Here is a 72,089-nt window from a genome sequence, read left to right as displayed (position 1 = left end):
ACATATGTAAAAAAAAAATGGTGCAGCAGCTACAACTGCCCTTTAGAATGCCTTAGAGTGGTTGAGACAGACGTTCTTTATTGAGAATTAATCCTAATCACTACATCTATGTCTTCTGACAAGAACTCAGAGATTCATTAATGCCTGGTAAATGCATAGACTTATTACAGCAAAATGTACACCAGGTCAAATTTCTTCCCATCCTGGAATTCAGTTCTAGGCTATTCCCAGAAACACCTAGGGCAAAAGCAGAACTTCACTGCTTCCTTTTCTAGGTGTAAGGGGTTAAGGCTGATGACTGCAGTACCTTCATGGTTATGTAGTTCTCTCTGTATAATTTTTCTGAGTAAACAAAATGTCACCAAAACATCCTAATGGTAGCCCACTGAGGTCAGATGCCTGGACTGCACTTCTGTAGCTTGGCACACACCATACTGCATTGAAACCTGTGGTAACACTTGTAGAACAAGACTACTGTATATACTGATGACACATATACTGCTGATGCTCCTTCCTTACACTGTCATTTTTCTTTTGCTTCACAAGCCTCCCTTTACCCAGAAAACCACTTTTTGGAAATAACTGTGGATGAAATACTTTGTGATATCCAATTGACATTTTACCAACACTGAAGACTGCCCTGTCAGATTAATACGTTCAATTTTCCTGGTGTTTTGGAAGCTAATTTAAACTTCCCTGTTAAACACATTCCATGACTTGTTCATTTTTCTTTTCCTCTTTGTGTTTCATCCTTTGATTCTGTGACCTCAAGTTACTGGTCGAGCTAATGTTTATTCAGGAGTCATCCTCCCATTAGCACAATGACTTTTCTTATTTCCTTTGCTCTTAAAACTGCTCTATTACACTTTTAAAATGTTCTTGCCTAAAGGTTCTTTTCAGACATTCCACATAACCTCTTTAATACAACTAGTTGTGATTCTTCTCAGTCTGTGTACATTACTTCAGAAACAACATAATGCAGAGGATTTCACAACACAATTATATAAAATCAATTAAATTCTACATCTCCTGTTCATATCATTGTGGAAGCGTACATTGTGCTTTTAAAAATGTGACATTCTGGCTATTTTCTGCACAAAGACATGCATATTATTGTGTTTTTTGTGCAGGAAAACATACAAAATAGGCCCACGCCTTGTTATTCCCTAGCAACTACCCTTTCTTTTCTTCTGCACATGAGGCTCAGCACATGCATACGTTGTATTGCTCTTTCATATTTAATTATTCTGGTCTTTGTTAGAGGTTTTTTTTCTCATGTTTGTGTTTTTGAATACATTTACATTTATTTGCTTTGCAGAAGCTTTTATCCAAAGTGACTTACAAAAAAGTAACAAGTATTACAAGACAGGTTAAAAATTTGATGATCACAAGTGAAGAGCTCAGAACAAAATACAAGCTAGTTACAATTCTTAGATTACAAAAACCCGACTGCTTAGACAGAAATTCACCAAAGAAGAGGGTCCTCAAACTCTTAGACTATAAAGATTCTATTTATTACAATGGTTTTTGGTTTTGACACCTTTGCAAGATATGTGTATATCTATTTTTATTGTTTTGTCACTATTGTGTTTCCAGTGTTAGCAGGCATTTGTTTACAGGTGTCCTTGGTAATAACGCAGTGGCTCATGATCCGTAATATCACTGTGGTGATGGGATAAAACATCACATTTCAGGTAGTGTCTCTATCTGAGATTACAATTCAGAAAAAAAATACCATGATTCTTGTCTTCTGTTTTGATACGTTTTCTTTGTACCTCGGTAGCAAAATATTGACTCTCTTTTCAACTTTGATTTTTAAAATCATGGTTGTGGTGCTTGCATTTTTGATCTCCTGGTTCCAACCTCTGCCTGCCTCCTGACTGCTTCTGTTCTCCTGATCATTTCCTTGGTGCATTCTGATCAAAGTCCTTTGCAGCCATCTGTGATGTTTTAATGTTTGAATGAAAGCAGATATTCCAACATGCCATGAGACCTTCTGCATTTAATCCTCTAGAAAAAAGCCATAAAAAATAAAATTAAATAAAGACCTATTTAATAATATTTATGTTAGGCAGAATATACAGTGAGGACTGAGTGGTCTTTGGGCCTGGAACCCCTACCGATTTTCTGTTTTTCTCTAGATGAACTGGAGTTTTGTTTTTTTTCCTGTCCACCCCAGCCAACTGACCTTATCATTGAACCGTCATTTAGAGACTTAAAAAAAATCTATTTCTCTTAATTATACAGTATATCCTTATTTATGTGTGCATTATTTATTTTATTATTTTTATTTTTATTATTTAAATTTAATTTAATTATCTTTACATTGTGGTGGATGGCCGGGGACCTTGCCCGGCCGGGATGCCTCTTCTGTATATGGTCCCAGGGAACAGGCATGGACCGAACAGTACCTCCCCCGGGATGCTAGATGGCAACCCCCCTGGGTGGCAGTGGTGCCTTGGATTCCCACAGAGCTCCATGGGAGATGGAGTTCTCTACGAACCTGTTGGGATTGGGGGGGTGCCACCAGGGGGTGCTGCAGTGGTTCCTGAGCCCATGTGGGTGGTTCTTCCACCACAGTCAGAAATGGGTCATCAAACACCTGGAGCACTTCCGGGTGGGCTATAAAAGGAGCCAACAGCCATCACTCTGGGAGCCAGAGTCGGGAGACAGAGAACGGAATTTGCGACGGGAGGAGTGGAGGCGGCAGAAGAGAAAGAAAAGAGAGTCAAAGAAAGGACTGTGAATATTGTTGTTGGTTTGAGCACTGTCTGGTGTTGTGTGCCGGAAAAGAAAATTAAAGTGTGTGTTTTAAGGACATTGTGAGTCGCTGTCTGTCTGGGTTGAGGCTGATCTTTCCACAACATGTAAAGACTTCTTTTACTTCATGTAAACCACTTTGAGCTACGTCGTTCTCATGAAAATGTAGTATAGAAATAAAAGTTGTTGATGTTGCTGTTCTTCTTCTTTTTATGCTATATTTTTCTATCTTAGCACAACAGCATACAGCTGTTCCTATGGCTGTTATCATAATTGGTAAAGCAGGCACTATACTACCAAAACACCACAATATACATCACAACTTAACAAAATGTTTGCACGTGACAGGAAATGACTCCACTGACTTTTTTTTTTCACTTTATTTGCACACAAAAATTATATTCAAGTGCATGAGGAATTAGCACATAAAAGTGTGTAAACCTATGAGCAATTCTGCACATTTTAAATTGTGCATCAATGCCCAAAATGGAAGATACACATGCATTAACATGCATCTCTGCTTACACACAGGTGAATTGCATGACTAGGTGACAGATTTATAGAAACAATTTTTAAAGTGTAACTGCTTGCTGTATATTGATACAAAAGGAGAAGAAACCATATCAATCTAAAGAGTGCAGACTGAAAATTGTTCTCAATGTGTTCTACTAATTTATTGCAATAAGACCTCAGAGACCTCCATTTGATTCCCTGGTCACTGTCTGTCTGAAGTTTGTTTATTCTCCCTATACTTATGTGGGCTGTCATGAGGTAATCTGGCTTCCTATTATGTCACAAAGACATGCATGTTGGGGTAATGTAATACAACATAAATTACTAATTTAATTAGTTAATAGTAATTTGAATATTTTATTTTTGTACTTACTTGTAAACTTGCCACGGCACTCTGTGCCTGCAGTCACTGAAGAGCACTATACAACAATAAAGTGAATTGAACTGAATTGAAATGGAGTAGCTTCTATCATTATAGAATTTAATTATAATTGTGGATATATGCATAAATATATGTCTTGTTATCAGCTGGTGTCTCCCTGGGATAAATCCCTGCTGGGTATCCCACAACTCTGTAAAGGAAAAAAATTATGAGTGAATGGAAGAGTGGATATTTGCTATTTTATTCATCTTTATTGTGCAACACTTGCATGTATGTATTTGGATGTGGGATCATGTATGAAACTGGACTGTAGCAAAAATAATTATCTTCTAAAGGATTCAAAAATACATGAGATGCATTTTAGCATAACATTCATGAAAAAAACTGTCACACACAACAGTAGAGACAAGTGGATATGGCCTGAGACTTATCAGTGATCTAGAGATTGGTGTTCAGTAGATAAACACACTGACATACTGACTTTTTTTCAGTGAGTAGAAGCATAAAAAGCACATGGAAATTATATTTTGAAATAAAGTGCAGAAAACCTTGAATAACTGGTGTTGCATAGTTATTGACAAACCTTTCTTTTTTTTCTTTTTTGCATATAACATCTCAAGGGCATTTTTTTTTCCTGGCATTTAGTCATGGCTTCCGCTTTTCCATAAAATTAACTAGAAAAGATCTTCTTTAGTACAGCGATGAAGTGCAGTATTAAAAAACTACCGTATGTCTCAGTTTAATCTCTACTAAACTTCTTGTGGTATTTCCTTCAGCCTCTTTAATTGTGCTTAGTCACACTTGTCTTTCAAAATAAAACAGAAAAAAATTACATTTTCAGGTTGTAAACAATTTGTTTAGTTTGAGCAGAATAAACTGAATCTTCTGAAAGCAGTTAAAGAATGATAAGTCAAAAAGTATTAAAACAAAAAACAAAAATCCTTTATGAAATACCCCTGTGGTTTTCCTTCATGATGAGAAGTTTAGAAAGCAGATTGCTAAACCACATGCAGATTTTTTTATATTGTAATTTAATTAATATCTTATTACAGGGGACCAAAGTAAAAAAAAAAATAAAAAATGTACAAGTATCACCTCTGCTGCTCAGTTGTAGTTTGTCGTATTCCAGCTGACAAAGCTTCAGTGCTTTCTTGTTTACTTCTATATGTTTCATTCAAATCAAATTTATTTCAAAGCGAGGCTGTTCCCACATGCTGAACCTTAAGAAAATCTACTTTGCATTATGACTATAAAAATAAAATATATAAATGTATTATACTTGTCTGTCTGCCTATTTACCATATAAGCTGTGTAAATAATATACTGCACATTGAAAAATTAGCCAGGAATAGCTAATAACTAAGCATTGTTCAATCTCCTTCTAAATCAAATACAAAATTGTTATGTTTAATAAATACAGTATAGAAACTTAATATTTTTTCATGTATTTGCTACACAGATTGTATTGTGAATCCAAGAGTTGTTTAATTGTAATCTGTGCCAGTCTGTTGTCGTGCTGTTATATATGCCAATAAATGCACAGTTTGAATTCAGAATGACATCTAGATTACAATTCATCAAATCTCTAATACTGTGGGAAACACAAATCATACCCTTGAGACCAAAATAGACCAGCCAATGTAGTATTATAACTTATTTCACAAAGAAGCTTCAGATTTAGTCACTCCTCTCAGAACAAATACTGTATACTCAGAACAAAAAGAACATTGCTACTGTTAAATAATGGGACACACACTGTTAAATTAGAATGCAGCAGAGTTCAATTGAATACCAGCTATGTCTATTCCGGCAAAGAAAAAATTGGAACCTGGAAAATTTCTCCCAATATGAACTCCGATAATACTATGTATTTTTTCAAGTTATAAACTAAATACCATTTGATTACAGATGCAAAATCAGCTTCTACAAAACTACATCATTTTATGCAAGCATTTCGTTACTAACTTCATCTTATTGACCAAGTGGACAGTTCAGAGACCATTAATCTAAAATAATCCTAACAATGTTCACTTTGGGTCTAGTTTCATTCCATATGTAAAATAATTGACCCAATCATTTCTTATTGACAATCCAATCATTTCTTATTGACAAAATATGTTTCTGAAATTTTTAAAATAAATATATTTTTTAAAGAACAGATGTAGAGTTTACTTCAAAATATCAACACTTATAATAATAATTCTTTTCTCTTATGCCCTTTAAAAAACAAGTTTTGCAACAACAGTCTAGGTTTCATCCAATTTATGGCACAGAAAAAGCCTTGACTAAAGAACTATAAAATGAATTTGAAATTTAATGACTTAACCACTAAGCAGAGACTCATACCCTCAACCATCAATTTCTATGACCTCCATTTTCTTATTACTAACTTGATTATGATTTTTACTATACCTCTGTACTTTTAGGTACATAACATCTTCCATGAATTTTGTTGTGCAAATAACACTGCACCAGTAACATTCTATGAACTTAAAAATTGTATTTTTTTATTTGCAATATAATAAATGTTTTCAGTTACTATAGTACTGAGTTAGTGCCTTAAAGTGGCAGAGTGGTTTGTATGATCAATTTGGATGGCACAAAATTTCTTACAATTAAACGAAAATAACACAGAGGTCATTATTTTTGGTCCTACCACATCTGCAGTTGAAATCGACACTCAGTTAGGCTCCTTCGCAGCAATGATTCATAATGATGTCAGAAACCTAGTATCATCTTCGAGTCATCACTATGTTTTTAAAAAAAAATCTCTATGTTAATAAAGTTCAATTTTTACCAACTGAGGAAAATTTCTAAATTAAAATCATTTCTATCACAGAAGGACTTGGAAACAGTCATTCATGCCTTTATTACATCTTGCCTAGATTATTGTAATTCCTTATATGTGAGTCTGCCAAAATCTGCTCTGTTGCACCTTCAGCTGGTTCAAAATGCTGTAGCTAGATTCTTAATTGGGTCAAGAAAAAAAGGATCACATCTCCCCCATTTTAGCCTCTCTCCACTGGCTGGTGAGGTGTCACATTGATTTTAAAATCGTGTTGTTTGTTTTTAAAGCCTTGCATGGTCTCGCTCCAAAATATATCTGTGACCTCCTTTCACCCGTATGTGGCACCAAGAGCACTGAGGTCATCTGGACAACTTCTCCTTGTAGTTCCAAGATCTCGGCTGAAGTCTAGGGGTGACAGGCTTCGGAATGACTTGCCTTTTCACATCAGGTCTTTGTCCCCTATCAAGTTGGCTTAAGACATACTTGTTTTCTTCGGCCTTTCACTATGTAAATTTGGGATTGTGGTGGATGCTACAATTGGTTGTCTTATTGATCTGCTTCTGCCTGATTGTTTGTATTGTGTTTACTTTAATGCTTCTTTGTAAAGCACTTTGGTGCAACCTCTGTTGTTTTAAATGTGCTTTTATAAATAAATAATCTAATCTAATCAATGATCCCATGAGCGACGATGTCAAGAGTCATATACTCCTGGTAGGACCACCCATGGTGGCAAGGTCAGAAGTGAGGTTTTGACTAAGACTAGCTCAGCCACAACCAGCCCACCAAGGATTCATCTAAAGTGGTGCAACTTCCCTTGTCGTTCTGCACGCAGCTCGCCATATGGGTCCCTGACAGGAAGTGAAGCAATGTGATTGAGGATTGTGTACCCTCACTATTACCAGTACCAACAACTCATTTACACAGGCTCTTCCTCCCATCTATCTATATCATACTTTTTCCTGTATCAAAGTCCTAGAGCGATTGGCAACAGATGGAGGGAACTACCATTGGATGATGGTGTATGTTATGTTCTCACTCATTTAGGGGATTTCTTTATTATTTATTTGTGTAATTTAAGTTGCTGTTGTGATCTGCCATTAATGGCTAAAACTGAAAATACCCCTAAACATAAGGAACAAAATAATGTGCAATAATTAGATAATTTTGTTACACAAATTGGTAAATTAGACAATTAGACATCTGCATATTCTAACCAGGAAAAACTTTAGACAGAACTGAATAATAAGCAAAATAATGATTTCAGGCAAGAACATTAAAACCTAACAACAGGCAAAAATCAATACAAAGCTAAAGGAATACATTTCAATAACACAATTAACAAACTACACAAGCTGTTATAAACAAGACTTAAGGTAAGATCAAAATGCAGGAAAAAAGGTTAGTTAAAAGGTGTTAAGGTCAAAATGTACAGAAAGATCTTTTATAATTAACATTACTCATAATATTTCCATCATAAAATAATTCCAAATCTTGAGCAATGCTGGGGAGTCAAAAGTAAAGAAAGAAGCATTCAGACTGGGGTACATCTGAGGCTGTAAACAGAAAGCTTGGGCAAATATGTATAATAATGGACTCCATGGTGGTGTTATATATTTGTTCTAAGTTATGTGTATTTTATCTTTTGTCGTTGTTTTTATTTAAATTGAGCTATTATTTTTACATCTATGTTACTTGTGAATTTCCCCTTAGGATTAATAAAGTATCTATCTATCTATCTATCTATCTATCTATCTATCTATCTATCTATCTATCTATCTATCTATCTATCTATCTATCTATCTATCTATCTATCTATCTATCTATCTATCTATCTATCTATCTATCTATCTACTTTGGTTGATTTAATATGTGATTTTTATAATTGTGAACTATGCATTTTAAATGTAGCTTTTGTTCTTTATGAGTGGAGCCCCAGGAGGCAGGGCCACCCTGAAAACACCAACTACTGAGCCCTCCCACAGGCTATTTAAATTGGCTGAGAAGGCTCGGGAGATGGGAATCATAAACATTTAACAATAATGAAACTAAGTGAAAATATTTTTATAAATTTAAAACAAAATAAACGAGAGAAAGTAATTAACAAATAAAAGTAAAATAAAGAAGAAATACATAGCAAAGTCAAAGCCAGGGGCAAGTCACTGGAGAAAACTTAATACAGTGGAACCCGAAGTAATTTCCCCCATAGGATTGTATGTAAATACAATGAATCCGTTCCAGACACGTATGAACTGTATGTAAATATATTTTTTTTAAAGATTTTTAAGCACAAATATGGTTAATTATACCATAGAATGCACAGCGTATTAGTAAACTAAATGTAAAAACATTGAATAACACTGAGAAAACCTTGAGCAACAGAGTAAACTAACATTGCAAGAGTTTGCGCTATAGAGCTACGAACCACTCGCTAAAAACACTTTTTTGTAATGAGTTTTAAGCACAGGGAAAAAAATGAACAATCGAAAAAATCATAATTTAATAAACAACCAAGAAAAAATGAACATTGCAACAATGCACGCTACGAACCGATCGCTGTAAACAGAAGTGAAGTGGAGGTTAAAATCCAATAGAAAAAAGTCTTCATTAAATATAATGAGGTTAAAACAATGCTCGCATCAGTCTCTTTAAAAACAAGCCCGGTGCATTCTTTAACTGCCTTTTCGGCCTTATGCGGCCAGCCCTCTCTCTGTCTCTTTCACGCGCACGCGCGTGTGTGTGTCTCTCTCACGCACACGCATGTGTGTCTCTCTCTCTCGCACGTTTTTGTCTCTCTCATGTGTGTGTGTCTCTCTCGCCGCGTCTGTGTCTGTGTCTCTCTTTCTCTTGCTCGCTCTCTCTCTCGCTCACTGCACAGGGAATGCACAGGGAGAGTCTGAACACATGTGGAAATCATCGGCGCACACAAACCGAAAAGGAAACTGGCTTGTTCGTATACTGAGTGTGTGGTCATGAACAGTTCCAAAAGTTTGGCAAACTTTTTGGTCATAACCCGATTTGTACGTGTTCAGAGACGTTCATCAACCGAGGTTCCACTGTACTTGCCTACCTCTTCTACAGTAGGCTGTCCTTGCATAAAATCCAAGGCTTTCCAATGCAGAAAAGTTGTAATTAATTGAATAAATTCAGAGATGCTACCATTTTACTCAAGGCCCTTAACCTGAAAATTGCTCCAGGGGTGCTGCAAAATAGCTGACCCTGTCCTTTGACCTCAAATGGTCATGCAAAGGGACAATTTCCCCTTAGGGATTAATTCAGTGTAAGAAATACCAACTTTTAACAGCCCTCTAATATCCAAAAAGTGGGAGGTCAATTAGAATTTGTAAGACAGCCAATAGAACAAACAATTTCAGAAACACCTGGTGACAAAACTGAAGTTCAGGCTTTAACATAAGATGACATACAACATAAATGTAATTATTTTAACTTTTTAATTTTAACATACAAATTCAGTCCACCAATTTCTAATTTATAAAGAACAATGATGTTGTCCTGTTTGCTTCATCAGGCTGTGATCTTCAGCTCTTTCTGGATCGGTTCGCAGCTGAATGTGAAGTGGCTGGGATGGGAATCAGCACCTCCAAATCCGAGACCATGGTCCTCAGCTGAAAAAGGGTGGAATGCCCTCTCAAGGTTGGGAGCGAGATCCTGCCACCAGTGGAGGAGTTCAAGTATCTCGGGATCTTGTTCACGAGTGAGGGAAGAATGGAGCGTGAGATTGACAGGCGGATCGGTGCGGCATCCGCAGTGATGCAGGCTCTGCATCGGCCTGTCGTGGTGAAAAAGGAGCTGAGCCGCAAGGCAAAGCTCTCAATTTACTGGTTGATCTATGTTCCTACCCTCACCTATGGTCATGAGCTATGAGTAGTGACTGAAAGAACGAGATTGCGAATGCAAGCTGCTGAAATGAGTTTCCTCCATAGGGTGTCTGGGCTTTCCCTTAAAGATAGGGTGAGAAGCTCAGTCATCCGGGAGGGGCTCAGAGTAGAGCCGCTGCTCCTCCGGATCGAGAGGAGTCAGATGAGGAGGCTCGGGCATCTGATCAGGATGCCTCCTGGACGCCTCCCTGGTGAGGTGTTCTGGGCACGTCTAACCGGGAGGAGGCCCCGGGGAAGACCCAGGACACGCTGGAGGGACTATATCTCTTGGCTGGCCTGGGAACGCCTTGGGATTCTCCCGGAAGATCTAGTAGAAGTGGCCGGGGAGAGGGAAGTCTGGGCATCTCTGCTCAAGCTGCTGCCCCCCGCGACCTGATCTCGGATAAGCGGAAGAAGATGGATGGATGGATTATTAACAGCAATCCAACTTCTATCAATGCAGAAAAAGTAGTAGATTATACACCAATCATTGCTGATAAATAAAATATTCAAGGATTATTGTGAGCTAAAACACCAGGAGATGAAATTGAATATGAAAAATCTGGTAAGAAGAAGTAGTGGTGGGTCAAATCCAGGAAGTTAATTAGAATCTAGTAACCTATGCTAAAGGACAAAATGAAAGGAAAGGTTAGAACCAGAAATTAAGTTGAAACCAACAGAACAATCCAACCACAAAGGGCCTATTTGAGCAAAAGCTAAAAACCACAAAATATTCACAAATACTTTTGCAATGGCAATATTTTCAAAGACCACCAGTGTGAGCTATATTCTGCTAGTAGTCAGGATCTACCGGAGACCAGAGGAGACCAATTACAGAGCTTTTGTGGTAGCTGTCATTACAAAAAGGTAGATGTTTATTTAAACAATCCTTTAAAAATCCTTTAAAATAAGTTCTTATTGTTGATATCCACAATGGCAAAGTTAAGCAGCAATCTTTTTTAAAGCAAAATAAGTACACAGAAGCTATTTACAAAAATCACTAATACTAAGGCTTACCCTAATTCAAAAAACGTTCAGTCCAAGCATCGGTAAAAGTAACACAACCAACACAAGCTTTCACCACTGTAATAAAGGAGTTTTAAAAAAGCTCCTATGGGTCATCCAGACACTGAGCCACCCAACCCCTCTCCGGCAACTGTGCAGTAAGTTATTTTTCTCTGCTACTACTACTTGCATAAAATCAGGTCAACTGACCCATTTCCCAAGTCTTATGAACAGACGTCAATTTCCCCCACCTAGGGTGAATCTGATCACACCCCAGAGAGGAGACTGCATGCCTTAATGCCACATAAATGCAGACAAAACTACTAAATAACCTATGCCATTCACAGACATTAATACATTACAATAAATCCACAACACACAAATCTAAGATTACCCTCTCAATGTTAAAGGAGAAACTAAAAACAAACATAAATAACAGTGGATATCCCTGCTACATCTTTTGATTGCTGCTGTCCGAAAGCATGTTTGTTAGGCTAGTTTAAATGCCTTGCTGGTCTTCACACACATACTTGTGTGAACAGCACAAGAAACCAAAGACATGCTCGTACAGACAAAACAAAGGAAAGTGCTGTTCTTGTTAAATAATATGCTGAACTCTGGACTATACATTTATATATTCTCTAGTATTTCTTCTTCACTTTGTACAGTATATGATGTTAAACTTTTTATTAGAAAACCTAAGAGCCAATTCCATAATGTTATAGTGAAGTGTAAACATAATCCTATTTTTTAATGCAATGTGTTATGATTGCTGACTCACAACAACTCAAAAATAGGCACTAAACCAAAAACTGGGCCATAAGGTTCCAGTGATGGCTGGAATCAAAGTAAACCTTATCCCAAACTTGGGAAGCAGCCTTTATGGCCTGCACAGGCTGAACCAGGAGTAAAGTCAAAAAGTCAACAATTCCACGAAGAAGGATTGGGGAAGTGTATAAAATCACAGGCATTCAATAATTAAAACAATTTTGTTTTGCTTTTATTTCACAAAAATTAAGCACAAAAACGAAAAGATACGCCAAGGGTTGGAGGTTTCATTAACAATCAAAAGTTAATACCAGGAAGACAATACTCTACTAAACAACACCAGGACATTAAACCAAAATCACAAATCAAAGAATGGAGTAGATGGGTCAATAGCCAAAATAATTTCTGTAATGATTTGGAAAGATTTTGGGTCCTCACATGCCAACATTGTTTATTTCCATCATTGGATCCTCTTCCAGCATTACTAGGGTTGTGGTCTCTGAGGTCAGGACCCCAAAGGGATAAAAGAAAGGCTGAGAGTTCAAATCCTTACACGATCTGCAGATACGAAATCTCTAAAGAATTTATATATATATATATATATATATATATATATATATATATATATATATATATATATATATATATATATATATATTGTTTGTTAGGGAAATGCTGCGGTGGGTTGGCACCCTGCCTGGGATTGGTTCCTGCCCTGTGTTGGCTGGGATTGGCTCCAGCAGACCCCCGTGACCCTGTGTTCGGATTCAGCGGGTTGGATAATGGATGGATGTTTGTTAGGGAAATGGTGAAAACTACTTTTTATAATTAAACTTTATTTTGGATAATTTAGAGATAACAACAGTGGTCACCAGTTCATATTTTAATAATGGACATAAGGCTTCTATGTGTCTGGTGTCACACACATGTGCGTGGGAGGCAGCTAAAGGGCTTGAATGAGAATAATCCCAAGCCAGAATGGGAGGTGGCGGAGTGCACTAACTCTTTTTCTCGCTTTTCTGCAGGCTGTTCATGGGAAATTCCACCTGGCCCTGATGATGTCAATTCCAGTTCTGACCCCTTTGATGACACTTCTGGGTCTGAGCCTATGGATGAAGACCATTTCATTTCCGGCCCCTTTGAGGTCACTTCCTATACTGGGATTTAAAGTCGCCACCTCTCCTCAATCTCCTCAATTCTGTTCTGGACTCCAATCTGTAAACATCAGTACAAATTTTTAACCATTTTGCAGCCAGGGAATAATATACGGGTGGCTGCCCCAAACCTTTCTGTGGCTCTTTTTAATTTTTGTGACAATGGTTATGCAGGAGCTTAGTGTAAAAGTTTTTTTAAAGGGATAAAGAAAAATAATCAGAATATGTATCAGCCAATCCGGTAACATGAAATTGGTGAACAGTATCAGCCCTAAAAAAAACCTGATCAGAACAACTCTAATATTATCTATGCTAACCGTCTAAGATGGATTGAAATCTAAACAATCAATATAGACCTTATCTATACATTGTGTTATCTGTAGGGGGCAGTGTCCGAGGCCCAGACCCTAGACATAACTAGACCAGAGACAGACCCAGGTTCAAGTAACTATTTTTATTGAATACAATACCTTCTTAAAGGTGTCTTGAAGAATTCACAATCCACCTTTTAAAAAAGGAAAAGTGTCTGTGTGTCCATCCTGTTGCTAAGTCTCTGTCATTTCAAAAGATAGAGCATCATAAACATTTTTATTGATACATTAAATTTATCATTCTAATAGATTAGGCATCACAAACATTAACATTGCTTTTATGAATCTCATATCAAATGGCATATAACAGAGACATACACTTTGCACAGTACATTGCAAACATTAACGCTGAGATCTGTGTTGAATACTTAGATTTTAATCCATCTTAGATAGGTAGCACAGCTAGTTATTATAGAAATTCATAAACCATTTATTCTAAAACTTTTCATTTAGAAAACTTTTACAATGTCTGGAGGAACTGCACCTGCAGTTTGGAATCTGTAATTGTCAGGCCGTCTATTACATTCTAAAAATTGTCTATTGCTTGAATAAGACACAATGTCACCATACATTAACATATGCCTCCTAGAATTGTATATCTCATTTTAAAGTGTACTGCAGATTCTACACAGTGTCACATACATGCACAATTCCCGGTCAGACCAGGGGCTGGCAGAGTGCATTAATCCTTTCTCTTATCTCCCCGCAGACCAAATGTGGGAAATTCCGCCTGACTCCCATGATGTCTCTTCCGGTTCTACCCAGAAGATCTCACTTCCGGTTCTGCTCCAGAAGACATCATTTCCATACCAACAGAAAAGCCCACCTCCTAATGACTTCATTTCTAGTTTTGGTCCCAAGATCCCTCCTCTTCATGCTTTTCAACTTTATATCTACCATGTTTCCTAACCTATTTGGTTCTGTTTTGGATTCTTGTCTGTAAAGACCATTTTCTCAACCTTTTTGCATTTGCAGCCAATTCTCAAATACGAGATGCTGTGCCAAACCTCTTTGTTGTGTCAAAGCTTGATTATTTACCACAACAGATAATTCCCATGCCAGAACTGAAATCTAGAATATTCTGGAGGTATTTGGCAGTAGCACTAACCACTACACCACTTACTTTTATTGGCTACAACTGAAATGGTTCCAGGTCTTTGGAACTGTAATAGAAGGAAAATCTATTCTGACGTGGGCAGAATGTACAAATTTTATACAGACAGCAACCGGTTGTGAGATTTGAAGTCAGGTTGTTATATAATCCAGTGACAGAGAATTACTACTATCAGTACAGAATTACTACACCATCATGCCATTTTTTTGGAGGTTAGCATTTCTATTCATTAGAGGTCTACTTGAAAATGGCATAGCATAAGTATAAGTTTAAATCCCAGAATTTCTCTCTGGAATTACTTCATTCAGAACTACATAATAAAACATTATATCAAATAACCAAATATCATCCTAGATAACTTTTTAAACTACTCATGAAATCTAATGAACTGCTATTAAAAACTGTGTTAATGTTTTTAAAGACTAGATGATGAAGAGATTAAATGCTTGTATTTCTGGGAGTCAACAAAATTAAATATCCCTGCACAATTATCTGGGAAGGCAAAATTTACAGATTAAAGTATAATAATGCATATTTATTCTTTCTCTGATACATCTGGTAATGTTGTTTACCAGATGTTTTCCTAATGAAAATCATTAAACAATGTAAAGCTTACTTGATTGGTTGATTGATAATTAAGAAAGTTCATCAATTAACATCCAATTATGGACTCAGCTGGAACAAACGGTGTGGCCCTCAAGCAGTAAAATTAGACATAAAGTAAAGCCTTTCAGCCTAATGCTGCAATCTTTTCTTGTTAGGCCTCCACATATGATGTTCAGCATTCAGTATCACACTCCCTTGAATTTGTTTTCTTTTTTATGTTTGTGACCATGCAGAACACATTTCTGGATTTCAATTAAACTGAATCAGTCACAGTGCAAAGCCATTAATCAGACTGTCAGTGCAAAAGTGATTTATTTTTAAATAATTTTGGGCAATACAATTGATTTAATAGATTTTGAGTCGGCTCTGACAACAATAAACGACTAAACTTAGTGCCAGCACAATCCAGAAATACAATGGCTATAGCAATGTTAGTAGTTAGAAAAAACAGGACATTGTCAGTTCTTCCTGCTCCGACTCCCAACCACAGGGGCACTAATCTTCTCTTGTTCTGATACTGTATGAATTAAATGATTTACAAAATGGGCTTCTGTCAAACTTGATTCTTTATTCCATCCCGTTTAAGTTGTGCCTAATTAAAAAAGCATTCCACAGAGGTCAGCCTGGAGCCCCTGCTGTTAATTCTCTTTGTCAAAGACCTACTGTCTCCTTCTTGAAGTACTTCCTTCTCCAAGACATCTTAATTTATCACAGCACAAGATTTAATAAGATTTTAATTTATGGTGGGTTATTTAAAAGTACTCTGAACACCTACATTAACATTTTTGTACAGTTCGTGAACTCTGAACTCTGTTTTGGTTTTCACTTTAATAAGAAAGGTCAGTCAGCAAATGCAAAGTTTATGTTTTTGCAGGATAGCTGTTTTGTGAGTATGAAGGGCAGCAGTGGTGCTGCTGACTTTATGAAAATGAATTAATAAATAATTTTGTGACTTATGTAAATACATGTATCTGCACAGAAAAATACTTGACAATGATCAGCTGTTAAGCAGTATTGATATACATAGAGATTAAAGAAGGTACACTTGTGTTAACTATTGGTCATTTTATGTGGTCATAGATTAAAGATAGCATTAAAGCTTAAAGTGGAAGACTGTTCAGAAAAGCTTTTCCAAGAAATACAGGGGAAGGGCATTTAAATTTTAAGGTGAAGAGCAGTGTAGCACATTAACTATGACAGACACACTAAAAGTGACAAAATATGTGACATGTGGGAAACTGTGGCCCAAAATCGATGGAATGTAGCTTAGTGTGTCAATCGAAGCCCTACCCAGTTGAGAAGTGATCTCAAGAGCTTCCAGAGGATACAGTGGTGTAGTAAAAATGACAGTAAATCACCTACATCTGAAATAATAAGTAAACCAATCATTATTGTATGTAACACTCTTAAAAGAACACAAAATCCATTTTGGTAGAGGTGAAGAAGTGTTCTTGAGACCACAAATGAAGTTAACATTTCATCTAACAACAAATTCCTTTTTCCCTGTCACAGTCATATTAAACAGCAAAATGCTTACTACTATGGCACACCAGCTATGAAATATTGGCCAATAGGTAAGCCTTTCAGCTTTAACCAAAAAGGAAGAATTTAAAACACTCTATTTGATTTCCCATCAAAAATAAAATCTGACATTACTTATAAAGCATTATCCATTTTTTAAGATATGTCTGCTATTATTTAGAGGCTAAGCAATGCCTAGATCTTCATGTCTGTTGACTGTTTAAAAGTCCTTTGAGTCATAACCCACATTAAATAAAATAATGTTAATACTACCCACATCTCAATCCAATAGCTCAGCTAATAAGTAATTTATTTAATGTTGTCTATCATTGTTGTAATAGAATATGCCTTTAAATGTAAAAGGTAACACCCATAAGGGACAGCCTAATAAACTACTATTAGTGTGAATTAGAGGTTTTTAGATATCCTTTTGTGGGCAGTGATTCCAAAAAGGGGAAAGGGCTCTGTCCAAGGCAGCATATCTTACATTAGAAAATCCTGGACACAAACTAGTGTCCACTTGCATTTCTGATTTTTTTTTTTTTCATTTTACAGAACATTTGGATGTAAGTTTAGAGGGATTATAATATTCACAACTTTGGCTGCTCGTAAGTGCTGAATTATGTTTCATTATTGGACAAGATATTTTAACCCCTGAGTGTATCCTCTATTATCATGATGATAATACTCTAGCTATATTATGTGATTTTTGTCATTTACTTGATTTGTTCATTTGCTGTTGGCTGTTTCCCTTTTATATATTTGTAAATTGATCTATGTGTAAAAGTAACAAACTTTTGAAATATAATGGAAAAGACAATGATTGAAAGTTGTTGAAGCTTTCAAATGGGTCTTTCTGTTCTAGTCATATAAGTCTAGGTTGTATCTATACCTGTATATAGAGGACTACAAAGTTCGATTCTATCTCTTCTTCTGAATACTCTCCTATCTTTGACCTTAGTGACAATGACTTCAGTTTTTGATGACCACTGCCAGAGGTGATTAATTACCAGAGTTCATATCATCAGATTACCAGATCCACAGAAATGTGTTTGCAGTATAACATTCCCCACGATTTCTCCAGACCCTTTCACAACTGTCACATGTGCTCAGGGTGAACCTACTCTCATCTGTGAAAAGCACAGGGCATCAGTGGTGGACCTGTCAACTCTGATATTTTGTGGCAAATGCCAATCGAGCGCCACGGTGCCAGGCAGTGAGCACAGGGCCCACTAGAGGACGTTGGGCCCTCAGGCCACCCTCATGAAGTCTGTTTCTGATTGTTTGGTCAGACACATTCACACCAGTGGCCTGCTAGAGGTAATTTTTTAGGCCCCTGGCAGTGCTCATGCTGTTCCTCCTTGCTCAAAGAAGCAGATACCGGTCCTGGGTTAAGGACCTTCTATGGCCCTGTCCAGCTCTCCTAGAGTAACTGCCTATCTCCTGGAATCTCATGCCCTTGAGACTGTGCTGGGAGACACAGCAAACCTTCTGGCAATGGCACATATTGATGTGCCATCCTGGAGAAGTTGGACTACCTGTGCAACCTCTGTAGGGTCCATGTATCACCTCATGCTACCAGTAGTGACACTGATCTTAGCGAAATGTAAAACTAGTGAAAAAAACAGATGAGGAGGGGAAAATGTTAGTGGCTTCCACCTGTTAAACCATTCTTGTTTGGGGGGTCATCTCATTGTTGCCCCTCTAGTGCACCTGTTGTTAATTTCATTAACACCAAAGCAGCTGAAACTGATTAACAACCCCCTCTGCTACTTAACTGACCAGATCAATATCCCAGATATTTCATTGACTTGATGCTATACTCTAATTAAAAAGTGTTCCTTTAATTTTTTTGAGCAGTATATACATCAATTATAAATATAAGATAGAAGACACTATCCTACAGGAACCAACTTCTGAAAAGGAAATAGGAATATATGTTAACAAAGGAAATTATAAGACAAATAAAATGTTAGGTTATATCTTAAAAACTGCTGAATGTAAGTTAAGGTATGTTAGGGCTTAAACTATATAATGCACCAATAGTACTGCATCTGGATTATCGTATGCAGTTCTGGTCACTACAGTACAAGAAAGACAGAGCAGCACTTGAAGCTGTGAAGAGGAGAGTAACCAGGTGCATCCCAGGACATAAGGACATGTCCTACTCTGACTGACTCAGAAAATTAAACTTGTTTAGTCTCAAGCAGAGGAGAGTGTGTAGGGACCTAATTCAGATATTTAAAATCCTCAATGGCATTGATAACATAAAACCAGCAGCATTCTTTCAACTTAAGGGTGAATCACATACTAATGGAATTTAAGTGGAAGTGCATGTAAGACTGAAGCCACAAAGCACTTCTTTACTCAAAGAGTTGTGTGACTCTGGAACATGTACTGTACATGTGCAAGAAACCTTGACAGCTATTAAGAAGTATCTGAGTGATATATAGGACAACTTAGCTATTAGCTAAATAAATGGACTTAATGGACTGAAAGGTCTCCTCTTGTTTGTCATATCCTCTTTAATAAAATCCCTGTGTGCGTCCAGGTGTCTGTGTGTGGGTGTCTTCTGGTGAAGTGCGCATGCATGGGGCATGGTGCGATGCGCGATATTACTGTCAGAGAAAGTTAGAGGCATTTTACGGAAATACAAACCAGTATTACTGCGAGAGGAAATTAAAGGTACACAATACAGTGATGCATATTACAGCCACATACAAGCCATTATTACTGTCAGAGGAGATTAAAGGCATATTACCGACGCGCAAGCCTGTATAACCGCCAGAGAAAATTAAAGGTATATTACGAACGTACAAGCCAGCGGACGTACAAGACAGTATTACTGTCACAGAAAATTAAAGACACACAATACACAGCGGCAGCCCACGAAGAACGATCAGCTCAGCAAGTAAACATCAACAAAAGAAAGGCTGAAAGAAAGAAAAATACGACCAACAAAAAGAATGAGGTCAAAGTCCCTTGCCATTTAATATAGACTGTTCCTACTAATGTTTATGCACTACTGTTCTAGCGCCTGTTATTGTAACGGGCTAAATGACTAGTTTCTTATATAATACAGTATACTGTATAATGTCCTCTTTCTATCTTTTGATTTTTTTTAGCTTTTGTGATTATTAATTGTTTGCACACTCAGATCGCATGTTGCCGGTTTGTTTGTTTGCCAAACATGAAAAATTACTGAAGAACAGTCGTAGACTACTAAGCACTGTTGTAAGTCGCTCTGGATAAGAGCGTCTGCTAAATGATGTAAATGTAAATGTAAATGATTTTCATTAAGTTTTGCATGTAGGTTGTCATTGCTCCGACTTAAAATATAGGCCATATGGCATTTCAAAAAATGTCATTGTGGAGAAGAGTTGTAACTGCATATTATTCCAAATCTTAGCCAATATTAATGACATGTTGCATGTATAATAAAGCTGAACCAACTTAAAACCCAGTCTACTGAGTATCTCAGAATTTCATCAAGAAGAGTGGTTGCAATGGAATGGGAATGTACAAAAAATGCATCACTCCAAATTGGAGTTGACATTCATTATGTTTTACCTGCATATTACTAAATCTAGACTCTAAGGCTTTTCGAAAGTTCAATTGAAAAATGGGGTTATAATGTTTTGGGGGTGGGGAATATGTTTGTTTTGACACAGAGCCAAAAATACATTATATTCCAAATGGTTATGGTGGATGATAATACATTTTACATATTGTTTGCATAAGTCTGGAAATAAATTAAAATCTACATTCCATGTCAGTAATTTAATGGAAATATTGGTGGGGGTTGGGGGGGATTATATGTGATGGAGGACCACAAAAATTGCACATCACTCAAAAACAACCATGTTTACTTTCACTAAGTTTTGCATTTACATTATTGTTCATGTAATTAAAAATAGAGGTTTCAAGAATTTCATTGGAGTGTTTTAATGGGAGGGCCAGCTCCACAAAAACCACACATTACTCCAAAACAGCTGAGTGTGTGTTCATGAAATTTTGTTGCAGAATTTATGGCATTTTAAAGGTTTCATCATAAATAGCGTTTCAAAAGAGGACCTGACACAGAAAAACAGTGGTTTTATCCATCTTACATGCTGTATAAACAATTTAATTACTGTATATACTCGCAGATAAGATCTCCCGCGGATTAGTCGAGACTTGCTTTTACAGTATAATTTCTGGTATTTTATAATGTCAGTTGTATAGGTAGAATGTGGAAAAGTCAAGCTATTGGTAGAAGGGATTATGATATGCTAATGCCCACTTCAGAGAGTAACCACGGAGCACACTGCCTTTTTTTTCTATCTGGGTGTGGCAATGCACTGTATCTGCGTGTGCTCCTAACCTCTCTCTTTCTCTCTCTCTCTCTCTCTCTCTCTCACTCTCTCTCTCTCTCTCTTCTATTGTGCCTACGTGACCACACGGTAATACCCAAACTATTCTGAAGCAGTGTTTGCACTGTTTTGTGTTTTTTGTATCTCACACCTTCATACACCTTTATCACAAGAGCATCCCTTATCTACGATGGAGCGTTCGATCAGAAGAAAATATGAAGCTGGTTTTAAATTAAATGTCATTGAAGTGGCAAAAGAAACTGGTAACTGCACTGCTGCAACAAAATTTGATGCATCTGAGAAACTGATGCAAGATTGGAGGCAAGAAGAATAAAAAAAAAAATGTGTCACATTTTTGAACGGGCGTATAAGTCGGATTCTGATTTTATGATTGATTTTTCAGGTTTCAAGACCCGACTTATACGCAAATATATACGGTACACGACAAGGCCTCCGGTTTATTAATGGAGGAATAAACATCTATTCATGAAATGGCATTAAACCTTTAAATGCAAAGAAAGAGTGTTCAGGGTTTCTGTCCAGCCAGAAGACCGCAATTTTGAAATCCAATCATATAAAAATGTACAAATTCTGTACTAAAGAGGGCATAGAAACTGACGGTTATCAGAGTAGTAGAGATGATGGATTGGACACTTGCAATTTCAGATAGCAATAACAAAATAGTCACCATTTTTAAGACACCTAAATATTTGATTCCTAATTACAACCCACTATGCAAATGTACCTGGGCAATGCTGGGTACTTTGGATAATAGCTGGGAGGTTGGTGGGGATCTTTGTGTGAAGTGGAGTACAGTGATGAGTTGACCTAATCTGATTTATTTCCAGGAGTGTTGCAGTCAGTTGAGGTATTTTGAGCCAGAAGTTATAAAACATCCAATGAGAGGACAAAGTAAATTTAAAACAATTACTATCTAATTGCATGAAATACCTGTTTCAATTCCTTTCCATCTTAAGAGCTTAAGAGTAAGAGTTCACGATAGAATCTAATTTCAGAGTATTTTCCCCAAAAATGTGACTGTTGTGGGACAAATATTTTGAAAGCCACTAGAAATTATCAATTATATTTGTTACGGTATATACATCACCATTCTTTCATTTGTGCACTTGACCTTCAATAAGGAAATGTGAAATTTTCATTAACCACAAACTTTTTTGGTAACACTTTAGTTTAGGTATTGCTAAAATTAGAGGTTGGGAGCCATGTGCTGATTACTGGTCAACAAGCATTTTGCTACTAGGATTCTTTCATCTGTACTTTAACAAATTTCACTTGCTGAGTCCAAATCTGAAAACCGTTTTCATCCAGCACGTCACATTTTTTAGTTATGATGTTTCAGGTCTTGGACAACTAGGGTGACTGGACATTAAAGGCGATGTGTTTCAGCATTTAAGAAATAAGTTTGTTCTTGAGAAAAGTGAAGCCAAAATTAAGGAAGGTGTTTTTGTTGGCCCTGAAATATGTGAACTGATGCTTGACCATGAGTTCAAAAGGAAATTGAAACCAACTGAATTAGCACCCTCATTCGTGCAGGTTGTCCAGAATTTTCCTGACAGTCACAGAGCAGAGAATCATACTGAGCTTGTGGAGAATATGTTGAAAGTATATTAGCTTATGGGAGACAGAATGTCACTGAAGATGCATTTTTTACATTCTCATCTCGACTTTTTTCCACCAAATCTAAGTGATGTCAGAGATGAGCATGGGGAAAGATTTCATCAAGATATAAAGGTAATGGAAAACTGATACCGGTAAAAATTCACTCCGAGCATGATGGGTGACTACTGTTGGTTCTTGCAAAGAGAGACGGATATGCAGTACAAGCACAAAAGCGAGTGCCTCCAACATTTTTGGGCATGCTGACCTCACTTTTATATTGAGGTAAATTGACATAAATATGCTTTAAAATGTCTCTGGTATCATCTTCTGGTTTGTTTTCAGAATAAACACAACCAAACAATCTTGGTGGGACATACTCCAAACTCCAGATATCGTGTTGGTATCTCTCTATTATAAAAAAAATCCTGAGAGAGAATGACTAGGGGATATGAGACATGATCTTCATGTGAAGATCACGGAAGACACTTAAAAGACCTGCGAGACGTAAGAGATTGGCCACGGAGCGTCTCGCGGGAATCTTAAACATGAGACTTTGTGCCAAGAGTTTGACCCAGGACTGTCTCGCGGGGACGTAGTACATGAGGTTCTTGCAAGACACGCCCTACTTACAACCAATATCAAATAAGACCACGGGCAGCAAAACACTCAGTCGTGTCAAGGCTTTGAGCACACACAGATCCAGGGCTCTCAGCGCATATAAAGCATATAAGGACAATACGTTATAGATGAAACGTCAACGACTAAGCGAAGAAGAAAAAGCAGCACAGAGAAAAGAGACTCAAAAGCGTTGGAGAGAAAAAATGCAAAAAAGGAAAAGAATAATCTAGGTGCAAATTCAGAAAATAAGGAAAGTAATAATCAGTCCGGAACAATTGGAATTGAAAAAAAAGTACTTCCAGTCGGGCTCAGAATTAAAAGACAATGCATAACTTCATAAAGACATTCAAAAACGTTGGCACTATACACATGCAGAGCAGGTTAAAGATTATGAAAGCTGTGGAATTCGAAAGGCTAAAAAAAAAATGATGGTGCGATACACATGCAGAGAAAGGTAAAGAATATAAAAGCAGGAAAATTCTAAAGTATTGTAGCGTCTCTTCCAGGTTGAAGCCTTTTTTTTTGGAGTGACTGTTAGGTTCGATTGAGGGAGGGCAGAGTACATCACGGAAGACTGACAGTGGGGTATTGATTGATGCAGTAAGGGGGGGGGGGGGTTGGAGAGGGTGCTAGATGGTTGTGTTTGGGGTTACGAAGTCGGCGTTCTTTTTCTTGATTGTTCAAGTAAAACTTTTGTGAGACTTTACTACATCTGTCTGTTTTTTTTTTTAACTTCTTCTCTTTTCGAGCCGGATGTGGAGGTCGCTACAATATCAAAAAAAGATAGTAAAGATTTCATTAGCACAAACAAAAGGAAATTACTCAAAAAAAGGGAAAATAATCATCACGGACCAGGTGTAATTGAAAAAATAGCAGGACAAAGCGAGGTCAGAAATAGAAGACAAAGATTAGAAAACAAAGTTAAATGTCATAAAGAGGTTAAAAAACAAGGGGGCCAAACACATGCAGAGCATGTTAGAGATAATAAAAACAGTGGAATTCAAAAGACTCAAAAAAAGGTAGGCGCAAAACACATGCAGAGCAAGATACAGAATATGAAAGCAGAAAAAACGAAAGTGTCAAAACAAAGAAAGTAAACATAGAGAAATAACAAAAAGGCGAATAGAGATCGAATATATGGACATAGGTGATATGTCTGAAGTATGTAAATATTGTAAGGCTTTGAAGTTTAAGTCAGAGAATTTCAAAAACGGAGTTTACCTCACATGCATTTATTGGTTACTTTGCAAAAAAAATTATTAAATGCTGATGATGTAGATCGTTTTGTCTGTGCTGAAATTCCAAACAGAGAATCCTATCCTGAATTATGGTACAAAGTCATTAAACACATGTCTCACAGACCTCATTTAAAAGATTCAGCATGTTGGGACTCTAAAGATTCCAAATATTGTTTTTAAAGAATTTCTGAAATAAAAGTGAAACTAATGAAATAGCAGCAATTCAAAGAAAAAAAAATCTTAAAAGTGTGTATCTGGAAAACCAAACACGGAGGTTGGCGAGCAGGGGGTGAAGCCCCCTAGTATTATATTGATATTCAAAAGTGTCAAAACGTCAATGATGTGTATTTCAAAAACCTGACATGCTAGCTTAATTCCGATTTCATATATGAAATCAGTGTAAAAAACTTAACAAAGAGCTGCTCTGAAGTTCCCAGAAGCAAACAAAAAATATTTTTTTGTAGACCAGTGCAGTGCATTGGACACCCACCACACGATGAACCATCCAGATTGAGATCCGACTGCAGCTGTGCAATGGGTGACACCTCAGCATCACACTGAAGAGTGTGAGGTTTTTTACGGTGGCTGGAGTGCCAATCCTGCCACCAACCCCCAAGTTTTCCCTGCCAGTTGGAGGACCTGCTTGCAGGGCTGGATGCAGATTAACGTGATACCCAGAACAAAGCAATTGCAGGTTAAGGGCCTTGCTCAAGGGTCACTTCTGGTATTTTATGGGATTCGAACCGGCAACCTTCCGATTGCCAGTGTAAATCCCTAGCTTCAGAGCCATCACTCCACTTAAATGCATTTACTCATATATAAAAAGACCTTAACAAAGGATTCTTTTTGTCTTCACTACATTTATAAAACACCAGTAGATAGATAAAACCTGATTACATGACGGTAAAATGACTTGTGAAAAGATGCACAGGTCTTATAATGTACTAAATTTGCAATATCAAAAAAAATGTGTTTCAGTTAAGTCACTTGAGACCACTCCAATGTGAAGTTTTGTTAGTAGGTCACATTACAGAGATGAATAAAGACTTTACTGCGGCATTGCAGGTGTTTCGAAGACCGAAAGAAGTGTTTGTTATGTTCTTGATACATGAGAGTGAGTCATAGATGCATTTTTGCAGTACCTAAAGTGTTACCCCTTTTTCTATTACACACATGCAAGAGAAAGTGAACAAGTTAACTTGCAAAATGAGATACAAATTTATTCTAGTAAATATTAATTTTAAACATAAAATGATCATTTATTTTCAGTTATTAGAACACATATCTGAACCTTATTCTAAGTTCTAATTGTATGTGCAAAATGACCTAAACCTGGTCTAAAATCCAATAGTTTGTCAGGCTCAGTCAGGCTTGGGTAGCAGACCTAACTAACTAGCTAAAGACATCTGTCAAACATTTTGTCGGTTTTCCTTAATTTACTTTAAAGTTTGCAAATATGCTCAGTATTACACCCAGGGAATGCTACTTTTGTATAATACATCTGAAAAATCTGGGTATCTTATCACCATGAATATTCAGATGTTTAAAACAACCTCCGCAGGTGTTGAAGCCTTCATTGCTTATTGTTGTTTTTGTTTTTTTCTTTTTACAGCAGGCAAGTACTTGTACTCTGAAGAAATCACTTAGGTCATAGTGGGAGTTCCAAACTAAATATTGATACACCAACATACTTAAGTTTAAAAAAAAAAAAAAATAGAAAGATAATGAAACTGGCTGACTTGTTCGACTTTTTTTCTGTAAGCAAAAAATGCCACTTAGACCAATGAGGGTAAAGCAGCCAAAACTTGAACCAGTATTTCTTTTACAGCTTACAGTAGAAAACACATAATTTTAATGCAGTATTATGTTTTTATACTTTCATGTTTATTACAGTTTGGCAAGTTTATTTTTTTAAATACTTTACAAAGTATTTTACAGAGGCCTATCACTTTACTATATTATAATGAAATTTGTGATGTTCAATATTCATATTACTCTATTTTACAGAAATAAAAACTTCTTTCTGTCATATTACTGTAAAATATTAAAAAGATACTGTATGCTTTCTGTCTCAGATTTTATGTTGTGTACTTTAGTAGCACAGTCCATTAGTACCATAATAACTTAAGCCTGTTCCATAAATTTTATCCAGATCATAATTCTCTGTGCTTTGCAGCAACAGGCACTTAAGCAAACAAGAACAAAAGCACTCATTTTATAGACTGATGGCTAAATTTCTCTCCAGTCAAAACAAATGCAGATAGTAATAATTGACAACAGTTATGTTTGCTTCTTTTTATTCATCTGTTCCGTGCAGACTTGCAGGATATTAGAATTTATGAATGGAAAGCAAAAAAGCAGACTGTTCCACAACACAAAAGATTGGATATGTGTGGGAAAGTCCAGACTACTGTTTAGTAAGTTTTCAAGATACAGTTGTAAATGATTAAGTGCAGAGTGATTTTTCTCCATTCAGGAAGTTGTGTGGTGGGACTGGACTATTAACAATGCACTGGTGTTGGTTGGATAGAGAAGAGAGCAGAACAGCAACTCCCCATGTGTTATGAGGAACAATCTCTAGATTTAATTAAATTACTTTTGGATCTGCTCTGCATTGGAATGTCTGCAGTTGGAGTTCATTATTCCCAAGTGCTGAGATGATTAATTTTACAGTTAAACATGAAACTCCACATACATTATACTGCTAAAGCTATTAAGTTATTCTCCTATGCACTTTCTAATGCAGGGCAGCAGGGTGTCACAGTCGTAGCACTGCTGCCTCATAGTAAGGAGGTCAGGGTTCATGTCCCAAGTCCTCCTTGTGTGGAGTTTGCATGTTCTCCCTGTGTCTGTGTGAGTTTCCTCCATTTTCTCGTGTTTCCTCGCATAGTCCAAAGACATGTAGGTTGGGTATATTGGCAATATTAAACAGGCCACAATGTATGGTTGGTGTATGTGTGTGTGTGTGAGTGTTCGCCCTGTGATGAACTGGCGCCCTGTCTAGTGTTTGTTCCTCCCTTGTGCTCTGTGCTATTTGGGATAGGCTCCAGCACCCCCCAGGACCCTATTCAGGACTAAACGGGTTAGAAAATAACAGACTGACTAACTTCCAAATACTCATAAGCTTTTTAAGTTAAAATTCTAAAAGACATTTGGCAATAGGATCACAGCTGAATTGTTATCTTGTTTGTTATGATGATTAGCAATAATTCACTTAGTATATTTAATCAGAAAGAACTCAACTATATTTTTTAACAAACAAATGTGATAACTTTAATGCATTTGTGTTAATGCTATATGTAATGGAAGAAAAGTACATTTAAATTATTCAGTTTTAGTTACAGTATAAACATGACCTAGGCCCATGACAGCAAATCCTACAATTCCAAGCAGAAAAAAGTCCAGATAAACTGAATTGTACAATCTAGATTAAAGTAACATGCATATTTACATATGGCTACTATATTATTAGGAGGCCTTTGATCAAGTAGAAGTACATTTTCAGAAAGGTATTGCTTTTTGCATTGCTTAGAATTATAAATCCTGCAATTAATGAAGCATTAAGCATACTAAATGCCTAATATTACAAGTAATGCTGTGTTTTATATGAATGTGTTGTTGCTGACTTGGGGTGCTTAGAACCCAGTTAGTTTCCCAGTGCGGTTGCCTTCCATGCTCCCCATGTTCTATGCAGTTTTCTTGAATGCAATTGTTAGGCTAGTTGGTCATTTGCATTTGATTCACTCAGGGTGTATAAGTGATGGTGGTCTGCCGAAGAAAGTCATGCAGCCTTTCTAATTTGATCCAGTTGTAGTTAGGAGTGCTTCTAGCTCCCATGGCCTGGAATAAGACAAAGCAGATTTATAAAATGTACGGATGGATCAGAGAGCATTAAATGATTATAGTATTAACATACTAATATATTTTAAAACCAAACCACATAGTATTTCTAATATTAAGATTATTTTAGGGGCGGCCATTTATGTTATGTGATATAAATAACTAAATGCTTAAATCGGTTTGAATACAAGATCAGCACTAAGCATCTGAGTAATTCTTTCTTTTGCTAACAGATGCTCACCAAGTAATATTATGTTAGAAATTTGGAATATTATTTTTAAACTGCTTATATTATACACACAATGAGTAAAACATGTTGATCTTCATTTATTATTAGCGCAAAGCAAGAACATATGCTTGAGTACACAGAAAATTTTTATGACTGGCCCACACTTACCTCATATTCAGCTACAACTAAAACACTTCTAATACATTGCTGTCTCCGTTCATTCAAAATTTTTCAAAAAATCTGATCTCTTAACTAAAATCTAAATTAAAAAAACATTTATTGTTAATTGTTTTAACAGACACTTACTACTTTTAGCTGGATAACATTGCTTAAATAGTTGATTTACTTAATGTATTAATTAATTTCTTAATGATTGTTCTTGGGTAAAGTTGCCAATTATCGCAGACCTTTGGCAAACACTCAGATGCCACTTCATTTGATGCACCTGCTCACTTCTGCAAATATCCTGCTCCAATTATGACCTTAGCTTGATTTGTGATGCCAGTTATAGTGCTCCCACTATCTCAGAAATTGCTTCTCTTCTGGGATTTTCACACACCTCCATCTCTAAGGTTTATACAGAATGGTGAAGTAAGTAAAAAAAAAAAAAGTCCAGGGAATGGCGGATGTGTGTTTGAAAATACATTGTTAATGAGATGGGTCTGAGGTGAACAGCCAGACTTGTTCAAGGTTACAAAAGGCCACAAATGCTCAAATAACAGTTCATTCCACAATAGGTTGTAGAAAGGCATCTTTAAATGCACCGTGCATAGAACTTTGAAACAGATTGACTACAGCAATAGAAGACCATATTTGGTTCAACTCCTGTCAAATAAAAATTGAAATATGAGGCTCCAATGTACTGTACATGTACTCACTAAAACTGGATTAATAAAGATTAGGAAAGCATCATCTGGTCTAACAAGCCTCACTTTCAGCTGCAGCATACAAGTGGTAGGGAAATAATATGGCATAAATACCTTTAATCCACATCCTGACTAGTGTCAATGGTACTGGCTGCTGGTTTAATGATGTGTGTGCTGACATTTCTTGACTTGCATCCACCCACGTTTGGGCGAAAGAAACCCGCACACACCCAGACCAATTAATAACCACAAAAGTGCTGACCTGAACCACGTCTGATCCTTTTTCCACAAGAGATCACACAGAACAGTATTTGAACATTTATTTGATCAACAGCATTGAAACAGCATATCTAGTTTATAGTCTTAAGCGAGCTACAGTAGCCTAGTCTATTAGACTAACTGAAAGATCTTTCCAATAATGCAATACAAATAAGTCTGTTTCAATTTCCTAAAATGGATTAAAAAAATGTTAGAAATTAGTCAATTGTTTGACATTCTTAGCCTTCATGTGGTGCCTTTTTACGGTATCTTACCAAAAGTTGGTCTAAAGAGACGAAGTGAGGTTAGGGTTTACCTTCACTTGTTTTAGTCTTGCTTTCACTAGACTAAACAGTGTGTTTTTGATTACTTTTTAAGTCCACTGCAAAATGATTCAGCCGCTATGCCTCATTTCTATAACAAGACCTGCTTTGCTAAAATTGCACTCACCTCTGGCGCTTGTTGCGGATATACAAAGAATTGCCTTTGCAAGGGAAGTGCAGACAAGTGTGTGTTGTGGAGGAGTCGCTCAGTAAGGAGGGCGCTGAGTAGACAGTTCAGTTGACATCACCAGGAAGTGCTCTGCCTGCAATGTTCAGAAGCAGTATCTGCTCAACTAAAGCTGGGAGTTTTCCTTTTAGCTCAGGATGATAAGAGACTGCCTCCAAGGGCTGATTTAATGCAGATGTTGCGGGTTTGTGGCTGACCACTGGCAGTTACCACAGCATGAAGCTGCAAACTGACATGGCTCATTGTGTAAATCAATAGCAATGCATGGGAAGATGATTTGCTTTTTCTTTCCAAAAGCAAGAAGATTGTGAAAGAAATGCATCTCAGCATAGTGCTGAATTCCATTCTTGCTCATATTCTTAATGTTATCTCCCTACTCAATGAAAATTTTTTTAACACCAGTCTCATGATTAACTGCAGTGCAAATGAATAAAGTTTTGCTTGGGTGAAAATGAAAGGATAAGTTTGGTATTGTTCAAGTCAAAGTTATTTCTTTATAATCAGTCATTGTCCAACCCGCTATATCCTAACACAGGGTCACGGGGGTCTGCTGGAGCCAATCCCAGCCAACACAGGGTACAAGGCAGGAAACAAAGACCAGGCAGGGCGCCAGGCCACTGCAGGGCACACACACACACACACACACACGCACACACACACACACCAAGCACACACTAGGGGCAATTTAGAATCGCCAATCCACCTAACCTGCATATCTTTGGACTGTGGGAGGAAACCGGAGCGCCCGGAGGAAACCCACACAGACATGGGGAGAACATGCAAACTCCACACAGGGAGGACCCGGGAAGCAAACCCAGGTCCCCAGGTCTCCCAACTGCGAGGCAGCAGCGTTACCCACTGCGTCACCATGCCGCCCACACTAAAACATAAGTAACAATAGTTAGAATTGGATACTAACCCTCACCTATTCTGTTTCTCTTCTCGGTACTCAAATGTGGCACTTGGTGCCACGGCCCACCTGCCAAGTTGTTTTGCCTGCCTAAAGTAAAGTCATCCCTGATGGAGGATTGCAGGAATCGTGAGAAAGAGGGGTCCTTTCATCGGACTGGCTGGCCCAACCGAAATTTGGCAGCCGTGGAATGGCCAAATGGGGGAGGCAGCTTGATGGATGAGGTCTCCAGGGGTCTAAAATTATCTAAATCTTATTATGTGATATCATCTACTGTTAAATTCTGCTCCGTACTTCTAAAAAAATTGTAATTTTTTTATTGAGGATTTGTTCTGTTCTGTGTATTTTATTGTATTTTATTGACCCCCTTCTTTTGACACCCACTGCACGCCCAACCTACCTGGAAAGGGGTCTCTCTTTGAACTGCCTTTCCCAAGGTTTCTTCCATTTTTTCCCTACTAGGTTTTTTTTTGGGAGTTTTTCCTTGTCTTCTTGGAGAGTCAAGGCTGGGGGGCTGTCAAGAGGCAGGGCCTGTTAAAGCCCATTGCGGCACTTCCTGTGTAATTTTAGGCTATACAAAAATAAACTGTATTGTATTGTATTGTACCATGGTTCACTGTAGGGATGGTATTGGCCTGGTGATGAGCGGTGCCTGGTTTCCTCCAAACATGACGCCTGGCATTCACACCAAAGAGTTCAATCTTTGTCTCATCAGACCAGATAATTTTCTTTCTCATGGTCTGAGAGTCCTTCAGGTGCCTTTTGGCAAACTCCAGGCGGGCTGCAATGTGCCTTTTGCTAAGGAGTGGCTTCCGTCTGGCCAGTCTACCATACAGGCCTAATTGGTGGATTGCTGCAGAGATGGTTGTCCTTCTGGAAGGTTCTCCTCTTCCCACAGAGGACCTCTGGAGCTCTGACAGAGTGACCATCGGGTTCTTGGTCACCTCCCTGACTAAGGCCCTTCTGCCCCGATCGCTCAGTTTAGATGGCCGGCCAGCTCTAGGAAGAGTCCTGGTGGTTTCAAACTTTTTCCACTTATGGATGATGGAGGCCACTGTGCTCATTGGGACCTTCAAAGCAGCAGAAATTTGTCTGTAACCTTCCCCAGATATGTGCCTCGAGACAATCCTGTCTCGGAGGTCTACAGACAATTCCTTTGAGTTCATGCTTGGTTTGTGCTCTGACATGAACTGTGAACTGTGGGACCTTATATAGACAGGTGTGTGCCTTTCCAAATCATGTCCAATCAACTGAATTTACCACAGGTGGACTCCAATTAATCTGCAGAAACATCTCAAGGATGATCAGGGGAAACAGGATGCACCTGAGCTCAATTTTGAGCTTCATGGCAAAGGCTGTGAATACTTACTGTATGTACATGTGCTTTCTCAATTTTTTTATTTTTAATAAATTTGCAAAAATCTGAAGTAAACTTTTTTCACGTTGTCATTATGGGGTGTTGTGTGTAGAATTCTGAGGAAAAAAATGAATTTAATCCATTTTGGAATAAGGCTGTAACATAACAAAATGTGGAAAAAGTGATGTGCTGTGAATACTTCCAGGATGCACTGTATATTGCCACATAAAATTGTGTTCTAAGGTGAAGGTTTTTGAAAAGTTTTCTTTTAAATCCTGGTCTGTTCATGTAACTTGCAATAAGGTTTATGGTAACCTAGGTTCAAGAATGTGAAAAAGGCTTAAACTTACCAAATATATCTACTTTGAAGCAGCAAAAGGCTTCAGTTTAAGAAACATCCTTGTAATAATGAAAGGAAACTATAAACAATTGTTATCACTGATTCTTGGAACAATTTTCCCTGAGGTAAGAATACATATCTTGTTCGCTCATCTATTCACAGCTGCCGTCATGACTGGAGTTGAGACGTAAATGAGGAAGTTGATTAGCACAATTCCAAACATGTGTCTGAAGCTGCTTGGTGCAAGTTTGCCTTTTGAGAAAATGATTAGAAAAAGTGCTTATCTGGGATATGAACATCAGTTAGCAACCATGATACCTTAAAGTTATGGCTTCTAGTGTTTAAGTTGGACGTGAGCCCTCGAATGGAAAACCTGCTGAAAGTGGACCTGCAAGTTTGTAGTGCTAATTTCTCCATGGATGAGTACTTGCAGAAAAAGAGGAAAAAAATATGCACCTGATCACCCATTATTGAAGCCATCTACAGTTACAAACATATTTCAATGGAGTCATTTCATTGAATATTGTACTGTATAGATGAGTAGCTCCTATGTAGGATGTAAAGGTAGGACAATCATTACTGATTCTGTTTCACAGAATTGTCTGCTTTGTTGTTGTTTGTGTAAATATTAATAACATCTCCATATTCAGTCAAATCTGTCACACATCAATTTTATGTGAGCATTTAACACTGCAAAAATAAGACTTATTGATAGCAGAAAATTTCATCCTTATCAGCTGCACTAACTGCAGCCTCATGTAACAAAGAGGGCTTATTCTCTGACACATCCCAGTTTTTCAGTGGTGGGAGCAACATGTCCCACTCCCTATAACAGAGCACTCTTCCTGAGTGGTCATAACTTCACATTTTCCACATGTGCACCACCAATCGCCACTTGTCCTTTGCATCGCTGTATCTTCCACTTGCATATTTTGCTCTGCTTGTCTGTCCAGTTCTGCCCTTCTCTCTGTTTGTTCTTCTTCCTCCATTGATAATACTAAATGTATCCTCATCTTCATAATTAGGCATTTTTCTGATTTTAAACAATGGCTTGTTTTTCTAAATCTTGAAAGAAAATGTACCTGAAAGCAGTAGATTCTCAAAATGAAAATGATGTGTGCAGCATTCTCAACACTGACTAGAGGAAAACAGGCTTCTGCAAGGTGAAAGGTTATTGTGGAGGGAAAGAAGTTTGCCAAGATGAGGTGCAGAGACGGTTTTCTTTCAAAATGACTGAAGCTCACTAATAGTTTGTTTACTTTTAAATTACAGTACACCCCCAAAATTTTATGGGGGTTACGTTCCTAAACCATCCACGAATTGTGAAAAAACGTGAATTTTGGATGTGGTTAAAAAAATGCCTATTTTTATAGTTTAAACCCTAAATATGCTCCCAAAACGCTTTAATTTAATTTCAAACTCAGCATAATACATTACCTAAAAAAAGAATGTAAAGGTAAACCTGTACACTGTACTGCTATGTCTCCCGCAGTGCTAGAATGTAAAATACCAATGTTACCGCTATATGTACTGTAGTTCATGCAAGCACATTTTCATTGCCAGAAGCCTTAGAAGGTGCAGGGTGTTTCGACGGCATCTTGGGGCTTTAACCGTTAATCTGCTACATACTTGGGGGTTAATGCATCCCTGGACGCCAAATACTTTTTTGCTGCACTTTAAGTAAACATCACAATTCACAAAGAAAAAGTGAAGTTTTAATAGAACACATTTTTTTCCATGCAAAGAGCATCACAATTACTGCAACATCATTTTACACACTGCTAATGAACTGTAAAAACTATTTAAAAAACTACTGGAACAATATGTACAAAATGCAACTGATGGATGAAACTCAGTAAATCACCGAGCCAACTGCGCTTGAACTGGCAGCACGCAAACACACAGAGGTCTCAATCCCAGAGACAGTGAGGCTGCAGTGTGTCACGCTTGGGTCACAGAATTGCACAGAAACACAGGAAATTGTAGAGACAGGAACTTTATTCAAACACTTCAAACAAACAAACATGTCTATTTCAGAAGTAAAATGAGCTCAGTATGCAGTTAGTTATCGATTAAAAAATCGACAAACATCATATGGGAGCACAACCCCCAACAGGACCAGAGAATGTCTGGGGGAGGAGAGAGAAACAAAGCAATCAGCCAAAAAGGACAGGCGCTGTTCAGGCTTTTAAGTCAGCTCCTGCGTGCTCGCAAATGGCACTGGAAAACGACTATAGCTGGTTGTGGCGGTTTAAGGGTTAAGGGGAACAAAACGGAAAACACAAGAACACTCAGCTGGAGATGCATCGCAGTCAATCAGCAGCAAGGAGAAATAAATAACACTGTAGCAGTTCGGTGTCAATAAGATTCACACCGTCGAGAAGACGGTGATTTATTTATTTTTATGGTGGAGATTCCAGGGACTTTGACCCGACCCGCACGCACTTACAAACAGAGACAAAAACAAAGCAATCCGGTAATCAAACAGCAAATAAAGAATGTAATGAAAACAAATGAAAACAACGATACCACCCCTGTTCCTCTTACAGCGATTACACATTAAATACAACAAAGCACCAACAAAACACACACAGTAAATCATGAAAAACGGCAATGGATGAAATGTTATGATGAAAATAGATAGTCCAGAGATCCATACGTTGAATGGGAATGTAAAGATAGTCCTACTGCTAGTTTCTGAAATGGTGAAGATGGGTTCAGGAGTACTTCTTTGCAGGATGGCCATGAATCCACTTACAGTCCTCATGTACACAGACAGACAATGCAGACACCAAACACGAAACGATCCAGGACAAAACGAATAAGTAACAGGTAACCCAACAGAAGGCAGGCAGAGAGACAGGAACTTGAAACACAAATTACAAAAACTTTTTTTTTGCTTTTGGTCACCGGCCCCCTTTGTAAAAGTCGCACTGACATCCTTTGACCCCCAATAGCCCCAGCACCCTCAGCAGAAGACCAATCAGAGCCACTGCAGGGACTGCTGGGAGTCACAGTTTCAAATTCTATTGGCTACTTTCACCATCCCAAGCCGCGTTTGCGCTGCAGTTGCTTCCTGTTCTCTCTACAGTGCAGTATTGTCATGAACAAAGCCATAGAAATTGCGGAGGATATTTGCAGTTTCCGCTAATGATTATTAGATAGGTTCTAAGGAAAAATCTGCGAGTGACTGAGACTGCAAAGTCTGAACCACAATTTCGCAGGGTCTACTGTACTTTCTAAGTCACTGTGGATATACTGTTTTAAAATATTTGTGCAATCTCAAAAAGCAGATTAAAATCTGATAACATTCTTGCTTTTTAAATTGGATCATTTGGTAAATTTAACCCTTTTTTCATGTTTGAACAAGGGTTATCTTAAGCACTATTATAAGGTGCAAAATAAGACAAGGGTTTTTTATAATTTATTTTAAAAAATCCTTTAATTTAGAACACAATTTTATAATAATTTACTCTATACCATGATTGTGAAGAAATAATTTTGACTTGAAATATACCTAACTTATCCTTTAAGACTGTTGTCTCAAGGATATTGGAAGGAATGATTGAATAAACAGATAAATGAATAATCTACCTCATGTGTGTTGTTATGTCTAGAGCAGGAATACCCATTGGTCTCACACTTGATCATACTCAGTCACTTTTTCTACACATGGAAGAATATTTAAGGACACAAGAACATTCTGATCTTGTGTGTGCTAGTGTCAATCAGTATCATTCCATTCACATTTAAGCACATTGTCTGACAAGGTGTATTTTAAAATTGTGTCGATGACAAGAGAAGTGTGTAGGAATCTACTTATACTTTCATAGCACTGCTTTGATGTTTGAACTTTGGCTTCTAACAAATACAATTCGGGTGAGACAATCTTCAGTTCCCAAATTATTTGTTCATTGATGTGGAAGTTGAAATCAAAATCAGTGGCTGATATGATATGACTTGTGAGTTTCTAGTCTTCCAACATAAAATGTTGGTGTATTGCTGATTGCCGTTTTGTTGAATTCAGTCATCCTCTTATCTGTAGCTGCAGCAGTGCTGACACTTCCACTGTTTTTTTTACAAACTCCACTAGTGTTACCTTCTGTACGTTTCCCTTTTGATTTGATCTGTCACAAAGCTTTTGATATTAGGGTTGAACTAAATTAGCATCCGCAGTCAAATATCTAGCATATGTGTTAATGAGGGCCTGAGCCAAAGATTGATAGTCCTTGTCCACTTACAACATTGAACATACACAGGTGAGCACAGTAAAATTTGACAAAATTATCATCAAACTTGGATTTAAAGTGAGATGATACTTTCCTGTCTGACAAAAAATACAGTATGTTTCTTACTTTTGATGAACACTGACTTGTCTGCCTTACTCGCCAGAACTGTTGCCTTGGCATAACCAAAGACATGGCAAACTACATGTTAGATCCCTGTCTTGTGACTGTCATAATTTTAAAGCGCTTCACAGTTCAGTGTGAGAATGTAACCTGTGTTTTCTCTAACTCCAACTTTCTCCCACATATGGTTCTCTTTTTCCTCTCTCTTCCTTATTTTCATTTCATTGTTCTTGAGATGTGCCCTGTTGTGGTCTAATGAGGTTGCAATTATGTTTTTTCTTTGTAATTCACTGTTTTCTATTTTCTTAGGTTTTCAATTGCTTTGAACTGAGAAACAACCAATTAAGGCTATCATAAAATGTCAATTTTAAATCTAAATTTAATTAATGTTAATTTAAAGTAAAAATGACCAGTTTCCAACAATACTTTGATTTTGGTCATATAGTATATCTGCTGGGTATTAATATATAGTTTTGTGTTTTAATGTTGTTTTTGTTAATTATTAATTATTTGTCATATTTTTATTATTTCTGTGATTTTAGTAATTATGTACAATGTCTTTAAGTGTCCTTATGTTTCATGTATTTTGTGGGTGGTACCAAAAGAGTGACCACTGTGACCTCACCAGCTGCTGAGAACTCCTTTGGCCTTTATAAGAGGAGGATCAAGGAGCACTTAGCATGGAACCATTTTGCTTTTGTTGTTTGGGGTTGCTTTATGAGTAGTGTCTTTTTTTTGCCTATGTTTTTGGATTTCTCTGACCATTTTGCTACCGACCAAGGATTTTGTTTTAGGATTAACGTATTGGAACTTGTTTTCTTCAGGTTTATCTTTGGGCAATATCTTTTTGTCTCTTTTTATTCTTTTGAACTTGTTCTTGTATTCTTCTTATTTTATTAATAAATACTTTCTTTGTTTCTGTTCTTTATAAGCTGGATGTTGTTGATTGTTCTTCCTCCTTATGGAATTTTTGTGAAGATTTTGGAACTATTCAAAGCTTTTTCCTTGTAGGCCTCCTAGGGCAAAAAGCTGGTCTGTAAAGTGGGTATTAAGCCTAGGAAGGATGAAAGCCTACTGGCCAGTAAACCCTGTGTTTGTGAGGCCTCTGCCCTTTCTAGTTATGAATGCAGCTCCAGGTTACAACAATATCAATCTAGATCCAATTTAAATTAACCAAGAGCATATGCAACCTGTGGGTATAAGTGAGACAGTGCATTACTGCTGGTGGTAGTAATGTAATAATGAGGGAATCATTTTCTTGGCACATGTTAGGCCCTTTAATACTAATTGAGTGTCATCTAAATATCTTCGTTTAGCAAAGTATTAATGCTGGCTATATGCATTCCATTATAGCCACTATTCACCATTTTGTAATGAATACCTTCAGCTGAAAAATTTTCCATATCACAAAGTTTCATAGCAACTCGAGCTGGTTCCATGAACATGAGAGTGATTCAGTTTATTTCAGTGGCCTGCAAAGTCCACAGATCTTAATCCAGTAGTCCACCTTTGAGATGAGGAGGAATGTGAGGTTTAGCATGAAAGTGTAGCCAAAAAATCTGCAGAAAATGTATGCTCCTATTGAATCAATATGTACCAAAATATGTAAAGAATCTTTCCAGCTTGTTCTTGAATCAATGCCTTGAACTATCAGGTCTTGTCCTGGAGTTAAAAGTTGACCCCATCTGTTATTAAATAGGCGTACCTAATAAAGTCACCACAGAGTGTGTGACAGTGGGGTCCTGGGATTAAAAGAAGACCCTGCTATTATTCAGCTTTCCTGATCTTTTACTGTAAGATAGATAGATAGATAGATAAAAGCATATGAAAGATTTACAACAACAACATTTATTTATATAGCATATTTTCATACAAATAATGTAGCTCAAAGTGCTTTACATGATGAAGAAAGAGAAAAAAGACAAAGTAAGAATTAAAATAAGAGAACTCTAATTAACATAGAATAAGAGTAAGGTCCGATGGCCAGGGAAGACAGAAAAAACAAAAAAAACTCCAGACGGCTGGAGAAAAAATAAAATCTGCAGGGGTTCCAGGCCATGAGACCGCCCAGTCCCCTCTAGGCATAAATTTTAGTTCTAATACTTACATATACTCAAGCCCCAGACACCAATTTGTATAAAGTTTTTAGTGACACTTTTCATATAACAAATGCATGGTACGTATGCATCAAACCATCAAATATACCACGTAAACAGTCCCATTCAGTTCCCTGTCGTTATTTCTGTTAACACATGAACAGTCCAGCATGGGATAAGATTAAATCAGTTAGCAAAATCTCCAAGAAGGGGAACGTTTATGGCTTACTAGTTCTCTCCATCTTGGGAACAAATCTCACTCCCAATGATCCCCAATATCTTCAATGAATCCACATATTGACAGATATTGTACAACATACCAGTTCCCAAAGTAGATTCCAGCTTGTCCATCTCCTTGGCGTTTTCCTTCTTCTTGCTTCACTTTCAGTCTTCTTTCCATGATGTCTACATTCTTACTTTAAAAATTGGCACAAAGCCCCATGATTTCTGGAAATAATATGGTGTGCTCTTCAAAAGACAACCTTATAAGGCTCCCAATTTCTTAAGACAAACTACCTAAACATCTTGCACATTAGGCTTATATTTTAACAGGAACCACTGAAGAACACAGACAAATTACCATATTTATTGTTAGTTCATTACAAGTTGTAGCATGAAGGGGGCTGTCCAAACCCGAAACAGACAGACACAAGTACAAGTCCAGCACAACACATGGCTTTTATTTGGGAAACTCTTTTCTATAAAAGTTTCCCAAGCACAAACATGACCAAGTACAAATAAACAAACAATACATTTTGTCTTCTTTTTCTTCCCTTCTCTCTCTCTTTCTGTCTCCAGTCCTCCTGGCAAACTTTGTCTTCTCCCTCCCAACGTTGGGTCTCAGAACTCCAGTATCCCATAAGTGTGATTTGGTACCACTTCTGGGTGAGGTGGAAACACAACAAAATAGGGCTCAGCCGTCCCTGCAGCACATCCTAGTAGCACCCACGGAATCTAACAGGTCTGATTCAGCAAACTCCAAGTCCGGTGATGTCCCGTGGGAATCAAGGGCACAGCTGGAACCCAGGGTGGCTACCATCAAGTGATCCATAAGAGATACTGCCCTGTGCATGCTCTCTCCCACGGTCCTTCTAGTATGAAGTTGTCCTGGCTGGGTTAGGGTCCTGGCTGTTCACCACAAAGTGTATACAGTGTATACGGTATGTGTCAGGCACCATATTCAAATAAGCTGCTTTTGTGCTGCTTAATGTTTGATGATTTATTTTCTTTGGATTCACTTTTGCTTTTTTTGCTGGTGATCTCCCATTGTTTCTTGGTAAAAAGCCAAAAATGGCCGTGGGTGAATTTGTGGCTTGGAATGGTAACATAGTTTTAGTGGCCATTTTGGAATACTACGTAAGCAAATGTGGAAGCATGGTCAGCCCTTGTGCTGTTTCTATTCTACTGTCTTCCCGTCACTGGTACACTTTTTACGTGCCTACTTGCCATGAAAATATGGAAATATTTCATGTTAAAATAAGTAACAACTATAGCTAAATGAAATAGATATAAAGAGAAAAAATATATGCCCAGTTTTGGATTTTTGGTTATTGAGAAATTTTAAATAAATTTGAAGTAAGCTTAAACTTCTGAGTCCTGTGTGATCTATAAAGTTTAAGGCGTTTTAACTAACATTAACATTGACAGATTACATACTGTACATTTTTGTAGAAAGCAAATTATGAAATTTTAGATCCTATTGAAATTCACACAAATGACTTCTCGTAAAGTTGCTCCAAAGCACCTTCTTCCTGGAAAGCATTTGAATATATTGAGTACAATAACAGAAACAAGCTCCCAAGGCACATTATGCATAAAGTGAATTCACCTATCTTAGAGTTTCTGGTATGATTGGCAGTACTAAATCACGTCAGTTTCAAAAGCACTTTCAAAAATGCCCACTAGAAGTGGAAATCTCATCAAAAAACTCCAGCTAGAATCAAAAAGGGCCATTTGGAATCCTTTTAAAATAAAAGATGTATTCTTCACAAAAAATGCTTATCAATAACAATGAAGCTCCATGGAGCAATTCAACCAAAGTCTCAATACAGAAAGTCAAAACAAATTCACAAACGGGGCATGAAGTCAAAATCTGAAAAACACAATAAAAGTAAATCACAATAACTCACCACTCCCTAATGCTTTAAAAGTGATCTGCCTGGCGTTGTGGGTAACCCTGCAGTTTTATAGGTTGGCAGATTGGCAGGTGAGCTACCCACAAAACACATGGAACACAACAAAGGAAACTTACATCCATAGACAAAACCAAAAATGAAGAATGGCATACATAATCAAAATAAATATAAGCATCTATAATGAACATAAAACATGAATTTCAACCCCAGCCAAGGGAAGAATCCTGGCTGAAATATAATATATATACTTTTTGTTATGCTACACACAACCTCACGGCAGGCATTGTTTATCAAATAATGAATCGGTATAAGGTGCTGTCTATCAAGGTCGGAAGCAGCTAACAATTTTAGCTTGAGGCTTCAACAGACTTTAAATTTCCATTGGGTATGTTTAAGAGCTTTGAACTACAAGTAGTAGTAGTAGTAGTAGTTTATTTATATAGCGCCCTTCACAGACGAAGCATAGAGCACTGAACAGCAAATACAGTACAAATACAACAGTTAAAACAAAACATAAACAAAACCAATAAAAATAATAAATAAACAAACTGGAACTATTCAGCACTGATTAATTATAGACTTAGAAACAGGTCCTCCACATCTAACAACAGTGAATGCACAGTCAATGAATGCCACTTTTTCATCACTTGAGCTGCTGTTTATGAAAGTTATTTCAGCCCCCATAAAGCCTATTTGGGTTACGTGTTCAGCTACATGATACTGTAAAGGGCAGCTAAAAAACATGTGTTTTATGTACTTTACTAACTCATTTAATTAAATTCTATTATTACTGTTATTTCTGAAAATCACTCAGAAACATTTAATAAACAAAATATGTATCTCTGAAATTTGAAAAATGCTTCAATTTTCAAAACAGTTGACAAAGTTTTCAAACGCACTTGAATGTTATGCCATATGTACATTTTCTTACTTTTTAAATATTATGATACCCAAGATACTTCCAGACAGAAGAGCAGCTTCAGCGACAGACTGCTGTCACTGTCCTGCTCCACTGACAGATTGAGGAGATCGTTCCTCCCCCAAACTATGCGACTCTTTAATTCCACCCGGGGTGGTAAACGTTAATATTTAACATTATACATAGTTATTGTCTGTTTTTTCACCTGCATTATTATCATTCTTTAATTTAATATTATTTATTGTATCAGTATGCTGCTGCTGAAGAATGTGAATTTCCCATTGGGATTAATAAAGTATCTATCTATCTATCTATCTATCTATCTATCTATCTATCTATCTATCTATCTATCTATCTATCTATCTATCTATCTATCTATCTATCTATCTATCTATCTATCTATCTATCTATCTATCTATCTAAAATTGCATTCATGAAGGCTTTCCTCCATAATAAAAAGACATCCTGTTATTAAATTTCTTTAGAGGGTAGTATGGGTGAGGATTGTCCTCTGGGTTAGTTCATACCTTGCATGTATTGCTGTTCGTCTTAAACTCTTTTGAGTCCAGTAGAGGATTAAAGAGGGGTTACAAAATGAAAGAGTGGACTTACTTATTTTTTTTTTAAGTAGGAATGACCTGTAGTCGCCTCAGCAGGGTTTTTATTTTTGTATTAGCTTGTGACATGCTGTAAATGATACTACAAAGGTATTGTTTGTTTATTATCATTCTTGATTTTTTTTCCTCATTCTGTCTCTGGGATTGCCTGTGCTAGTATTTGTTATATTATTAAAGAGAGGATGCATAACTTTGAGAATAGCACCTAAAATAATTGATAAAAAGTATCCGACAAAGACAGCCCAGACACTTTCTTAAGTGCTCCAACATTAATAAAAGAATCGGAGAACTACAGCCAAGTAAGAGGCAGTCTAACGTAATAGGAATTTATTTTTTAACACAATTTTAACCATCTTCTTACTTTAGAATTTTTTAGTTTTTTTTTGTTTGTCTTATGGTGTTTGTGAGATTAAGATCTGATGATACCATAGGAACTGCTTGTGCGTTTTTTTGTCAATAGAAAGTGTTAATAGAATGTTGACACTGTAAGACTGGAAAAGAGATTGTTTGTCCAAGATTTTCCTTTTGGAAAACATTAGGAAGTTATTTTTTGTTAAAGCTTTAAGCGGGATTAAGAGCAGGTCTTTAATCAGTTAAGAGGCTGATCAGGGTTGACAATGCTCCAAGGGAGTTTAGGTTTTTCCTCCGGCTTAACACTGTTCAGATAATCAAAATGACTTTTAGCCATGGACGCAGTAGTTTTCAGCCTTTTAGTTAGTACACTTCTTATTTAAATCCCTTTGCCACTGTCTAATTTTACACTTACAGATTAATGCACCCAGAAAAATATATCTGTGGTGCAATATGATGAACAGTAGGAACTTTCAGTCAGCATTATGTATGGCATGGTCTTATTTATAGTTGGTGGTAGCAGACACAGTGCACATCTGACACATGCTTTTTATAACTAACCAAAGTTGTTCTGGTATCCCATACCACAAATGTGGCAGTGTGTCACACAGCTGTTATGGGATAAAGGCATATTCTTCCATGCTTCCAAATCCAAAAAAGCTCAGATTAGAGTGAGATGCAGCTGTAAGAAAAATAAAACCCAGTTTTGTTTTCTATTCAGTTCAGTTCTTTCACTTTGAACTCAGTAGAACTGCAATCAGTATCTAATATTACAATTTTAACTTGTTGTTTACTTGAGTACAACTAAAGACTGTGCATTTTCAATTTCCATTAAAATAAAATAATTTCTATACCGAAACAATTTGCGGTCTTTATCACCTGTAGTACATGGACTGTCACACACGTGTGCATGGGAAACAGCTGATTGGCCTAAACACTAGTAATTCTATGCCAGGCCAGCGTGCGGCAGAGTGTACTGACTATCTCTCTCAGTCCCTTGCAGACCTTTGCTGGGAAATCCCACCTGTTGCCGGCCCCAAGGATGACGTCACTTCCGGGCACAAGGATGCCACTCCCAGTTCCTGAACCGACAACGTCATTTCCTTTACGGGCTGTTAAAACTGCCATCTTGTCTCCATACAAGCAGTTCTGTTCTGGACTCTGACCTAAGCACATCGTGCTACCAAACCAAAGCAACTTTAGCAGCCGAGAAAATAATATACGGGTGGCTGCCCCAACTCTTTATGATGTCTCCGACTCATTCTTATCACAGGACGAACCTAAAAAAAACACATTCACTGATTTTTATATTGAACAAGCTCTAGTTTTTTTTTCTTTGGTGTAATGCATCAACAGAAAGTATGAAGTTTATCAAAATACAGTATGTCTTTCTTAAATAAATAGGTTACAGAAGATGTGTCTACAGAAGAAATATTTAGATAAGAATAGACAATTCAGCCTAGGATAGTAGAACAACATGCTGAAATCATACTGCTTCATTCAATTCAGGGTTGTGGAGCAGAGCCTTACCTGGATGGGGCATCAGTCTGTTACAGGGCCCACTTATGCACACATCCACACTCACAAGGGGCTGATTTAGATCCATAAATTAACCTAATACTCATGGCTTTGGGGTGTGTGCGAGATAAACAGAGTACACAGTTCAGAACCCATGCAGACATGGCCAACAGAAATTGTCATTTCCTATTGCTTTGCATGTTAGTGCATTGTCAGATTATTAAAGCTTAATTTATATACTTCTTTGTAAGGCACATAGCCAAGTGTTTATTTTTTCTTTCTATGGTAAGACATTTCACTTTGACACTGATCATTCTTCTGCCGGTGTACTTTTTATTATTATAATCTCTCTGTTGAATCTTGACAATATTGTATCTTTGCTGCTGATTGCATTTCATATGCTTCCCACCTTAGCACCCTGCAATACTACAACTCCTGAATGCAAGAAGGCTTTTAAAAGAGTTGAATGCAACAATGTACTTAATACAATGCACTTGGTTCCTGTTATCCAAAAATCATCACCTGCAAAACTGTTGTATTTACGTCTTGAAAGTGTCAATTTGCTCAAGTAAAAGAATTACATTTCAAAAGAAGATGTTATGTTGCTTTGAAACTGTAAAACATTCAGAGAAAGGGGATGAACCTGGCTATTCTACAAAATATGGTAGTGCTTTTTGAATATAGCTCTATATTTACAAATCCCTGACTATTTTTAGATGTTTTTATTTTTACATTTTTTACTCTGTTTTTACTGAGTGCTGGGAAAGAGAAATATCTTACTGGAAGAAAACAGTTAGTATTATACTCTTCTTCAAATAGCATGTCTGAAGACTTGTTTCATTTTAAATAATCAGCCAGTATTTCAGTTGAAGTGCTTTACAAAGTGCCAGAATAAATTATACTAAAGTAGAAGTGCAGAAATATTTCCAGGTTTGAGCTGTGGATTAGTCTCTAGTTTATCTCTTGCTGTTCTTGTGTTTTACTTTGCTAATTGTTTAACCCATTTTCATCTGTCCCTGATATTGTCATTTTCCTTTGTTAATATTAGTTAATTGCTTTGATTTAACTATTGACATTTTTTTTCTTAATTAAACTTAATTTTGTTCTGCTAATTTAACCTATGGGGGTAGGGCCTCCCAGCCACCCACATGTGGTACACCTAAGACCAATCCAGATGGAACTGTCCTGTTTAATGAGATGTTGCAGTTCCAGTTGATAAATCGAGATTTTTTGATTTGTGACATTAAGTTTAGGTTCCCCTTTCAGGTGGTAAATATTGTAGGATTGTTTTAGATAGCCTTGATTAAAGTCTGAGATGTATTCTCATGTTTTTGAGAAAATACTGATGGTTGTCTAAAATGTACATGACACATAAAATTCTATCTATCTATCTATCTATCTATCTATCTATCTATCTATCTATCTATCTATCTATCTATCTATCTATCTATCTATCTATCTATCTATCTATCTATCTATCTATCTATCTATCTATCTATCTATCTATCTATCTATCTATTCCTTTATGATTGTTGAATTCATTTCTTGGTTTTCTTCAAAGGAATATTTACAATTAGTAAACATTTTGACATTTGTTAGGAATTTTCTCATTTAGAATTGATATTTTAGATTAATAATAATTCAAATTTTCAGAGTATTTCAATTATTTTGTATTATTTGCACTTCACATTTATTTTAAGAGCTTAATTTTACACTTGATAATTTTTTCAGTATTTTTATCTGGTGTGATAATTATTAGTCCACATGCTTTCCATTAAATCAGCTAGATCATAACAAATAGATCTTTTGTAGAACTGAAAGTATTGTTTTCCACTTGATCACAAGTTTATAGGTTCATTATTCTCATGTGATCAGTATACATTGAAAGTCTTACTTGCATATACAAATCAGAATGCAACACTTGCCACTCTCCTTCAACATAATCAGTCATTATAACAACTGTACCTCCTAATATTTGTCTACCTTACTTGAAAAATGTCATACCACAGTTTACAAAACCACCTACCAGCCACATGAATGTTTTATTCAAAAGCTGATGACATATTGCATTTGTTTTGCTATAAAAATGACCTTGGGAAACAAGTCAAAAATCAATTATGATTTTAGAATCATTTTGCAGGCTAGCAACACAGGTAACACCACAGTATGTATGCCCACTGAAAAGTATGTAAAAAGAGTTCTAGGTTTTTTGATCAGACACTACTTATCTTTCTCTTTTGGTGTAGTTCAATTCATAATTTTTGAATAGATTTCATGTAATCTCTTATATATATTTCTCTTCTGGTTCGTCCTGCTTCCACTTCAAAACTTGGCCCACCCACACGCAGCTGACACGGCATTTCTCGATTCCTATTCATCCTCTTCCAAACTCTTCCCCATGCTGCCTGCGGCTCCTCTTCAGAACCAGTCCCGCCCACACGCAGCCGACATGGCATTTCTCGATTCCTATTCGTCCTCTTCCATGTCATGCACTATACTGGCCTGCAGAGCGTAATACATCCACAAGCACTCGAGGTGCTGCCACAATGGTAAAGTAGCTTTACCACCTTTGCGGGTGCCACCTGTGTCTTTACAACAGCTTCTTACACAGCAAGCATCAGAAGCTAAAAATCATCATGAACACATTCGAGAATACAACTCTTCTCTAGCGTTTGCTTCCATGGGTGCACAGATAACACAACCCCCTGGCCACGGACCATACTGTTTTAAATACACGGGCAAATTTATCATCAAATCTCTCCAATATACGCTAACACTTCTACCTCTCCAGGATATGGACAGTTGTATGTTTTTGACACAGCGCAAGCTAATGAAGTATGCTTACAAAATAAAGCAAACTCTGCATGCAGCGAAAATGTACTTCTCCGGCTAGATTCTATGCTCAGAACCATCAGCGCCTTCGCTAAATCATACAAACACATGCATGAAATCGCTTAGTCCAATCCAACAGCATCTGTACGAATGGTTTTCAAGGAAAACCCTAAGCAGGATTTACAACGATACAATGCCCCGAAATGTCACACCGATGTTGCAGCGATTTTCGTTGGAGAAGATGGCGAATCGCCTGCTGAAAGGGACATTTGCATCTATCCCATAGGCAACTCCTGTAAACAGATTTCCACGCTCAATATGAATTGCGATCCTATGGTTTACCCACTTTTATTCCCTTATGGAGACATTGGCTGGCACAAAGGTTTACAACAAGTTCCCGATAAAAGAACCACCAAGCGAAAAAGGCTTACTCAATGCCTTTTTTGGCAAAAACCAAATGAATTTACGTTTCTCACAGAGGCGACACCTCCCGGATTCACTTTCCACACAGAGCCTTGCAGCTCAAGGCAAGGCGGTGGGCTTGCAGTAATTGTCAGAGCAGACTTAAACATCAAACGACTCCCAATTGACTGTCCATTGTCTTTTGAGTGCCTGGCTCTTAAACTAATAACGGAATCAGGTCCTGTCTCACTCATTGTTCTTTATCGTCCCCCAAAATACAATGCATCCTTCTTATCCGATCTGATTGAACTTTTGACCCACCTAAGCTCTTACTCTCACAGAATTATCCTTCTTGGTGATTTCATATTGACATTACTACATCTAAACTGAGAAATGAATTCCTATCCTTACTGGGCTGTTTTGACTTGACACAACATGTTGATTTTCCCACCCACTCTGGTGGTCATATATTGGACCTAATCTGCTCTTCTGGACTATCTGTTGCCAACATATACAGCACTGATTTGGGACTCTCTGACCATAAAGCAGTATTTTTCACTGTCTCACTGCCTTTCCCTCCTCTTACCTGTAAATGACAAATTTCTTACAGAAACCTTAAAAATATCTGTCCCTCTATCCTTTCTGGATCCATTTCTGATCTTTTACTATCTGCACCTATTCCGTCAACATTAGATAGTCTTGTTGACCACTATAACTCAGCCCTTCATTCAGCATTAGATAAAACAGCTCCTTTAAAACATAAGGAAGTTTCCACCAAAGAGCTTACAGAGAAGCACTAACTTCTGCCAAGAACACCCACTATGGTAGAATAATAGAAAGTGGCCACGATAACCCAAGGGTTTTGTTCTCTGTAGTTAATGAACTACTTGAACCCGCATCTGGCCCAACTACCTCTTCTACTGAAGTCTGTGAGAAATTCCTCCACTTTTTCTGTAACAAAATTAAAGATCTAAATAATTCAACTAACATACAGTAAATACATCATCTGTTTATATCTCTCCCTGTTTTCCCACTCCATCCAGCTCCCTTCTCTAAGTTCTCACCAGTCATATCTGTGTTTGTTAATAACCTGCTTTGTAAAATAAAGCCGACTACTTGTGTACTGGACCCCATCCTCAGCACACTACTTAAATCCTGCCTTCATGCCATAATCCCGACTGTTACAACAATAATAAACTCATCCCTCGACACTGGGTTTGTACCGCTCACTTTTAAAATTGCTTCTGTAACCCCAATGTTAAAAAAGTCTGGTCTTGATGCTGACAATCTTAACAATTTCTGGCCTATTTCCCACTTACCTTTCCTGTCAAAAGTTCTTGAGTGTGTTGTAGCCTCCCAACTCACCAATTACTTAACCTTTAATAATTTGATGGAACCCTTTCAGTCTGGTTTCAGGGCGCGGCACAGCTGTGAAACTGCTCTGCTATGGGTAACCAAAGATTTGCTTATGGCAGCAGACTCTGGACAAACCAGCATATTAATTCTATTAGATCTCAGTGCAGCATTTGACACTGTCAGACATGACATTCTACTGTCCAGAATGGAGAATATGCTGGGTATCTCTGGCACTGCCCTCCAGTGGTTCAAGTCCTATCTGACTGATAGGCAAGAGTTTGTTAGTCTTGGCAACAGCAGATCCAGCTCAGTGCCAGTCACACAAGGAGTTCCTCAGGGCTCTGTCCTCGGCCCTCTTCTCTTCTGTATTTACATGCTTCCCCTTGGCCATATTATACTTAGCTATGGACTGGGTTATCATTTTTGTGCAGATGATACTCAACTCTACTTCAATGTTAAAAGTGGAACTTCATCAGAGTTTTCTCAGCTCACAACCTGTCTTAGTGAAATTAAAACCTGGATGGAGCAGAACTCTTTAAAATTAAATTGCAACAAAACTGAACTCTTGCAAATTGGGACTAAAATGCAACTTAATAAAATGAGCTCTTTCCCAGTCCATCTTGGCAGTGATCTCATCAGACCTGCCTCTACTGCAAAGAATCTTGGTGTCATTTTTGATTCCTCCCTCTCTTATTCCGCCCACATAAATCACATTAAGAAACTTTCTTACTTTCACCTCCGTAACATATCCCATGTTCGCTCCTTCCTCTCCATTTCTAATGCTGAGAAACTTGTCCATGCTTTTATCACATCCTGCATCGATTATTGTGATTCCCTACTGGCAGGTGCCCCTTCTAATCTTATATCACAGCTCCAGCTTATTCAAAACTCAGCTGCAAGAGTCCTTACTTGAACCAGCAGCAGCGAGCTCATCATACCCATCCTGCATCGCCTTCACTGGCTCCCTGTGTCTTACAGAATCGAATATAAAATCCTACTAATAACCTACAAAGCCTTAAATAACCTTGCGCCAAACAACATCAGACCTTCTCCATCACTATGTGCCTGCCTGCCCACTAAGGTCCTCTGATTCTGGCAATCTTGTTGTGCTCAAAACTCATCTATTCAGGAAGGCTTTTAGCTTTACTTGACTTTATTACCCTTCTCTCAGTTTATCTCTCTGTCAAGATGCTCATGTAACCTGTATGTGTGTGTGCTAGGCCATCAGTTATGTTGTCTGTCAGGCTTTTTGTCTGAAGTCACTGTCATAATCTTCTTTATTTATTTATCTGGTTTGTACAATGCTATATACTGTATACCCTGCCATTCTTTCTTATATTCTGTAAGTGCCTTGAGCATGGGAAAGGCACTATATAAATAAAATGTATTATTATTATTATTAATTTTACATGTACAGATTAGCAATGAGGAATACATTTAGTATTTTGCACTCCAGCGGCAAACTATTCCAACAGTACGTCGTAGATGCGTATGTTAAAACAGAGGGCACGCGTCTCAACTATCTCAGATTACATCAACAAGATCTGCATGTGGAACAATACAAAGGACTATCAGACACACTGCAAACTAATGCTGAAAATAACAACGTATGTGTAGGCAAAATGATAATATTACCGTCCACATTTCCAGGAAGTCCAAGATACATGCAACAAAAGTATCAGGATACCATGGCCATATTACGTAATTTCGGAAAGCCTGATTTATTTATCACTTTCACATGTAACCCTGCTTGGCCGGAAATTCTGCATGCACACTGCGTCTTTCAAGAAGTATTTATTTCTTCTTGATTTCTGAATTCCTTTCTCACTGTTTTCCGTATGCTACGGCGGGTATCGGCTAGTACTGAACATTTTAATAATAGCACAGCAAGATATAAGTTTAGTAAAATGAGCACAATGGTACAATGTTAAGTCTGTCTGTTTCAATGCATATTACATTATGCATTTAGTAACCTCTGTTCACTAAATATGCCAGCTCCCTACACCCCTCTTACTTTATGTATCTTGTTCCCTTTGTTCATTGGACATTGCACCCCTCTTATGGATGACAAACAACATTACCCTCGGACAAGGATTCCAAAAATTTTGTCATTTTATATACGGTATATAGATATTATAGACTGCAGTGGGCTGGCGCCCTGCCCGGGGTATGTTTCCTGCCTTGCGCCCTGTGTTGGCTGGGATTGACTCCAGCAGACCCCCATGACCCTGTGTTTGGATTCAGCGGGTTGGAAAATGGATGGATGGATGGATGGATAATGGATGGAGGGATATTATAGATGAGACATCTTGAAAGGAAAAACTTAAATTTAATAACATTGACCAAATAAAACCTCTGATCTTTCCAGACACTTTTAAACTTAAATAAGGAATATGGCATAAATTGTTGATCTGCACAGCATAGCTTTAAACTTTCTGATCATAAAAGGGTAGGGAAAGGACTTAAATAAATGTCATTTGAGAAACACAATAAAGGTTAGTGTAGGCAACAATGAAGCTCCATTATTATTTAGTATGTTACTGACATGGATTATGTGATGAATGATTATTTAATACACATTAACTATGTCATTATTTTTCTCATGATTAGTGGATATTGTTATCGTTTTCCCCTGCTGCGGCTATGAGGCGATATTCTAACCAGGACTGTCTTTCCATAGTGCAGTTCCCAAGATGCCATCTGGTGCATTTGTAAAGCTAATTCTCCCTGGTTCACAGAGTCTGATCAACACGAACATTCCATAGTAATAAAGGGTAAACCTTTTATATGTAAAATGATTTTTTCACTCATTCATGTTAAGGGAAATTTACATTTTTTCAGACTTTTAGTGCAGTGCAGATTTTTAGCACATAAAGCACTAATTCATAGAATGCTAGAGGGGATTCTAAATAGTTTTTTTAAATTAAGAAAAAAAAATGCTGATGTGTAGACTGTTGTTGGGTGTTAATTGTGTGTTCTGTTTTTCATAATATGCTTGAGTTGCAAATGAAAATGGTAGAATTATGTGCACAAATTTATAGCAAATCTTATGAAAGAACAATAGTTGAAGGTGGTGGCAAAAAATTTTAGAAGGCATTGAAGGAACTGTATGATGTAAACATCAAAATATTTATGTGATGATTTACAAAACAAAGTTTATTCATATTGTGTAAAAATGGAAAATCAGTTTGCAATTGGTTACTAGGTGAGCTGTGCCTAAAATGGTTTTACAGAGTACTTTGACAAGTCTCAGAAAATGAAAGTGACTCAAGCATTGAGAAGTACTTAATTGAGCTGATTCCTAAAAAAGAAAGTGAAGATTAATTAAAACTGGAGGTCACATTCTTTACTGCCATGTGAACTGCCTTTAAGAAAAGACTGAGATTAAACAGAAGGATCAGAAGTAGAGAGTGAAGAGAAACAAGTGAGGATTGAAAATAGAAATCAGAAGGGCCAAGCAAATAAACTAATGATAAGATAATAATCGTTTGTGAATTAGGAGTCTCATGGCACGTAAGTCCTGAAAAGCACTTCCAAAAATGCCTACTAGAGGGGAATATATTGTATTGCTAAACCCTAGCTAGATAAAAGGGCAAACACAAAATCTTTATAAAAATAAAAAGGATTATTTTTCACAAAATGTTCTGTCACAGAGTAAAGCACTGCAGATCACAAATGACATAAGAGATTAGCCAGAAACACAAGGCAATCTAAGATGAATACAGAAAATACAGAAATCCCGGGGCAAACAGAGCACAGAGGTCAAAAAGTCAGAGATATAAAAAAAGCACAGCCACAGAATAAGCAGAAGAAATCACCAAAACTCAATAATGCATTTGAAATGAACCACCAGAAACCTCATAGAAATTAGCAGGTGGCAGGAACTGGCAGGAGGCCCTGCCCCCTGGGGGGCCACCCACAAAACACACGGAACTTAGCCAAGGTATTGAAACTTAAACACAAACTCTGGCAAACAAACAAAATAAAACTTGACAAACACATGAATCAAACTTTAATTAAGATGACACAACACATGAATTTGAACCCTAGCCAGAGGAGGAACTCTCTGAGCTGATCTATGACAGAATTAGAGTAAGAATAAAAACAAGGTCAGGGCCAAAATAGCAAAGAACAGCAAAATGTTTTGAAAAGGAAGTCACAAAGTTGGACACCTGAATGCCCTATTCACAAGTTATTTAGCACATTGCAAATGACACAATGAGTGTAACATCGGGGGTGTCTTTAGTAACTGTGTAGCAATCGAAGTATGCAATGATGATGCTAATAGAAAAACAACATGGCATTGTGAAAAATACATAATGTGTCCACAATAATCTCAATAATTTTCAAAATGACTTTCCATAGAAGAAGTAACTAATCCCTGTATGTTGAAATACAGTACATACAGTATCCGTTCAGCCTCACTTTCGCAATAAAAAATATGTTCTTTTCAGAATAAATTAAAAACAATAGGGCACCATGATTATAAAATCTTAGCAGGACTAAGAGCAATATTCGTGGTATAAGGAGAGTTCTGAAACCAGCCCTCACCACAACTAAAAACACAGACCAAAAAACAAAGTCATATAATTATAATTATGATAATGATTCTTGCACGAACACTGTAAATTAAGGCTAGAAAAAACAACGTGAACAGCCTGCAAATAGTGGTGCAGTTGTGCTTGAGATAAACGAATATGCTATCTTTTCTGTGTACTGAAAAGATTTTCATGTTCCTTTCATCTCAAGGAAAAGACTGTGTACATTATAGGTTTTTTATGGTAAAAGCAATGCACAATTTGTTTTAAGAAGTAATGTTCATATCAAAGTAACATGCCTTTCCATCATCCTGTTTTGTTTGGAGTGAGACTCTTTCATAAACTACTGTTTTATAGTTTTACACTTAAAATGAACTAGTTTATTGTTGCATTTTGTGAAATAAAGACTGTATAAAGACTGTGGTTTACAGTTTACAGTGGAATTGAAAAAAGATAAAGTTCCCACTCCTGATTTTATTTTTAAGGCTAGCTTGTTGTATGGTTATGCATTGTTAAATGGAATTTTTTTTAGTAAATACTGTATTATAATTTAATTCTATTGAAGCAAAACAATAATTAATAAAATTCAATATTATAATGCAGATAATTTGCCTCCTGTCTCCTAAGAAGAGTATGTTAACATTACTGATAAAAAGAAAAATATGAGATGTGAATAAGATTGTACTGTACTGTGTGGTAAAATAAGTGAAGCTAATGAAGGTAAATGGAAGGAATCTCATTTTAAACTAGGAATCCCGGCAAGTAATAAATAACACATTCAGCTACCGTGGACCCTCTGAGAGAGGTGCATATTTACAAATTAAAATTGAAAGAAAAGTGACTGAAAACATTATCAAGAGGAAAGTATGCCTTGTGTATGCACATATCCGAGGTGCTTCAATATTCAGAAACTACTGAAGACGTGTTACCTACTGGTACATAAGACATGATGGCAAACCTTCCATGAAAGGAGAGTTTTCAAAAGATGTAAGTTTGAAGATTTCTAGGACAGTGTGCTTGGACAATTAAAGCCAATTTGAAAGCATTACCTTCTCAAAAGTCTCCATCTCTAGGTGATTGAAGGGAAACGAGCTGTCGATTGTGAAATTTGAAAGAAAAAAAACTCATGGTTTCAATTAAGCTGAATGAAAGTTTACACATTGAAGATATAGCTCAACTTTTAATTTTTTTTGTCAGAGGAATACATGAGAACTTTAAAATAACTGAGGAATTCCAGTTAATGAAGTTAGTGATGAGAAGAACAAATATGATTTGGATTGTATGAAAGATTAGCAGTGTGCTTGAAGAAGCATAACACTTCCTTAGATTAAACTAGCTAATATAACAAGTGATGGATCCCTAAATACAACAGAGAATAAGATTGTCTTGGATTTGTTTTAGTAGTACAATGTGACATGGACAAAGTTAAAGGAGTCGGTTGGTCTCCACTTTATTATTCATCAAGGAGTTCTTTGTAAAAAGGTGCTAAATGTGTTGCTAAAAAAATTATTCACTCTTTGTGGTTTCCTGAAGAGACTGGGATGCAGATTTTCTATACTGTTGAAAGTATGATGGCTCCAGGACTATATTTATTATTGTTAGAGGGAGGGGGTGGTCTTTTTCCCAGAATGTAGACTTCATCATTACAGAAATACAGTCAGGTCCATAAGTATTTGTACAGTGACACAATGTTCATAATTTTGGCTCTGTAAACCTCCACAATGGATTTGAAACAAAGCAATCAAGATGTGACTAAAGTTTAGATTTTCAGCTTTAATTCAAAGGCTTTAACAAAAATATTGTATGAGCTGTTTAGAAAAGACAGACATTTTTATACATGGTCCTCTTATTTTCAGAGGTTCAAAAGTGCAATATTTGGTCAAATTAACCTAATCATAAATAAACTGATTACTTTCAATATTTGGTTAAGATATAGTCAATGACTACCTAAAGTCTGGAATTCCAAGTGCTGGGTTTCCACCATAGTGATGCTTTGCCAAGCCTTCACTGCAGCTGTCTTCAGTTGCTGCTTGTTTGTTGGACTTTCTGTCATCAGGTTAGTCTTTAGCATGTGAAATGCATATCCATTTGGGTTGAGGTTAGTTGATATCCTTGGCCTTTGAAGAATATTCCACTTCTTTGCCTTGATAAGCACTTGGTTTGCTTTCGCAGTATGTTTTGACTCATTGCCCATTTGTAATGTGAAGTGTTGTCCTATCTGTTTTGTAGTATTTGGCTAAATCTGAGCAGATAGTACAGCCCTATACACTTCAGAAATCATCCTGCTACTTCTGCCAGCAGTCATAATCATTAATAAACACTAGTGACTGCTTCCCATTTGCAACCATGAATGATCATGCCATAAAAAGCATGTTTCACAGATGATGTAGTATTCATTGGATCATGAGCCATTTCTTCTCTTCTCAATGCTCTTTTCTTTCCAACATTCTAGTATATATTGACCTTAGTTTCTTTTGTCCAAAGAAAATTATTCCAGAACTGTACAGGCTTTTAAAAAATGTTTTCTGGCAAAGTTTAATCTGTCCTTCCTATGCTTGAGGTTTACCAGTGGTTTGTATTTTGTGATAAACCCTCTTCCTTTACTTTCATGAAGTCTTCTCTTGATTGTAGACATTGCCAATGATAGATCTACCTCCCAGAGAGTGTTCTTGGTTTGGCTAAATGTTGTGAAGGGGTTTGTCTTCACCAAGAACAGCATTCTGCGATCATCCAGCACAGTTGTCTTCTGTGGTTTTCCAGACCTTCTGGTGTTGCTGAGTTTACCAGTGTGTTCCTCTTTTTAAAGAATGGACCAAATGGTTGATTTGACCACTCCTTATGTTTCTGCTATCTCTCTAAAGTGGTTGTTTTGTTTTCTCAGCCAAATGTTTTTACTTGCATGGCCAGCTCTTTGGACCTCATGTTGAGAGTTTACAGTGACAGCTTCCAAATGCAAATTCCACACTTGGAATCAATTCCAGACCTTTTACCTCCTTCATAGTTAATGAAATAATGAGGGAACTGCTGCCACCTGGCTGTGGAACAGCTTGTCAGTCAAAGGTCCAAATATTTTTGAGCTGCTGAAAATAGGGTGACCTATTTTTATTATGTATGTATAAAAATGTTTGTCTTTTGTAAACAGCTCATTTATTATTTTTAGTAAATGCCTTAAATTCAGCTGAAAGACTATATTGAATCATATTTTGATTGTTATGTTTCAAATTCATTGTTGTGGTTTACAGAGCCAAAATTATGAAAATTGTGTCACTATCCAAATACTTATAGACCTGACTGTATGATGTTGTCTGTTATGAAGATTTATGTCTACATGCTCTATACTGTATATGAGATAGTCCAAAATTAAGAAGTTTATATTTCTGAGTGCATCACTCAAAAGCATATAGCTGGTTAAAAGCCTCTCAAACTCATAACACTAAAACAGTTGGTCAGCTGGAGTGAACTTTGGAAGTTTTACAATTTTTTAAAAAATATTTTATTAAAAAAAGTATTATTAACAATAATCTAAAGATAACATAGATTATAACAGATTTATTTTTATCTATTTTTACAAATTTTACAAAATAAATACTTTTAGTTAAAAAAATGCAAAACTGGTCTAATAAACATAAACAATGGGACAGACAGAGTTGAGCATTACAGATCCAATGGTTTATATTTAAGAAATATATTTACAATAATCAAAAGAAGAACAGCCATAGAAGGTAACAATCAAAAAAATAGTCAATTTTTTAACCTTTAAAACTGACAATACTTTTACCCTGCTATATTATCTTTTAAAAAAATGGAAACCTTTCAGAATTTTGTGTGTATTCAGAACATGCATTAAGTAACTGAGACAGAAAATTTGATTTTTGGAACCATTTGAAATTGGGACATCCCTCAAACCATCTGTAAAGCTGTGCCCTACATTTGTATTGCTGGAAAGTCAACAAAATATTGTACTGGATTCATGCAAATTAATGTACTGTTGCTTGTTTATGGCAGTAATTAATTCAAAATGAACAATTGCAGAAAGCAGTTAACACATTTTGTCTTTTGTTCAATGTCTAAACACATGCATTTTGGATAGAACACCTGATGGCACAAATTTCAGTTTTTGAAAAATGAGGTTTGTCATGTTTTTTTTTGTAAACTATTTAACATTTGACTCTTTGGATTTCATTGAGAAGCATCAGGGAAATTAGATGTTTCTCAGTTAAAAAAAAGCTGTATTTGAGATTTGACATTCACAATTATACACAAACAAAGATTTTTAATAAGGGATTGGCTGAAAATCACTGATCTATGAGGTAGATAGGCAAAGTGTTAGGTAACTAATCTATCTGAAATATTCTTAGCTGAAGAGCTACATGAGCTATTTAAGAAAACTAAATTGTTCCTATCTTGAGTGATTTGGTGAACAAAGTTTTTATGTGAGCAGTAGACTATTTCCTTTTTTGACTGTCTTGTTTTCAATGGACAATTTCTACTCATACACCAACATAACTCCTGAATAGAACTGACCATTCATATGTGAAAAAAGTAACTCAGGAGATGAATGGCTTTATTGCTGTTTAAGGAGTGGGCTTTAACATTTATTGTCTAGTCTTTTTACTGTGTAGAATGCTTCTATTACCTTTTTGGTACAGCTTGACTAGGACTAGGGTGGTGGACCTTGTGCCTCTTGAACACTGATCTGAACAACCCTTGGCTATAGTTCTATGTGATGTCGTAAAAAAGCCAAGCAATTTCTTTGAGAGTGGATATGCAAACTCATAACCTCCTTCCACCACAAGGCCAAAATGATGACATACCTGCTTGGAAATTTTATCAAATGAGCATGCGTCTGCTGTCCTGAGAATATCCACATCAAAAATGACACCTGGCTTTGATCACAGGTTTAATGCTGACCATTTCTATGAGACTCTAAGATGGATCATTACCCATTTGTGTATTCTGTAACTTTACCTATTAACATTAAATATTACCCATTTGGCTTTTGTAACTGAGCTATGTGGACTGGATCCTGTGTGCTCCTATTATGGCCATCCTTGCCAGACAGATGATAAGGTAGAAACCAGACTGCAATCAATCCCATTGGTCCTTCAGGTTTGTTTTTAAGCTCATGCCTAAACACCTGAGTTATAATGTTTTAGAAACAATAATGAAGACATATTGTACAACCATATGTCTCATTGTTGTATAGTATGTCCATGGCTCTGAAAAAGAGAGCTATTTTAATAATTATATAATTAATTGGCCAGCTTGCTCTCTGTAGGTGCATGATCACACAGCTGTGGCTGGTGGAGTAATTGGGCCTAGACTCAGTCCATGTGAGGGTGTGATTTGTCCCAATTGCTTCATTGGCTTCCTGTGGTGTATGATTGAGGTGCTGCACCCACAGAGACATATAAGAAAGAGCCGGCACATGAAAAGGAGGAGGAGAAAGAAAGAAAAGAGGAAACGAGGTTAAAAGATGGAGAGAGAAGGCAGGAGCAAGAGAGAGCTGGTGCAAGTGAATGAGAGAGAGAAAAGGCAGACAGCCGGGAGGAAGTCCCTGATGGGAGCATGCGACCAACGCTCAGGGGCTGATGGTCACTCCAGCTGAGTGACCTGGAAGCTGGAGTGACCGACACGGCGCTCATTTGGAGTGACTCGCCGGAGAGAGGCAGTGTGGCTGCAGGGGAAGGAGAAGCTCAGTGAGAGGCCTGCAGGGGGGCCATGGACAGCAGGGATGTGAGACTGGCAGTGGGAGACAGAGGCTTGGATTGGTGCCCTGCCAGGAGTCAGAGACGGCTACAGGGGCTCTAGCCTAGGATGAGTGTGGAAGGTTGGCTGAACTGCCGATTAGGTGCCACCTTGGCTGCAAAGACCAGTTAGGGTTAAGCTAAAGAGACGAATATTTTTAAGGAGTGCACCAGGGCTCATGTTTTTAGGGACAGTGTTTTTTTTAACCTCATTTTAATGGATTATTTATTTGACTGGGTAACACCCATCTTCATTTTATTGGATTATTTATTTATTGAACTTTTTGGATGCACTGCACTTATTGAACAATGTTCTGGTTTTGATGGTTTTGATCAAAGCACTTCTGTACTTTTATGCATCAACCCCTTGCTTTGTGTGTGAGTGTCCTCATCCACTGGCACATCCCTTGGATATATTATCAGTGGCAGTGGGTTCAAAAGGTCCTCCAGAAGGACGCGGTAGCTAACCCACTCCATCACACTCATCTACAAAGTTGTGTGCCTGAAAGTATACAAAACTTTAAGGGAGGTACTTTTTTAAATTAGAGAAGCCCAGAACACAGGCAAAAACAAATCTGGAATCAGAAAGGAGCAGGCAGAGTGGTACAAATTACAGCAGAAAGGCAAGAGTATAGTTAACACCCAAGCAAAGAGTCAGTGAGAACAGATATATTGGATCAGGAAGAATGAGAGCTATATAGAAGAAATCAAGACACCCACAAACTGGCATGGTGTTCATCAAATGGGAGAGCCAGAAACTAGCTCAACTAGAGACCCTCACTGCTTTAAGTTAAAGTGTGGAGTGACTTAGCTTGTGTGAAACTGAGACCAAAGAGTGTTCAGTAAAGAAACAAAACACAAAGTCATTTCAATTTTAGGGAAATAGGAGACAGTATAGAATAATTTGGATCCCTTCTTTAGGTGAAGACGAGGTTTCAGGCCCTTCAGTATACCTAGAGAATGAAATTTGTGACACCAATGATATTAATAACAAGTGGGAGTAGCAAGGACGTTTTACATTATAAACAAAGAAAGAGAAAATAAGAGTACAATTATGGAAGGCTAATAAGAACTGAGCAAATTTCAAAATGAGTCTGTCTAATGCCAGATCTGTCATGCTACACGAAAGGTTTAAGGGTGTCCATAAGATGTGAAGAAAACGATAAGAGCAGACATAAACTTTTATGAACATCCTTGCATTATATGCAGTGGTAGGAACTAGTAAAAGGGAATAAGGGAATGTACACAAAATAATCAAAATCATTTATGCAAAGTTAAGATCTCAGAAATAATCTGTAATTTGAAAAGATCAGTAGAGCAGCAGAAAGAAGAATAGAAATTATAGCAACTGTGGAATCCTTAATGAAATTAAAAGAGCCTGGATGTAACTTTGTGTACATGACCACCTACATTGTTCAACACTTTTCCATAGCAATTTGGAAAGAAGTACAAGTACAACCCCAATTCCAATGAAGTTGGGACGTTGTGTAAAACGTAAATAAAAACAGAATACAATGATTTGCAAATCCTTTTCAACCTATATTCAATTGAATACACTACGAAGACAAGATATCGAATGTTCAAACTGATAAATTTTATTGTTGTTTTGCAAATCTTCACTCATTTTGAATTTGATGCCTGCAACACGTTCCAAAAAAGGTGGGACAGGGGCAGCAAAACACTGGGAAAGTTGAGGAATGTTCAAAAAACACCTGTTTTGAACCTTCCACAGTGAACAGGTTAATTGGAAACCTGAAACCTGTGTTTGTCATGATTGGGTATGTGAAGGATGGCTGGCCGAATATTCCGGTCCACACCTCCAGGCCGCTAGATGGAGTCCTCCCAGCAGCATGGAAGGTCCCCAAATTCCAGCAGGGCATTATGGACGGTGTAGTTTTTATAAACAACCCTGCTGGATACCATGGGGACCACCAGGAGCCGCTGTAGGGAGGCTTACAGAGTGCTACGTGCCCTATAACCCGGAAGTGCATCATGATCACATGACCAGAAGAAACGACGTGCTTCCGGGTTGAAGAAAAGGACTTTTAATCTGACCCGGAAGTGATAAGGAATCATGGACTGTAGGATTGGAACCACTTCCGGGTCAGGGAATATAAAAGGATGATGGGAAATCCCAGAAGTTGAGCTGAGCTGGGTGGAAGGGTGGCAACGTGTCTGGGAGTGTGGAGGATTGTTTATTGATTGGATTATTGTTTATTAATTATATGAGTATTGTGGAGTGTGGGTGCTTTGTGCACGTTAGATATAATAATAAATATTCATCTTTGGATTTTACCTGGTGTCTGACGTGTGGTCTGAGGGTTCAAGGGGTCACGGAGACTCTAAACTGTCACAGGTATAAAAGGAGCATCCCCAAAAGGCTCAGTCGTTCACAAGCAAGGATGGGGCGAGGTTCACCACTTTGTGAACAACTGCATGGGCAAACAGTCCAGCAGTTTAAGAACAACATTTCTCAATGTACATTTGCAAGGAATCTAGGGATTTCATCATCTACTGTCCATAATATCATCAAAAGATTCCGAGAATCTGGAGAAATCTCTGCACGTAAGCGGCAAGGCCAAATACCAACACTGGATGCCCGTGACATTCGATCCCTCTGGCGGCACTGCATTAAAAACCGACATAATTCTGTAAAGGATATTACCACGTGGGCTCAGGAATACTTCAGAAAACCATTGTCAGTTAACACAGTTCGTCGCTACATCTACAAGTGCAAGTTAAAACTCTACCATGCAAAGCGAAAGCCATATATCAACAACACCCAGAAACGCCGCCGGCTTCTCTGGGCCCGAGCTCATCTGAGATGGACTGACGCAAAGTGGAAAAGTGTGCTGTGGTCTGACGAGTCCACATTTCAAATTGTTTTTGGAAATCATGGACGTCGTGTCCCCAGCGCAAAGTTCAAAAGCCAGCATCTGTGATGGTATGGGGGTGTGTTAGTGCCCATGGCATGGGTAACTTGCACATCTGTGAAGGCACCATTAATGCTGAAAGGTACATACAGGTTTTGGAGCAACATATGCTGCCATCCAAACAATGTCTTTTTCAGGGACGTCCCTGCTTATTTCAGCAGGACAATGCGAAGCCACATTCTGCATGTGTTACAACAGCGTGGCTTCGTAGTAAAAGAGTGCGGGTACTAGACTGGCCTGCCTGCAGTCCAGACCTGTCTCCCATTGAAAATGTGTGGCGCATTATGAAGCGCAAAATATGACAACGGAGACCCCGGACTGTTGAGCAACTGAAGTTGTACATCAAGTAAGAATGGGAAAGAATTCCACCTACACAGCTTCAACAATTAGTGTCCTCAGTTCCCAAACGCTTATTGAGTGTTGTTAAAAGTAAAGGTGATATAACACAGTGGTAAACATGCCTCTGTCCCAGCTTTTTTGGAACGTGTTGCAGGCATCAAATTCAAAATGAGTGAAGATTTGCAAAACAACAATAAAGTTTATCAGTTTGAACATTCGATATCTTGTCTTTGTAGTGTATTCAATATTGAATACACTACAAAGACAAGATATCGAATGTTCAAACTGATAAACTTTGGTTGAAAAGGATTTGCAAATCATTGTATTCTGTTTTTATTTACGTTTTACACGACGTCCCAACTTCATTGGAATTGGGGTTTAGAAGAGAAATGGAATTTGGATATATTTTCAACATACCCAAGAAAGGGTTTCTCAGTGGCAGTAACAACTAGTGTAATATTACACTCCTCCCCATTCCCAGCTAGAAAGTCATTCTACAGCACATATCTGTTATCGCCAAGATAGAAACTGGCAGCTTAAGGGCTTAGTATTTTACAGAAGTGCAAACAGGAAAGAAGAGGCTTGGCTTAGAAAAATAGCCTTAAAACAGGCAGAGGCTTGACCCCATGAATCTTAAATGAACTGGCAAACAAAACCCAAGATACTAAAACAAATGCATAGTCAAAGAAGCATTGGTATTAGGTTCAAAAACCAGACTAAGAAGAATTTTTCCTTAATAAAGAAACACAAGTCAAATTTTTAAGCAAATGGTTGGTATTCCAAAGTTAGGATCACATGCACTGCACTGTACCTTCTTAAATAACGCTGCTAATTAATAACTTTACCCATAATATTACATGAGTTACATGATGGCAGCTGAGAAAAAAAATATAAAATGATGAAAAATTCGAAATCAACAATCATACACCATTAATATTTTCAGTAGCACTAGAAAATAACAAAACAATACTATACTTTTTGAGAATGTCTGAGTTATAAATGAAAAGCTGAGGAAAGAGCAGACAGGAGTCCACAGACGGAGGAGTTGTAGTGATCTTTTTAGGCTCGTCATCAGATGGATTATGCACCAAACTACTGAAGATGCACCCAGAGGTATCCGGTAGGGGCAGTGCTACACTGGGGGACACTGGGATGAGTCTGTCACTGTAGGCAGAACTCAAGGCCAAGAGTGAAGCAGCAGCTTGCTTGCCTAGGAGTGCAGACATGCCCATTGATGCATGGAGATACACCAGGCTGTAAAAGCTTTCTACTTGGGAAAAAGTCTCCATCCTTTAATTAATACAACAGAACGGTGAATGTCCATTGGTTAGCCATCCTTGATATACGCAATTTTGAAATCCCTTACTGAAGGGAACTTCCTATGCAGAAAGAATAATAACTGTACCTGGCTATTTTGATTTGGGCTCACACACATGCTACAAACCATCTCATTTCAAAGATGTTGACTGTGGTAACTGCCAATGGCCAGCCATTAAACCTGCAACATCTGGATTACAATAACTCTCAGAATCAATAATATAGTGTAGTAGCCTAGTATATCACTGTGGATTCACATCACGAAAACACCTCAGTTTGAAGATATGCAATGTGTAAAACTGCCGGTGTCCAGCTGAGAAGGAGAATTCCCTTAACTCGGCTGAGCAGAGACCGCTTCTGAACAATGTGAGCAGAGCTCATCCTGGTGACACCAGCTAGACTGTCTCTCTTGTTCTCTTAGTCCCCACCTTTTCTGTGCAACACCACCATTACACTTCACCCAACCCTCAGTGTAAAGTCCATCCTTGTCACCAAGTGTATTGCTGCGAACTTACACCATGAAGCATCTCAGTTCACAGATTTGCACTGTGGGGAACTGCCGGCAGTCAGCTACAGACCCACAACATCTGGCTCAGAAGTGGTCTCCTGAAAGTTTGAGCTAATAATAGAACTCTTACGCCTGCAGTCAGCTACAGACCCACAACGTCTGGCTCAGAAGTGGTCTCCTGAAAGTGTGAGCTAATAATAAAACTCCTAGCCTAAGCCACACAGAAACAGTTTCTAAACACTGCAAGCAAAGAGCTTCCTGGTGACACCAGCTGAGCTCTCGCTGTCTCTCTCAGCCCCAACTACTTCTGCACAACACCCCCAGTACATTGGCTGAACATTATCTCACTATTAATTGAACCACTTCTTTTTACCATTTAAAGCCCTTGAACCTTAGTGGATTTGGATTGCACAAATATATAAAGTTAATTTGTAGATATTGTAATTTGCAAATAATCTTATTTTGTTTAGCATAGCAGTTTCATTGGGAATCCTGGGAGCAGTAGTTAGTATGCCAAAGCAGTGCAGGAACAGCAACTGGGGTGAATAGGCATTTGAAGAACTTTATTCTTTCAGTTCTGGATAACGACACCCTGAAAATTAATTACAAACGCAGGCCAATGGTGAAAGTTTGGTTCAGAAGTCAAAGAAGAAGATCAGGTCCTGACTGCTTTGTTGCCACTGCTAGCGTTGTAACAATGTACCTATACTGACATGTCTGAATAATTCTGCAGACTCCAAAATGCAAGGAAAACATTTGTCATGGGTTCTTAATGTGAGGGTTGCATTGCGGTTGTGTGGTGTGCATATGTTTGCATGTGTGTGTGTTACGTGGGTGCTTTGCTGTAACAAACATGCAGCTAAGTAGTCAAATTTATTATAAAACTAATGGTAAAAGAGGGACTTTTTTTTCACCTCATATCTCAATGTTATGGCAAATGATTCTTTTTTGGGTTAGGGTTAGGGTTAGTGGGTGTTAAAAATTTTAAAACCAATAAAACGTTGCATTCTAAAAAAGGTTTTAGTGCATGTACATGACTAAGTATATGTGACAGGGTGAGATTCAAAGCTCATTGAAATGGTGAGAAAGAGCAGGGCTGCACTCAGGTGTCTAATATATGCAACATCACTGCCAGGCACTAGCTTCTTGAGGACATGATGAGAGCAGAGATTCTGGCAGTAAGGGCAACGTCCGATTATTTGCAGAAGTGTTTGCAATGTCTGGTGATATCTTGACAGCTTACTTTCTCATTATCTGTGTTTTCTGCAATTCTGGTATGTCCACAGTCGTTATAAATTATTTTATAGTTGTTACTGCAGCTACACGTCAACAAATATTGGTGTTCTTTCTGTATAATCATATACAATGGCAGTTTTCCATAACATCATGTTCATTTTGCCATTAGATTAAAAAACAGGCAGTGTGAAATGAAAGTTTGTTTTTTTCATTATTTGTGCATAAGTTTTAGAGCAACTTTTTTTTTACTTTTTACATAGATTATCAGGTTGGTACTCATTCTGTATATTACATGTCAACATGATGCAAGGTGTTACCTCCAATGCAATCAAAAACATTGATGGTTGTTCTATCCATTGCAAGACATCCCCTTTGGAATTCATTTTTGCACATTGAACATTGTTCTTTAAAATGCAGACACAGAAGTTAAAGTTAGTTGCATACAATGCAAGCAGGCATTTTGGTGCCCTTCGTTGTGTACAGTGCAACCAAGGTTATTTTGTTCAAAGCATTCTGGAAAGCATGTTGGTGTCAGTTGAGCTTCTGCACAGAGGGTGCTTCAGAATCTTCAAATTCTATCACCATATACTGTAGAAGCTCTTTGAGCAAATCATTCTTATGAACTAATAAGGTTTTACATGCTAACACTAAAAATTAAACAAATGTTCAAGACTTCAAAACATGTTCTCTAATTTTATAGCTCTTAATCTTCACTGTCTCCAAACATGGACATTCCAATGAAGTAAAGTACCCTGAGCTAGTACAGAGATGAACAGTAGGGCATGGATTTCTTCTCCGGACCTTGGTAATGCAGTATTTAAAATTACGAATTATGTTTTTCCCATGTATTTTTACTTTATTTGTATGATGTTTATTAGCTTAGTGACCCACCAACTATCTACTGTGTCCATATCATGCCATAGCAAGAAAAAGAACCTGGAGCTGCAAACAGTTTTCAGTAAGCTCACCATACAGCACAGTATGGCCTGAATTTTGTAGATGATCCAGATTTATTGTCCATTATTCACTGTTTCATGCAGGGAAAGAGATATTTGTTATGATCCTTTGCCTTCCAGGTGGAATGGAAGGTCAGCTAGAAGATGATAAAGACTGTGACCTTCAAAATTGATACATCTTCAGTGGAGATTACTGACTAAGACATGCCTTACACAAGCAGCATTGTTTGAAAAGAGGACTAAAGATGAGATTAAAAGTAGTCTTGGTAAAGCAAGAAATGACTTAATAACTACTGTATGAATATTGTGCATAGGTCAGCACAATACCGTGTTCACACGTTTAAATTGTGTACCAGAGATATGGCTCAGAGTTCTAGTAAATGACAAAAAGTGACCTAGCCAAGCTTTCTTTTTTGCCACAAATTTGAGCGGGATTCAATGTATCCTTCGACCACAGAATATCTTAAATCATGACAATGATACCCTGTGTCACTTGTAAAACATGACCACCATCAAAATGCAAAAGTGATTGAGGTGGATTAGTCATGTGTTAAAGCATAATATAAACTCAGTAATCAAAATTGCCCTTCACTGAACATCAGAGAGGCAAAGCAGGATAGGCTGACCTAAAACAACATAGCAATGTAGAAGTGGAGCTCAAGAACTCAAACCAGCTGTGGGACACAGTTGCAAAATTAGCCAAAGACATGAAGGTAGTGGAGGCAATTTGTTGCTGCCTTATATACCAGAAGGTGTAATAACTCATGATGATGATGATGAAGATTCCTGTGAAAACTTCCATCAAGTATACAGTAACATAATATAGTATTGCAGCAACAGCATCTAATAACTGTTATGTCAAGAACAGACTTTGTGCCTTTATATCTTCAACACTGTTTTCAGTATTGTGGCATCAGGCTGGTAAATTCTGATCTTTTCAGAGCTGTGTTATCACTAGACACTTGGGGGTGCAGTGTCATGTTTAATTCGGAGCCAGTTTACAGAGAGGAAGGTGTTTTGGAGCTCATTCTCTTTCACATGCATCTTACTAATACTATAGAAGAACTTGCCACAACCTTTAAGTAATTTTATTAATATTAGAAATGTTTTTCCACAAACGTCCTCATTAGAACAGATTTAAGAGGTATGGTGCAATCTACATATTTTGCCATTTTGAAGGAACAGGTCATGGAAGACCATTATATGTCAAATAATAATAATAATAATAATAATTCTGTGCATTTATATAGCGCTTTTCTCACTACTCAAAGCGCTCAGTAATTGCAATTTAAGGGCCTTTATCAAGGGCCCAACAGAGCAGAGTCCCTATTGGTAGTGTGTGGGGTTCATTCTAAATTGAAAGTTTGTCATACAGTATAGTGAGTGCTGCAACACAGAAGAGGAGTTGAGGGTCTCTTCCTGAATGCTTGACTAGGTTTTCCAAGCCAATAGAGGGCATCAGACATATCCTTTAAAAAGATAGGACCCCACTACATTTAGTCGGACAGCCCATGAGCAGATATGGATTTTTGACTCTCAAAGGTCTGAAGTTCCAGTGGAGTCAGGGTCCGCTAGAGGCCACTATGGTCTACAAACCCAAGGGTTTTGGGCATTTTTCCTAACCACCGGGATCACTCCTGTGATATTATTTTGAAATGCTCTGAGCATGTGACATACAATATGTTCTGTTAGGCTGTGCAAGATATGTGCTATCTGATGAACTTAGAAATGTGTTAAGTGAGGTAATTCATTAAAGAAGAAGAACCGTCTTTGCATCCTGTTGGCAGTTAATCTATTGAGTATAGATACTGTAATTCCATCATTCTCTTTTTAAAAGTTATGCCGTTCAAGGTAATTCCTTGCTGTTGTGATTTTTGTTTATTTTGTGTTACTGTATTTTGTAGTTTGTATATAGTGAGAAGTCAAGCAAATTGTAACCTTTTGTTGGCTAACTAAAAAGATTACAATATGCAAGCTTTCGAGGCAACTCAGGCCCCTTCTTCATACAAGATGTAATACAGAAACTGGAGTTCTCTGTGTTTATATAGACATACTAGGGGGTTACCCCTTGCTCACTTCGCTCACCAACCCCCCTTTTTTGCGCTACGCGCCCAGCCACGTCGCGTCTCTGCCACTTGCGTTGTGAAGAGGGGGAGCTGAGCACACCCCAAGGAGATGCGGTCGCTCCTTCAAAACACCCTCTAAAGGGTGACACAATGGGAAACAAATGCAGTTTTTTGTTTTATCTCCTCTTTGCTCGATCAGTTGCTAGCTTGCTGCTGCTGCTGCTGTGCCGTGTGATCTGGATCTCACGTAGTGCTTTGAACATTTAAAAGCCTGTACAGCAGCTGTCTTTATTATCTACTCTTTGTCTTTTATTTCCACCCCCAGGCGTGGTTAAATCTCTTGGCACAAATTCTCGTCTCGCGGGACGTGAGCTCTTGATATTTTTTAGTTTATAACTAAAAAATGGAATAAGAATCTGAAAATCTAACAGCATCACATTAACGTTCGATAAATTCTGAAAAGAATGATACCAAACATATGTAGGCATGAAAATAAGCCTGATTTAATGCATGACAAAAAAACGTGACATAAAAATCATTGCACTTTTAGGCTTAGGATTTTATATATATTGAGTAGATAAAATTTATCTTAACTTTTTTTTGACAATTTCATTGGTTGCTTTTTTTTCCTTGTCATTCTAATACTGTTATTTTTTATTAACTTACATTATTTTGTGATTATGTTGTAGTGTCCGGACTTCTCATGATCCTTTCCAAACCCTGATGGTGTAGGTTCAAATCCCACTGCTGACACTGTGTGACCATGAGCAAGTCACTTCAACTGCCTGTACTCCAAATGGAAAAACAAAAGAAATGTAACTAAATACAGTGTATATCTCAAATGTTGTAAGCTGGCTTAGAAAAGGCATCATCCAAATAAATAACTGTAAATGTGATGTAAATGATAAAGATAAAGGTGATGTAACACAAGTTGAGCAGAAAAATAATAAGCAGCATCAAGTACAAGAAAATGACATATGAGACACCGGAGGAATTATCAAAGGATAAAAATTGAATGTACTGTCTTTCATACTACACAAATTAGAAGATGTTCATAAGTGTGTGTTTTTGGTACAAAAAAAAGTCGTAAGTTAGACAGAAAAGAAAGGTTGCTTATTTGAGGCACCATAAAGGTCAAGAGCCAGCTGAAGCCGTGACAGTTTATCTTCACCCAATCAAGATGGCGGAAAGTGCTGCACATATTAATGCAATTGCAATGCAATGCAAACATCTTGTGAAAAGTCCCTCCTGATGGGATAAATAGAGGTTACAAATACTGTAGATTGGGCCCTTTATGGTGCAAATGCTTTGTTAATATGTGTCACTGTATAAACTTGTTAGAGGGTCCTGCTGAGGAGCAGAAAGGAAGATAAATAATAGCCTGTAAGAATTCTGCGCCAATGGCATGACAAAAAGATGTGTGACATGCCACCATGTCAAGCAGCTGAACAAACCAATTGACAGTATTCATTGTTCTATGGTTTACCACACAATCTATTTACTGAGTTTCTCACAGCGAAAAAATAAGAAACTAAGCCATCTCCTGCTAATACAAATATAACACTTTTAAAAATTCATTTTATTTAGTTTTATGGATTACCATTTTGGGCTACACAACACCTTGATAAACTGCACATTAACAGCCTAGTCACCCTTCCTTTCAGCTTATTAGTATTAATTTTTACTTCTGATATAATTAAATTAGGTTTCAAATGTGGTGTACTGTATATTCTGAGAGAACAGCAAGCAAAGCTTCTATTATTTGAGTGCAAAACACAAGATATATTAGACAAATACACGCCTGACTTTTGCATTGTTCTGATTTAGATTTTTCCATAAATTACGCCCATGTCCTTCTAAGAAAGAATGTGGCTCATCAGTTTGATGGATTTAATGTAACAGATACTCAACCCCTGTGGTAAGATTCAGTTAAAAAGCAGAAGTGAAAATAGCCCTAGCTGCAAAAAAAAATGTCTCAGATCTGAGGTCAGTGAGCGGAGATCAACCTCCTCCTGTTACAGGGATATCTATCTAGTACATTTATTGACAGAAACTGTCAAACAGAATTCCATTACAGGTGTCATGTCTACATTTTTCCATCGTTTTCTTATCTATAGTTTTACTTAAGGAGATTGCCTTTATAAAAGCACAAAGGACCAGAAACAGCTTATGTCTCGTTATTCATAATCCCCTTTAAAAACAAAGAGATGGAAGGTTTAAGTGAGGCAAACAAGTTTCTCACTTCTTAATGTCCAGAAAACCATTTTCAAACTTAATTGATCCAGTTCAGGATTGCTGAGAAACATTAAGTAAAATACAAAAATACATTAAATTGGATAATCAAAGAAAAAAAATGACACACTTTTGCACAGATTATTAAAAATGACACTTTTATGCATAATTCTATTGTATAGTTTAAACTGAGTTTCTTAGTAACATATTTTGTTTGATACTGTACGATAATTTTCTTTGCTCTGTAAGCTGTTTTTGCGATCACACATGCTCTTCATGGTGCCACAAAAAATAAAAAATAATTTATCTACTTGTTTTCAACTGGAAGTTGGCACTGGGGTCTGTGGGACCCTGCATTGGTGTAAACCAGCTTGTGAATGTTATGAATTGCTTCTAAATGTATACATTCTACATACAACTTAGAAATGGAGAAGGTGCTAAATATTAATCTTTTTTCTTCAACTTGCTAAAATTTCACTTCAGGTTTGTAACAACTGTGTCTAGCAAAATGCAAAGGGAGAGGTCATACAACTGTCTTATCCTTTGTAAGGAGGCCCATTAGGGAAAGTAAGACCTGCACATACAGTAGGTGCTGATCGGTAAAGCCCTCGAGCTGAGTAACGTTTTAAACAAGTTTAGAGATAGAG

This window comes from Erpetoichthys calabaricus, chromosome 4 (assembly GCF_900747795.2).
Source record: "Erpetoichthys calabaricus chromosome 4, fErpCal1.3, whole genome shotgun sequence".
Taxonomy (NCBI): Eukaryota; Metazoa; Chordata; class Cladistia; order Polypteriformes; family Polypteridae; genus Erpetoichthys; species Erpetoichthys calabaricus.
Note: the sequence above shows the minus strand (reverse complement) of the source record.